We start from the raw sequence: 64,044 nt of genomic DNA, 5'->3' as shown, positions 1-64,044 counted from the left end.
CCACATTACAAACGAAACCTCAAAGAGAGTTGGGCTTCATCCTCAAAAGGAAACAACACCAGAAAATCTAGCCTTCCATGGATTCAAACAGAAAACGCAAATGAAACATGAAGCAGAAACGTAAATGAACAAGAACGTAAATGAACAGAAACGTAAATGAAAGTAGAAGAAGAAGCAAGAATGAACTCGTAATTAGAAGCAGAAAACGGAAATTTGCATTAAGAACGAAAACTGTAACAAGGGCACAGAAAAACGTGAAAACCTAAAACCAAAGCTCTGAATAATGAAAATAGCATAGCAGAATAGAATGCCATGCACGAATCCCAAGGCAGCTATTTAAAAAGAGTCACTCAGAGTCACTGGGCCCTATTACAATACTCTGGCCCAAAACGAAATAAACACTGAACAACATAAAATAAAATTGCGAAATTTCCTAATTAGAAATTAACTAAGGTAAGCGCTGCTTTATTTGCCCTCTTCGAGTCCACAACCAAAATCCGGATTAAGCCCAATGTTTCATTAATTCCTGAAATTAGATTAAAAACATCAAATTAGCTAAATGAGCCCAAATAATAAAACTGCCAAATTAATTGACAATTAAGACCAATCAATAATTAAAATGGTGCAAAAAGGGTTTAGAAAATAGAAGAAAATGATGGCACATCAACCATTCACTCCCTCTTAAGTTCCTAAATGAATCAAATTGGATGCACGAAGGTAATAGAATAGGAAAGACAACTTAATTATGGAATAGTATATTGGATAACAAACTAACAGATTGGATAACAAACTAGGATAGCAAATTAACAGATTGGATAACAAACTTGGATAATAGATTTTTGCCAAAATATAACGCCTCTAACTGCCTCAAATTCGTGTTCAAAGATTCAAACACCCACTTTTTTTTTCAAACTTTCTATAGCTTTTTTTTTTGCTTTCTTTTTCAAAATTCGTCTAGGATAATAGACTGTTTTTCACTCAATCAATTCCACTGGTCCAAATTCAATAGGCAATTGGGCAATTCATTCAATAGTCAAACAAACAAATATGAGAAATTCAATGACCTATGTCACAACCTACCCTTCAGCAAGAGGCGAGGCGCGATAAAAGTGTGTCTTCTCAGGAAAGGAAAGCACGCGGGAGTCACCACCAATGTTTATTCGAGGAAAACGTTAGAAAAACCAAAAAACAAGGGTCTGAGAATTTTAAGAATAAGGGTTCGGGAGTTGTTTACGTGCGGGGAAGGTGTTAGCACCCCATGCGTCCGTCACAAGGGATGACAACCTTTAATCGAGTGTGCAAAATCATGACTTTAATATTTATTTATTTCCCTTTTTATGTTTTTTTATCTTTTGGGGTCGACAAGAGTGTTGCCTTTGCTCTTACATATCCTAAAGTGCGATGAGGAACTCAGACCTACGTAGTTCTTTAAAAAGCAAGAAAGTTATGCGTAGAGTTGATTTTAAACTTTTTAAAGGATCATTTTAACCAATAAAAATAAGAGAGACCGTTAAGGCATTGGACCTTGAACGGACTCAAGCGACTTTTATGGATAGAAAACTCGATTACATGTTGATTTTATCTTGGACTCATTTATTTACTTTCAAACTCATTAAAAGACGACTAGTGAGGTAAATGATCGGTTGAGAATTTATTTTACAAGGATAAAGTGAGATTATGGCACAAACGATTGGTGGAAATTCTCTTTTACATGAAGAAATGAGATTACTGAGGGTAGAAGAATGAGATGAAGATGTACAAGGCAAACAAGGAGGACCCCTAAGGGTGCATAAAGTGAATTCAAAACCTTAAAATAAATACTAATCAGTTTATGAATGAAGAACGAACGAAGAACGGTGAAGAACAATGTAAGAATCGATCACGGTTGCGATTCAGAAGCGCCTTGACCTCGTTTTTTCTTCTTCTTTCTCCTTTTTCTCCTTAATTTCACTAAATCCTTTCAATGTTGAAAGTCTGAACCCCTTCCTTCAGCCCCATCACGCATATTTATAGGAAATGAGGGGACTTGGTTGATTTGTAGCTCACCCAGGCGAGCTGGTTACTTCACCCCTAAGTCATTTGGGGGCCCAGGTGAGTCAAAGGCTAGCCTGGGCGAGCCAGGGGCCTGAAAAAGCCTCAAAATGACCCTTTTGCCCTCCCTTTTGGGTACTTTCAACATTCTTTACCGAAACATCAAAAAACCTTTCGTATTGCATGACACCTGGTGATGCAATCCTACCCCCCAAGGGCATTGGATAGAAGACTCCAAGAAGATTGGATCAAAGATGCAAGAGAAGGGGGTTCTCATGAGCCTTAGGGTAGATTTCGGGCCCATGGGCTAAGTATGAGTCCACTTATCTTTGTACATATTAGATTAAGGTTTCATTAATTTTGGGCCTTGTATTTAGGGCTCCATAATGTAGGTAGGGTACCCTAGAAATGTAGGATTTTCCAGGCTTTGTATTTTAGGGCACCTAGACTACTTTTTGTATTAGGGGTAGTTTTGTAATTTCACATGCATTAAGTGAATATTTGATGTGTGTGTTGAGAAACAAATTTAATTGAATTGGGAGAAGCCCAATCCAATTAAATTTTAGAGGGGGAGATGAGCATTTGCTTGCTACACCCCATTGCCACATCATATAGTCACACTTTGTGCATGTCCTTCATGCTTTACATGCCTCGTGACACCTAAGCACACTTAGTGGAGAATCTTGGACTTGATCTTGGATTAGTGGGCTGAACCGTATTTGAAATTCACTAATCATAATTAGTGCAATTTTGGCTCCAAAATTTGGCTCCACAAATTCAATTTCAAATTCAAGTGAAATTTGAATAGAAATTCAAATTTCCCTCCAATTTTGTGTGAAACTTAGGCTCTAAATAGAGGCCTTATGTGTGCATTTTTTCAACTTTGATCATTTGAAAATTAAACTTCAGATTTCGGAGATCTTTTAGAGCACAAAATTTCGTACTCTTCTCTTCCTCTCCCTTCATTCATCTCCTTCTTCCTCCAAGCTCTTATCCATGGCCTCCTATGGTGGTGAGCTTCTTCTAGACTCATCTTCTCCTTGAAGTGGCATCTCCTCTCTATCTTCCTTCTCCATTCTGCTGCCATTCATCTTCCAAGAAGCAAAGGAATCCATTGATGAAGAAGATCCTAGGCCTACAAGCTCCAATGGAGCTTACATCATGCAGTATCAAAGCATCTTCATCTAGGTGATGTTCTTTTGCTTCCTCTATCTTTTTATTCGATGAATTCTCTTTAATTCCTTGTCCTTCATCTCATTCTCCATGTATATCCTCCATTTTCTTGTGGTTTGGTGCTGTTTACAGTAGATTCAAAAATATTAACCAATTAAATCTTAGATCTACGCTTGTTCTTGCATTTCTATGGTTCAAATTTTGTAGATCTACTCTTGAATCATGTTTTTGTGTTGATTTTAGGTTCTATCATTTTTCATTCATGATATTCTTGTGCTGAACCTTAGATCTAAATTTTCTTCCAAAATATTTATTAGAAAAAAAACACAAAAATCTAAGTGTAAATCACTCAATCCATGTTGTCTTAGAGTCATGTTTAGTCATAGTAATTGTCACATTATGTTCTAAGTTTGTGTTGAATTTTTATTTTTGTTGATTGAATTCTAGATACATTTGTTCATGTATTCTTGTCATTCTTAGCCTATCTTTTGAATTTTGATTCTAATTCATGCATGTTATTTAGTTCATAACATGTTCTGAATCAATTCCTAGAAGTAGTCTTGTTGTTGAACTCTTTTTTTTTTTGTTTTCTAAGTTTCCTACATGATGCCTATGATGAAGTTGAGTTGTGGTGCTGAGTTGTGGCTGGATTTGTGAATCAAAATAAGTCTTACGCTCTCTTGAATGTGTTATTCAAGATAATTGAGCATAAGCAACACAAATTGTAACTATCCAAGCCTTAAGCAACATAAACACTACTCTTGATTTCAAGGTTGAAATCGCTGGTGCTAGCAGCTTGAACATACAAACTTGTATAAATTATTGGGAATTGTCACTACGTGTTTCGAGCTGAAATGTTTACTGAATTTTCTAGACATCTGGAACAAAATTATGAAAAAAGAACCAAGCGATTTGGATTAAAGGAAAAATAAGAAAAATCACATAAGTTGGCAAAAAAATCAGTGTCCCAGAAAAAAAAAGTGAAAGGGAAGTGTGGTTGTTGTTTTGGCTCAAAATTTGTTCTATAATTGGTTCCTATTTTATACCAACCCTAGTTCTAAAATTTAAATTGAAAATTACTGTGAATACAACTTCCAAAACTAGAGGTTTCTTGAGTCTTTTTTTTTTGTTTTTATTACTCTACTCTAGAGCCATTCTAAGTTTCTCTTTGAGTCCTAGCTTGCTTTTGTGCTTTTCATTGCTTTAATTGTTGAGTAATCCTTGAAATTTTGTCTTGTTAAAAATCTATTGGTTTAGCTTTCATTTCATTTTTTTGGTCTTTGGTTATTGCTTGTCTCTTTGTTTCCTCGTTTGTGAGTTGCCATATAGGGAATTGGAAAGGAGGATTGGTGCCATCCCTTGAAGAATTTGAGTCAAGAAGCAAGGGGAAAACCACCTTAAGAGCTATTGGACTAAGAAGCACTCCAAATTGAGAGAATCACCAAAGAGAGAACAACCACCAAAATTGAGGACCTTTTTGTAATTTTGTAATTGACAATTTACTTACTTTCATTGCTTTCAAATTTTGTAACAAAAAGGCCTTTCATTGGAAGTAAGTTGGGAGCCTCCAATAGGTCACCCTACTTCCATTTGTGTGTAATAATTTTAGGCAATTTTCCCTTAGGATTGTGAGTGTTTTTTTGGGAACCTTAAGTGTGGTCATCCAAACACTCTTAGGATTCGCCTAGTTTACATTTCTTGCTTACTTTCATAGCTTATTTCCTTTACCTTCCATTGTCAAACCGCCTAGATAGCTTACCTTTTACCAATTAGTTTTTACCTTGTCTTTCACACCTCTTTTAATGTTTATTTTGGCTAGTTTCAACCATAGTTTCTTTGACCTTTTGTTTTCAAACCCCCAAGAAGAAAGAACCACAACTTAGGAACCAACATGAGTCTTCATTCTTCATCTAGTGTTAATGGTGAGGGTTCTACTCCTAAGGACCCCTTGTATAAGATGTTAGATGAGTTGAGATCCCTTAAGTTGTGGAAAGAAAAACAAGAGAGAAAAGAAAAAGGAAAAAAAAAGAGTGGAAGAAATAAGTCAAGATAAAAGAGAGAAAATAAGAGAGGAAGAAAGAAGAAAAATAATGAAAGAAATCAAAAGAGAAAAACATGCCTCCTATAGTAGTCATGACTCTTGCAAGAGTTTAAGTGAAGAACTTAGCGACTATTATAGAGGGCGTCATAGTTCATATACTAAACATCATTCCCAAAGAAGAGAAAAGGATAGAAGGCCTCAAGAGGTTAACATTAGCCTCCCATATTTCCATGGTAAAGATAATGTTGAGGCCTACTTAGATTGGGAAATGAAGGTTGAACAACTCTTTGCTTGCCATCATATTAGTGAAGAGAGAAAAGTTCCCTTGGCTACCCTTAGCTTTCAAGGGTATGCCCTCTATTGGTGGACTTCCCTTGTTAGGGAACGAAGGATTCATGGGGATCCTCCAGTAGAGTATTGGAATGATCTTAAGAGTGCCCTTAGGAAGAGGCACATTCCCTCCTACTATGAAAGGGAGCTTATGGACAATCTCCAAAGGCTTAGACAAGGGAGTATGAGTGTTGAAGAATATAGACAACAAATGCAACTACTCCTTTTAAGAGCTGGCCTTAGAGAGGAGGAAAGAACAAGCATAGCTAGGTTCTGATGGAAGCTTGCTTGTGGGGCTTCTATAGAGGCTGGATCTTTGAGCTTCAATGAGGTCCTTTAATGGTGATTTTCCACCATGGAGATGTAGCGGAAGACAAAGGAGAAGAGGTGAGAGGAGGCGCCATCCACTAGGGAATAAGCCATGGAAGAAGGAGCTTCACCACCAAGATGAGCCTTGGATAAGAAGCTTGGAAGGATGCTTCAATGGAGGAAAAGAAAGAGGGAGAGAAAGAGAGAGGGGGGGAGCATGAAATTGAAGGAAGAAAAAGGGAGAAAAGTTGAACTTTGAGTTGTGTCTCACAAGACTCTCATTCATCAAAGTTACAACAAGTGTTACACATGCTTCTATTTATAGACTAGGTAGCTTCCTTGAGAAGATTTCTTGAGAAAACTTCCTTGAGAAGCTTCTTTGAGAAAACTTCCTTGAGAAGCTAGAGCTTACCTACACACACCCCTCTCATAACTAAGCTCACCTCCTTGAGAAGCTTCCTTAAGAAGATTCCTAAAGAAGCTAGAGCTTACCTACACATACCTCTCTAATAGCTAAGCTCACCTCCTTGAGATGAGAAGCTAGAACTTAGCTACACACCCCCTATAATAGCTAAGCTCACCCCCTTGACAAAAAAACATGAAAATACAAAAAAAAGTCCTTACTACAAAGACTACTCAAATGCCCCGAAATACAAGGCTAAAACCCTATACTACTAGAATGGCCAAAATACAAGGCCCAAACGAAGGAAAAACCTATTCTAATATTTACAAAGATAAGCGGGCTCATACTTAGCCCATGGGCTCGAAATCTACCCTAAGGCTCATGAGAACCCTAGGGCCTTCCCTTGGATCTCTAGCCCAATCTACTTGGAGTCTTCTACCCAATGCCCTTGCGGGATAGGATTGCATCATTCCCTCCACCTTGGAAAGGATTTGACCTCAAATCCCGAGGTTCTTCATACTCTGGGCTCCTTCCCTCAACACCTGTAAAAAGAACAAAAACATATGTATTAGTGGTGTTTGGTATGTTGAAGTAAGGTAAGGTCTGAAAACCCATTTCCTAGGCATCTTCCCATGAAGGAACATGGTTTCTCACCAACTCAATGAGTGGTGGTACAAGTATAGAAAAATATGGGACAAACCTTTTGTAAAAGTTTGTTAAGTCATGGAAGCCCTATATTTTTCTTATACTTGGTGGAGTGGGCCACTGAGGAATGACCTTTATTCTCTTAGGGTTCATGGGAACCCCTTGATCACTATTTGAAAAATTAAGAAAAGTAACGCAATAAAACATACATTTTTCTGTATTTTCATATTGATTATTCCTACCAAAAAGTATGACAAACCTAAGGTGTCCCATACGAGTACCTAAGTTTGTATTGAAACTAAAAATAAGAACAAACCTACCTAATGGGTCCCTATGTACACACAACATGAAGATGTTAGGTGTACGAGTGATTTTACAAAAGAGGGTTGCACCACTCAAAACATTCATCATACCACCTATTTTAGGGACTTGGTACCTAATAATACCTATTTTGGGCACCAACAAAGCACAAGGATTTAAGCTCTTGCGAACCAAACCCTCATCCTACAACTTCTTTACTTGAGGAATAAACTCAAGCCCAAGAGGTGTGGCAATGCTAGCAAGTGCCTTTTTACAAAAGAGAAAATGTGGAGGTTGTCTAATAGGGAAAGTTTCTTTAATGTTTGTCTTTATTGTAAAATGAGTTTCCTTCTTAGCTAAACTCTTGGAGGAGACACTTACCTCCTTACACTTCTCTTTAACCACTAATGGTTGTCCTTCTTCTTGGGGGTAGATTTCTTCACTGGATTCTTCCCCTTTTGCTTTTTCACTTTCACTAGAGGAAGGTGAAGTAGTAGCCTCATCTTGGCTACTATAAATGTCTTGGTCCCTCATAATCATGGTTTTTGTGGTGGGGCATTGAGAAGTAATGTGTCCTCTTCCAAGACATTTAAAGCACTTTATAGAGCTAGTTTTCTCTTGCATACTAGCCTTAGGGGCTTGCTTTTCTATTATCTTCCCCTTATCATTTTTGGGCTTAGAAGGTGTCACCCCTAAGATGCCTTGACCTTGGTCTTTCTTTGGATAAGAGTGAGAGCCATAAGATTTTGAAGTAGACTTCTTTTTAAGTTGTTGCTCTACCCTTATTTCCCAATCTAAGTTAGCCTCTACATTGTCCTTCCCATGGAAGTATGAGAGTTTAATGTTAGCCTCTTGAGGCTTTCTTTCCTTTTCTCTTCTATGGGAGTGAGGTCTAAGATGTGACCTATGCCTTCCTTCATAATAGTCACGAAGTTCTTCACTTAGGCTTTTGCAAGAGTTATGACTACTATAGGAGGCATGTTTTTCTCTTTTCATTTCTTTCATTATTTTTCTTCTTTCTTCCTCTCTTATTTTCTTTCTTTCATCTTGACTTATTTGTTCCACTCTTTTTTTCCCTTTTTCTTTTCTCTCTTGTTTTTCTTTCCATAACTTGAGGGAACTCAACTCATCTAAGATTCTAGATAAAGGGTCTTTATGACTAGTACCCTTGCCATTAACACTAGATGAATGATGACTCATGTTGGTTCCTAAGTTGTGGTTCTTTCTTCTTGGGGGTTTGAAAACAAAAGGTAAAAGAAACTATGGTTGAAACTAGCCAAATAAACACTAAAAGAGGTGTGAAAGATAAGGTAAAAAAACTAATTGGTAAAAGGAAAGCTATCTAGGCGGTTTGACAATGGAAGGTAAAGGAAATAAGCTATGAAAGTAAGCAAGAAATGTAAACTAGGAAAATCCTAAGAGTGTTTGGATGACCACATTCAAGGTTCCCAACAAAACACTCACTATCCTAAGGAAAAAATGCCTAAAATTATTACACACAAATGGAAGTTTGGTAACCTATTGGAGGCTCCCAACACACTTCCAATGAAAGGCCTTTTTGTTACAAAACTTGAAAGCAATGAAGGTAAGTAAATTGCAAATTACAAAATTACAAAACGGTCCTCAATTTTGGTGGTTGTTCTCTCTTTGGTGATTCACTCTATTTGGAGTGCTTCTTAGTCCAATAGCTCTTAAGGTGGTTGGCCCCTTGCTTCTGGACTCAAATTCTTCAAGGGATGGCACCAATCCTCCTTCCAATTCCCTATATGGCAACCCACAAACAAGGAAACAAAGAGACAAGAAATAACCAAAGACCAAAAAAAATGAAATGAAAGCTAAACCAATGGAGTTTTAACAAGACAATTTTTCAAGGATTATTCAACAATTAAAGCAATGAAAAGGACATAGAAGCAAGCTAGGACTCAAAGAGAAACTTAGAATGGCTCTAAAGTAGAGTAAAAAAACTGAAAAAAAGACTCAACAAACCTCTAGCTTTGGCACTTGTCTTCACACTAATTTTCAATTGAAATTTCCAATTATAGAATAAATTTTGAGCCAAAACAACAAGCACACTTCCCTTTCACCTTTTTTTTTCTGGATACTGATTTTCCTGCCAAATTGTGTGATTTTTCATATTTTTTTGTTTTATCCAAATCACTTGTTTCTTTTTTTATAACTTTTTTCCAGGTGTCTAGAAAATTCAGTAAAAATTTCAGCTCAAAATTTGAAGTAACTAATTCTCAGTAACTTTTACAAGTTTGTATGTCCAAGCTGCCAGCACCAGCGATTTGTTTCTTTAAGCATGGTATATGATTGCCTTGGGCTTACTTTCAACCTTCCTATGTATGTTGAACTCACTAGGATTGTTTACCACAGTTTTAGGAGTTCAATATTCACTTAGGATCAACATTTCAGCCAGCAATTCAATCACCAAAACTCAAATTCACAATAGACACAATCATAAGGAAACCTAAAAGTTCAAGAAAAGGTTCACAATCAAAGACTCTCTAAGAATTTTGCATGAACATTTTAAGGACTAATTAACATGAAAGATTTGACTCAAATCAAATAATAGGCTAAAAGAATTTCATACACTCATGAACAAATGAGTTAGACAAAGAAACAAGAAAATAAAATTCAGCACAACATAAGAAATCATATGTGACAAGTTTCATGACTAGACATGACTTCTATGACAAAACTACAATAGGTGAACAAGTCACTCTAGATTTTTGAGGTTTTCTTCTACTTTAATATTTTTGTAAGAATTTTATGGTTTAGGTTTCAGCCACAAAAAATAACAAGACAAAACTCAAAGGAACCTAAACTCAACACAATTCATGGTTCAAGAACAAGAACAAGAAATTTGAACCATAGAAAATCAAATCTAGTTTCTATAGCAAGTTTAATTGGTGGAAACTCTAAAGAATCATGTTAACAACATTTAGAACAAGACATGTGAGGAGATACATGGAGCAAAATGAAGAAACAACAATGGAAGAGAAGGTAAAGAAAAAAATTAATGGAGGTTTAAGGAGCACCTACATGAAGCTCTTGTGCTCTGATTACCACTTGATGGAAGCTTGCTTGTGGGGCTTCTATGGAGGCTGGATCTTTGAGCTTCAATAAGGTCCTTTAATGGTGATTTTCCACCATGGAGATGCAGCGGAAGACAAAGGAGAAGAGGTGAGAGGAGGCGCCATCCACTAGGGAATAAGCCATGGAAGAAGGAGCTTCACCACTAAGATGAGCCTTGGATAAGAAGCTTGGAAGGATGCTTCAATGGAGGAAAAGAAAGAGGGAGAGAAAGAGAGAGGGGGGGAGCACGAAATTGAAGGAAGAAAAAGGGAGAAAAGTTGAACTTTGAGTTGTGTCTCACAAGACTCTCATTCATCAAAGTTACAACAAGTGTTACACATGTTTCTATTTATAGACTAGGTAGCTTTCTTGAGAAGCTTTCTTGAGAAAACTTCCTTGAGAAGCTTCTTTGAGAAAACTTCCTTGAGAAGCTAGAGCTTAGCTACACACACCCTTCTCATAACTAAGCTCACCTCCTTGAGAAGCTTCCTTAAGAAGATTCCTAAAGAAGCTAGAGCTTAGCTACACAAACCTCTCTAATAGCTAAGCTCACCTCCTTGAGATGAGAAGCTAGAACTTAGCTGCACACCCCCTATAATAGCTAAGCTCACCCCCTTGACAAAAAAACATGAAAATACAAAAAAAAAAAGTCCTTACTACAAAGACTACTCAAAATGCACCGAAATACAAGGCTAAAACCCTATACTACTAGAATGGCCAAAATACAAGGCCCAAACGAAGGAAAAACCTATTCTAATATTTACAAAGATAAGAGGGCTCATACTTAGCCCATGGGCTCAAAATCTACCCTAAGGCTCATGAGAACCCTAGGGACTTCCCTTGGATCTCTAGCCCAATCTACTTGGAGTCTTCTACCCAATGCCCTTGCGGGATAGGATTGCATCAGGTTCCTTAGTGGGCTTAATATGGAAGTGAGGGACAAGGTTGAACTCCTTCCATATGGGGACCTAGATGAGCTAGTCCAACTTTGTATAAGAGTGGAGCAACAACTTAAAAGAAAGCCTTCTTCAAAATCTTATGGCTTTCACTCTTATCCAAGGAAGGACCAAGCCCATGGAATTTTGGGAGCTGCACCTTCAAAACCCAAGGAAGATAAGGGTAAGACCATAGAGAAATACACCCTTAAGACTAGTTCCCAAGAAAAGGACTAGCAACATTAAATGCTTCAAATGTCTTGGGAGAGTTCACATTGCCTCTCAATGCCCCACAAAGGAAACCATGATCATGAGGGGTGAAGACATTTATACTAGTGAAGAGGACACTACTTCTTGCCCTTCCTCTAGTGGAAGTGAAGATGAAGTAAGTGTAGAAGCAAGCTTCATGATGAATCAAGATTGATTCAAGGAGTTTTGATGATAATAAAGATGATGAAAAAAAGCTCAAAAGTCAAGATCACTTCATGATAACAAAGATGATGACATTCAAGAATGAGTTCAATAACAATTCATGAATCAAGAGAAAGATTCAAGAGAAAGTTTCATCAAGAAGATTCAAGATTCAAGATTCAAAGATTCAAAGATTCAAGAATCAAGAGAAGACTTAATCAAGATAGGTATTAAAAAGTTTTTTAAAAACATTGAGTAGCACAAGAAGTTTTCACAAAATCATTACCAAAGAGTTTTACTCTCTGGTAATCGATTACCAGATTATAGTAATCGATTACCAGTGGTTTTAAAATGTTAAGATTTTCAAAATTCAAAATGAAGAGTCACATCTGTTGATGTGTAATCGATTACACCTTTATGGTAATCAATTACCAATGACTGTTTTCGAAAAATTCATTTCCAAAAGTCACATTTCTTCAATTGTCTTGTTTCTGAAGATTCTTTCAAAAGTCATAACTTTTTAAGTGATTAGTTTTAAAGGAATTGCCAAGTGTTACAAGTTTTGACTTGAGTCATCAAGAAACTATAAATATGTGACCTTGGCATGAAACATTAGAACAATCTCATTCATATCCATCATCTCTTTCAATCATTCTATCTTTCAATCTATCTTTCAAACATCTTCTTTCATTTCTTTCAGAACATTCTTATTTCATCTTCTCTTCATCTTTCTAATAGTTTTTGTTCAAAACTTTCTCTTCCAAGAAAAGTTCTTTGTTCAAAAACTTGTGCTATTCATCTTTTTCATTCCCTTCTCCCTTTGCAAAAAAGAATTCGCCAAGGACTAACCGCCTGAATTATTTTTGTGTCTCTCTTCTCCCTTGTCAAAGAATTCAAAATGACACAATCTGAGAATTCTTTTGATTCTTCCCTTTCCCATAAACAAAAGATTTCAAAGGACTAACCGCCTGAGAATTCTTTTGTTCCCCCTTCACAAAGTTTCAAAGGACTAACTGCCTGAGAACTTTGTCTTAACACATTGGAGGGTACATCCTTTGTGGTACAAGTAGAGGGTACATCTACTTGGGTTGTTGACTGAGAACAAGAGAGGGTACATCTCTTGTGGATTAGTTCTAGTGGAGGGTACATCCACTAGGTTGTTCAAAGAGAACAAGGGAGGGTACATCCCTTGTGGATCTTTGCTTGTAAAAGGATTTTTACAAGGTTGAAAAGAAATCTCAAGGACCGCAGGTCGCTTGGGGACTGGATGTAGGCACGGGTTGTTGTCGAACCAGTATAAAACTCATGTGTGTTTGTCTCCTTCTTCCCTACTCTTTTAATTTTCGCTGTGCACTTTAATTCCTGCTTTTACTTTTGGTTAAGTTTCTTTTCTATTCTTTATTTTCTTAACAACATAGTAAAAGCCTAAGAAGGGTAATTTTTAATTAGTAAAGGTCTAGTAATAATTAATTCAACCCCCCCTTCTTAATTATTCCGAGGCCACTTGATCCAACAGTAAGGGGTGAAGAGTCTAGTGAGGAAGTCTACCCCCATGAAGAAGGTGACCTCTTAATTGTTTGAAGGCTCTTTGGAGGTCAATCTTGTGATCTATCTCAATCCCAAAGAGAGAACATCTTTCATGCAAGATGCAAAATTTTAGATAAAACTTGTTCTCTCATTGTGGATAGTGGATCTTGTTGCAATTGTTGTAGCACAAGATTAGTTTCCAAGTTGAACCTCATTATCATTCCCCACCCAAAACCATATAAACTTCAATGGCTCAATGAGCAAGGGGAAATGACAGTTAACCAACAAGTGAAGGTACCTTTCTCCATTGGGACCTATAAGGATGAAGCTAATAGTTATATAGTTCCCATGGAGGCAGGATATATTCTTTTAGGAAGGCCATGGCAATTTGATAGGAAGATCATTTACAATGGCCTAACTAATGAAATTACCCTCACCCATCTTGGCACTAAATTTGTGTTGCATCCTCAAACACCTTCACAAGTGGCCAAAGATCAACTTACTATGAAAGATAAGAGGGATGAGGAAGAAAAACTAGAAAAACAAAAGAAAAAAAAAGGATAGTAAGGCCTTGTCTTCAAAGGCCAAAGGGAAGGAAAAGGAGGAAAAGGATTCCTCCAAGAAGATTGTTAACAAGGAAAATAATTTTGCAACAAAAGGTGATATTAAAAGGGCACTCCTTCTTAAACAATCTTTCTACCTTCTCCTATCAAGGGAAACATCCCTTAGCACCGCCATACCTCTTGAGCTTGAGGTTATTCCTCAAGTAAAGGAGTTGTTGGATGAGGGTTTGGTTCGCAATAACTTAAATCCTTGTGCTTTGTTGGTGCCTAAAATAGGTATTATTTGGCACCAAATCCCTATGATAGGTGGTATGATGAATATTTGTTGAGTGGTGCAACACTCTTTTGTAAAATCACTCATGCACCCAACATCTTCATGATTTGTGTACATAGAGACTCATTAGGTAGGTTTGTTCTTATTTTTTGTTTCAATGCAAACCTAGGTGCTCATGTGGGACACCTTAGGTTTGTCATAATTTTTTGTAGGAATAATCAACATGAAAATAAAGAAAAAGGTATGTTTTATTCCATTACTTTCCTTAACTTTTTAAATAGTGATCAAGGGCTTCCCGTGGACCCTAAGAGAATAAAGGTCATTCCTGAGTGGCCTACTCCACCAAGTATAAGGGAAATTTGGGGCTTCAATATCTTAACAAACTTTTACAAAAGGTTTGTCCCATATTTTTCTATACTTGTAGCACTTCTCATTGAGTTGGTGAGGAACTATATTCTCTCATGGGAAGATGGTCAGGAAAGGGGTTTTCAGTCCTTACCGTACTCTAACATACCCAACATCACTAATACATATGTTTTTATTCTTTTTACAGGTGTGGAGGAAAGAATTCACGAGTTTCAAGAACCTCTGGATTTAAGGTCAAATCCTTTTCAAGGGGGAGGGAATGATGCAATCCTACCCCCCAAGGGCATTGGATAGAAGACTCCAAGAAGATTGGGTCAAAGATGCAAGAGAAGGCCCTAGGGTTCTCATGAGCCTTAGGGTAGATTTCATGCCCATGGGCTAAGTATGAGCCCACTTATCTTTGTACATATTAGATTAAGGTTTCATTAATTTTGGGCCTTGTATTTAGGGCTCCATAATATAGGTAGGGTACCCTAGAAATGTAGGATTTTCCAACCCTTGTATTTTAGGGCACCTAGACTAATTTTTGTATTAGGGGTAGTTTTGTAATTTCACATGCATTATGTGAATATTTGATGTGTGTGTTGAGAAATAAATTTAATTGAATTGGGAGAAGCCCAATCCAATTAAATTTTAGAGGGGGAGGTGAGCATTTGCTTGCTACACCCCATTGCCACATCATATAGTCACACTTTGTGCATGTCCTTCATGCTTTACATGCCTCATGACACCTAACCACACTTAGTGGAGAATCTTGGACTTGATCTTGGATTAGTGGGCTGAACCATATCTGAAATTTACTAATCATAATTAGTGAAATATTGGCTCCAAAATTTGGCTCCACAAATTCAATTTCAAATTCAAGTGAATTTTGAATAGAAATTCAAATTTCCCTCCAATTTTGTGTGACACTTAGGCTATAAATAGAGGCTATGTGTGTGCATTTTTCCAACTTTGATCATTTGAAAATTAAACTTCATATTTCAGAGCTCTTTTAGAGCAAAAAAATTTGTGCTCTTCTCTTCCTCTCCCTTCATTCATCTCCTTCTTCCTCCAAGCTCTTATCCATGGCCTCCTATGGTGGTGAGCTTCTTCTAAACTCATCTTCTCCTTGAAGTGGCGTCTCCTCTCTCTCTTCCTTCTCCATTCTACTTCCATTCATCTTCCAAGAAGCAAAGGAATCCATTGATGAAGAAGATCCTAGGCCTACAAGCTCCAATGGAGCTTACATCAACTGGTGTTAAGCAGCTCAATTTGGCTAGCAAGAATCAAAACTTTAGTAAATGATCATCCCCGGACGAAATTAGGGTCTGACTTTTGGCCCTCTTTACTTATCTTTTATTGAAAATGAAAAGGTAAGTAAAGATAAGGACACTAATTTCATCCTAGAGATCTTGCCATCCGACCGGCTACTAGCGAAAACCCAAGCAGTGAAACCTGTCAAAAAAAAAGAATGTAAGAGGTATCAGGTACATCAAACGAAAGACCTTGAAGTCATGAAAGGTAAAGGAGACATCGACATCTCAACAAAAGAAAAACAAAGAAGATTGTGATAGTCTGGACAAAAGACTCTGATAGTCTTGGAAAAGTAAAGAAGACTGTGATAGTCTTGACAAAAGACATTGAAGTCTTTGAAATGTAAAGAAGACTGTGATAGTCTTGACAAAAGACATTGAAGTCTTTGAAATGTAAAGGAGACTGTGATACTCTTGACAAAAGACTCTGATAGTCTTGGAAAAGTAAAGAAGATTGTGATAGTCTTGACAAAAGACTCTGATGGTCTTGGAAATGTAAAGGGCATAAGACATTGATAGTCTCTGCAAGACAATAGGCTTTGATAGTCATGGAAAAATAAAGAAGACTTTGATAGTCTGGAAAGTCTTTCACTAAAACATGAACACGCTTAGCAAAGAAACAAACCCCCAAACCGATCAGAACAAAATATATTTTTGAAGAAAAACAATGTGACTACTGGGGAATGAAAGCATGCAGATAGAATTTCTCATAACCAAAAATGAGATTTAAGACATTAGCATTTTGTTTCTAAAAAACCATCAGAAGAACACACTAGGTTCAACCGAATAGAGCGCTTATCCCTGACCCCTTCCTCTGTGGGCCATGCATTGGCATAGAACTCCATGACTATTTTTGGATCATACTTAGCCATAGGCCCCGTAAATTGAGTTCACTACCTCCCAGAACTCAGCATATTCTCCTTCCCTTAACTAGACCCGTCTCTCCTTGAGGAAAGACCAACCCTTGATTGCTTCAAAATGGCGTTGGTGTTCCTCGCTTCAGAACCGATGTCCGTCAAATTCCATATCCACTTGTGGGGCCGCACAGGATCCTTCTCCAGTGCCATCTTTCCTTGCTCTCTTAGATAGAAGCTTCTTTGGAGTCATTTACTGCAAGGACACATTCATAAAGTTAGTTTGCGTGAACCGCACAACCATCATTTCATTTATCTTAAGCATGTAAAGGGCAAGTAAATTTGAATGGTGAATATTTCTTTTAACCAAATGCAAGTGTCACCGTGCAATTAGAAAACAATCATACATTGGTGCATGCCATTTTATTATATATTTTTTTGAAAAGCATTTTAGCTACCTAGATGCAAGGTGCCCATCATAGTGTAGCAAGCTCAAATATTAGTCTAAATCCAAACAATCATTCTCCCACATTTATGTAACTCATACATTTTGCATCCAAGACACATGCTCTTGGCATTTTAATCTAACAACCTAAGTTGTTCACACCTCCCAACTAATGGTTGTACATGCACAAACTCATTTCACAATTCAAATTTCACAATAACACATGCAATGAACATTGAGGCATTTCACCGAATGGTTTGTGGGCTCATGTTTAAGCATGAAAAAATGAGGAATGGAGAATAATATGACATGCCAATCCATAGTAGGATCAAAGGTAGGCCAAGGGTCATCCCTTGCAGCCCCCAATCAAACAATCAAAGCATGGATTCATACACAAATTGTCTCACGAAATTTGCGAAGAATATGACAACTAGAGCACCAAAATACCACAATGGAAAGCCAAAATTTGAAGGGAGATGGTACTTACTTGTAGGAGATGAATGAAAACACAAAAAATGAAAGCAAAAGTGCGCAAATGGAGGCTTGGGGCTGCTGGAAAGAGAGCTCCCATAAGCTTTAGGTGGTTTTGAATGTTGGGGAAGAAATGGAGTGAAAAATGGCTTCACCCCCCTCTTTTTAAAAACTCTCGTCAGACACGCTCGCCTAGGCGAGCTAATTTTAATTTTTTTTTTTTTTGCAAAAGCATTTGCAAAATGGTGTTTGTTCCTTGTTATGTATATATTTTTTCTAAAATCTTATAGTTGCATATAAACTTAGGTGAATTCAAGATATAATTCAAGAAAACAAACAAGTAAAAAGCAGGAATTTTAAAAAGCAAAATTAGAGATACTGTAGAAGCAAAAGCAAAGACTTTGACTTTGATGTTTTGATGATGCCATGTGATCATGCGATCATGCGCTTCTCAAGTTTAATTTAAGACAAAAATCCAAGAAATACAAGATACATCATCTAGAAGATCTCTAGTGATTTAGGAAGGGAATTCCTAGTTGAAACAGCAAGAGGTTTGGCCAATGGATTTAAGCTAAAATGTTTTTTTCAAGAGATTTACTCTCTGGTAATCGATTACCAGAGGATGTAATCGATTACCAGTGGCCAAAATGATTTATAACAGCCATTAAAAATTTGAATTTAAATTTCACTGTGTAATCGATTACACATGGATGGAAATCGATTACCAGCAAGTATTGAACGTTCTAATTCAAATTTTAAAGTCTGTAATCGATTACACAAGTCTTGTAATCGATTACTAGAGGAGAATTTCAGAAAATAATTTCCAAGAGTCACATCTGTCTAAAATGTTTTTGAATGGCCATCAAAGGTCTATTTATATGTGACTTGGAACACGAATTTGCTTAGAGTTTTTTAGAACACAAAGGTCTTATCCTCTCAAAATCAAAATCATCTTATCCTCTTAAAAATTCCTTGGCCAATACACTTGCAATTCAATAAGGAATTATTTGAGTGCTCAATTGTTTAATCTATCTCTTTCAAGAGAGATTTCTTCTTCTTTTCATCCTATTTCTAAAAAGGGATTAAGAGACTGAGGGTCTCCTGTTGTAAAGCAATCTTAACACAAAGGAAGGGTTGTCCTTGTGTGGTTCAAAACTTGTAAAGGGTTTTTGCAAGATAGTAGAACTCTCAAGCGGGTTGCTTGGGGACTGGACGTAGGCACAAGGGTGTGGCCGAACCAGTATAAATCTGAGTTTGCAATCTTTTTTTTCCCTTAAACTATTTTATTGTTTATTGCTTATTGCTTCTTTTCAGTAAGATTAATTTGCATAATTATTTAGGAGTTCATTTTGAAAGGAATCTTGGGATTTGAGTTAAAATCAAAATAGAATTTTTAATTAGAAAAAGTTTGAGATATCTTAATTCAACCCCCCCCCCCCTTCTTAAGATATCTGAGGCCACTTGTCTAACAAGTGGTATCAGAGCTTCATTCTTGTATAAAGTTTAGAAGCTTTAAGAATAATGGCCTCAGCAAACTTCTTATTTCCAGAAGGAAATTCAATAAATAGGCCTCCTATTTTTAATGGAGAGGGTTACCACTACTGGAAAACTCGAATGCAAATTTTCATTGAGGCAATAGAGTTAAACATTTGGGAAGCCATAGAAGTTGGACCTTATGTACCCACCATGGTGACTGGAAATGCAACAATAGAGAAACCTAGAGAAGAATGGACTGAAGATGAAAGAAGATTAGTGCAGTACAATTTAAAGGCTAAAAACATCATTACTTCTGCCCTAGGAATGGATGAATATTTTAGAGTTTCAAATTGTAAGAGTGCTAAGGATATGTGGGACACTCTACAAGTTACACATGAGGGAACAACTGATGTCTAACGATCTAGGATAAATACTTTAACTCATGAGTATGAATTATTTAGGATGAAGACAAATGAAAGTATACAAGATATGCAGAAAAGATTCACTCATATAGTTAATCATCTTAACTTGCATCATTAGGAAGAATTTTTCCAAACGAGGATCTCATAAATAAAGTGTTAGTAGAGAGTGGCAACCAAAGGTAACAGCCATCACAGAATCTAGAGATTTGTCTATTATGTCTCTTGCTACACTATTTGGAAAATTATAGGAACATAAGATGGAGTTGCAAAGACTAAATCAACATGAAGAAAATGATAAGAAGAAGAAGGGAATTGCTCTTAAAGCCTCATCTTCAATCCAAGAGGAAAGTGACTTAAAAGATTCAATTGACTTAGATGAAGATGAAGATCTTAGCCTCTTTGTCAAAAGATTCAACAAATTTATTAGAATGAGAGGAAATCAAAGAAAACAAAATTTCAAACCTAAAAGAAGGACTGAAGAGTCATTTCAAATCCCAAAATGCTTTGAGTGCAATCAACCCGGACATCTGAGGGCTGATTGTCCAATCTTTAAGAAAAGAATAGAGAAGTCTGAAAAGAAGACTATTGGAGAAAAGAAGGCAAAAAAGGCCTACATCACATGGGATGATAACGACTTAGAATCATCTGATGATTCTGAAAAAGAAATGATTAATCTATGTCTAATGGGCAAAAACTATGAAAGCGACAAAGAGGTAACAAGATGCATTTGCTGAATTACATAGTGAATCAATTAAACTAGCAAAACTAGTTTCTTAATCTAAGAAAACAATTTCAGATTTAGAGAAAGAAATTTCAAAATTAAACAATGAAATAGATCTTCTTAAAACTGAAGTTTCAATCTCTAAATTTAGTGATAAAGTTCATGTTTCTACTATGACTAATGAAAAAGTAAATTCATGTAAATGTTGTAGCAAATATGTAGAAGAAATTAAAAATTTGAAAAACTCACTTGCAAAATTTTCTATTGGCAAGAATAACCTAGATGTTATATTAGGAAATCAAAGATGTATTCTTGATAAAGCAGGAATTGGATACAAACCAGAAAAACAACAAAAGTTTTACAAAAGTTTCTTTTCTTCCTCACAAAAATATAATTCTCCTTTCATTACATGTTTTTATTGTGGAAGAAAAGGGCATGGCACATCTATAAGTTATTTTAAGAAAAATTACAACAATATCAAAATGATATGGGTCCCAAAAGAATCTTTAGTTAACACTAGCACATAAGGACCCAATAAAGTTTGGGTACCTAAGTCACAAACTTGATCATGTAGGTATCCTTGAAGAAGAAATGGTACATAGATAGCAGTTATTCAAAACATATGACGGGAGATTCATCAAAGTTCACATATATCTCTCCCAGGAAAAGTGGGCATGTAACTTATGGTGACAACATCAAAGGTAGAATTCTTGGAGTTGGAAAAATAGGTACGAATTCTTCAAACTCCATTGAAAATGTTCTACTTGTTGAAGGCCTTAAGCACAGCTTGCTTAGTGTTAGTCAATTATGCGATAAAGACTATCTAGTATCATTTGATTCTAAAAAATGTCTCATTGAACATAAACATGATACTAATATAAAGCATATAGGGTATAGAGTCAACAATGTTTATATGATAGACTTAAGCCAAAAACTAGATAATAATAAATGTTTTCTTAGCAAAGATAATGATCCATGGCTATGCCATAAACGTATTGCTCACATAAACATGGAACACTTAAATAAATTAATTTCAAAAGATTTAGTTTTTGGTTTGCCTAAATTGAAATATGAAAAAGATAAACTGTGTGATGCATGTCAAAAGGGAAAACAAACTACAGTTTCTTTCAAATCCAAAAACATTGTTTCTACTACTCAACCATTACAATTGTTACATATGGATTTGTTTGGTCCCTCTAGAATTATGAGTTTTGGTGGAAGCTATTATGCACTTGTCATTGTTGATGATTATTCTAGATATACTTGGACACTATTTATCACTCATAAGAATGATGCATTTCAAGCATTTAAGAAACTTGCAAAAGTTATTCAAAATAAGAAAAATCTCAAAATTATATCTATTAGAAGTGATCATGGGGGTGAGTTTGAAAATAAAGAATTTGATTTATTTTGTGAAAAGCATGACATTGAACATAACTTTTCTGCACCTTGAACCCCTCAACAAAATGGAGTTGTTGAAAAGAAAAAGGTCTTTGGAAGAAATTGCTAGAACCTTATTAAATGATACTCCTCTTCCAAAATATTTTTGGGCTGAAGCCGTTAATACTGCATGTTATATCATGAATAGGGCTTTAATAAGACCCATTTTAAAGAAAACTCCATATGAACTATTCAATTGTAGAAAACCAAACATATCACATCTTCATGTTTTTGGTTGTAAATGTTTTGTATTAAACAATGGAAAACAAAACTTAGGAAAGTTTGATGCTAAGTTAGATGAAGGAATTTTCCTTGGATATTCTTTGAATAGTAAGGCCTATAGAATATATAATAAGAGAACAATGACAATTGAAGAATCAATTCATGTTTCCTTTGATGAGTCTAATGCTATTTCCCCAAGAAAGGATATTTTAGATGATATTGTAGAATCTTTAGAACAAATGCACATTCATGGACAAAATTCTAAAGGAAAAGGAGAAGGAAGCAATGAAGATCCTCCAGTAGAAGTCAAAGCAAATAATGATCTTCCAAGAGAGTGGAAAGCTTCAAGAGATCATCCTCTTGACAACATTCTTGGTGACATCTCAAAAGGGGTAACAACTAGACATTTTCTCAAAGATTTATGCAATAACATGGCTTTTGTATCTATGATTGAACCTAAAAATTTAAATGAAGCCATAATAGATGAAAATTGGATAATAGCTATGCAGGAAGAACTAAACCAATTTGAAAGAAATAATGTTTGGGAGTTAGTTGAGAAACCTGAAAGCTACCCAATCATTGGGACAAAAAGGGTGTTTAGAAATAAATTAGATGAAAATGGAATAGTTATAAGGAATAAGGCTAGATTAGTCGCCAAAGGATATAATCAAGAAGAGGGAATAGATTATGAGGAGACATATGCTCCAGTTGCTAGATTAGAAGCCATTAGAATGCTATTAGCTTATGCATCCATAATGAATTTTAAGCTTTATCAAATGGATGTAAAAAGTGCATTCTTAAATGGCTTTATTCAAGAGGAAGTATATGTTGGTCAACCCCCTAGATTTGAAAACTCAGACAAGCCTAATCATGTTTTTAAATTAAAAAAGGCTTTATATGGCTTAAAGCAAGCCCCTAGGGCTTGGTGTGAGCGTCTGAGTAAGTTCCTTTTAGAAAAGGACTTCTCTAGAGGAAAAGTAGATACTACTCTTTTCATAAAGAGAAAATCACATGATATTTTATTGGTTCAAATTTATGTTGATGATATTATTTTTGGATCTACTAATGAATTATTGTGCAAGGAATTCTCTCATGACATGCAAAGTGAGTTTGAAATGTCAATGATGGGAGAACTTAATTTCTTTCTTGGATTACAAATTAAAAAAACCAAGCATGGAATTTTTGTCAATCAATCCAAGTACTGCAAAGAGTTAATTCACAGATTTGACATGGAAAATGCTAAGCACATGGCTACAACAATGAGCACTGCTTATTATTTAGATAAAGATGAAACCGGTTAGTCAATAGATGTTAAGCAATATCGAGGTATGATCAGATCCCTTCTTTATTTATCTGCTAGCAGACCTGATATAATGTTTAGTGTGTGTATGTGTGCTAGATTTCAATCAAATCCCAAACAATCACATCTTAGTGTCGTTAAAAGAATCATAAGATATTTATTAGGTACTATGTATATAGGTTTATGGTATCCTAGGAATTCCACATGCACCTTAATAGGATACTCTGATTTAGACTTTGCTGGTTCTAAAACAGATAGAAAGAGCACAAGTGAAACTTGTCAATTCCTTGGATCTGCTCTAGTCTCTTGGCATAGTAAGAAACAAAACAGTGTTGCTTTATCCACTGCAGAAGCGGAATATATTTCTGCCGGCAGTTGTTATGCACAGATTTTATGGATAAAGCAACAACTCTCTGATTATGGAATCTTTCTTGACCATATACCTATTAGGTGTGATAATACAAGTGCAATCAATCTTTCCAAAAATCTAGTTCAACACTCTAGAACCAAACATATTGACTTTGATGTTTTGATGATGCCATGTTATCATGCGCTTCTCAAGTTTAATTCAAGACAAAAATCCAAGAAATACAAGATACATCATCTAGAAGATCTCTAGTGATTTAGGAAGGGAATTCCTAGTTGAAACAGCAAGAGGTTTGGCCAAAGGATTTAAGCTAAAATGTTTTTTTCATGAGATTTACTCTCTGGTAATCGATTACCAGAGGATGTAATCGATTACTAGTAGCCAAAATGATTTATATCAGCCATTAAAAATTTGAATTTAAATTTTACATTGTGTAATCGATTACACATGGATGGTAATCGATTACCAGCAGTTATTGAACGTTCTAATTCAAATTTTAAAGCCTGTAATCGATTACACAAGTCTTGTAATTGATTACCAGAGGAGAATTTCAGAAAATAATTTCCAAGAGTCACATATGTCCAAAAGGTTTTTGAATGGCCATCAAAGGTCTATTTATATGTGACTTGGAACACGAATTTGGTTAGAGTTTTTCAAAACAAAAAGGTCTTATCCTCTCGAAAGAAAAATCATCTTATCCTCGTAAAAATTCCTTGGCCAATACACTTGCAATTCAATAAGGAATTATTTGAGTGCTCAATTGTTCAATCTATCTCTTTCAAGAGAGATTTCTTCTTCTTTTCATCTTATTTCTAAAAAGTGATTAAGAGACCGAGGGTCTCTTGTTGTATAGCAATCTGAACACAAAGGAAGGGTTGTCCTTGTATGGTTCAGAACTTGTAAAGGGTTTTTGTAAGATAGTGGAACTCTCAAGCGGGTTGCTTGGGGACTGGACGTAGGCACAAGGGTGTGGCTGAACCAGTATAAATCTGAGTTTGCAATCTTTCTTCCCTTAAACTTTTTTATTGTTTATTGCTTATTGCTTCTTTTCAGTAAGATTAATTTGCATAATTATTTAGGAGTTCATTTTGAAAGGAATCTTTGGATTTGAGTTAAAATCGAAATAGAATTTTTATTTGAGATGTCTTAATTCAACCCTCTCCCCTTCTTAAGATATCTGAGGCCACTTGTCTAGCAGATCCCAGGCTGCCTCCTAGGAGATCTTCTTTAACATCTTTAGCCAGACGTGTGATGATGATCGATCGATCATGGCCCTAGCACCTGTCCGTACCTGCCCCTTAGCTTAGACAAAGGAAGTGGCATCATGCAATAAATGTGAAACAATACCACAAAATTCCTGCATTACCTTTCACTTACCCTTGTCTCAAATTGGTGGTATTAACCATCACTCAAAATGACTCTTCATTCATCCTCCGATTCGTAGGATCCCGAACGACAAGATGCGAATGCATGCATGCTTATGGTTGAACATTAAATGCATCAATTAAACAGGTGTTATCGTGTTCAATTTTTACTTAAACTCTTACGGTGCCCCGTTGATCGAGCCAAATGGCTTTGGATTCAATGGGTGAGATCAAGAGTGTATGTTCTTAAGGACAATAAGAAGTAAAAGACACAACATAGGTGGTTGAGATGCAAATCAATAACCCACATTTATTAATGCTATGATTATGGTTTACAGAAGATTTTAAGACTTGAAGATCCCAATGAGTCCTCGAGCAACAGTCATGTGTTGAGCCTTGTAGCTGCCCTAGGTGTTATGCATAATATCATTTGACGATATCAGAGTTCACAGAGGAAGGCAATTCTTCATCATCCATGCTCGCAAGCAACAACGCTCCTCCCAAAAAAACCTTCTTCACAATGAAAGGTCCTTCATAATTCAGAGCCCACTTCCCTCTGTGGTCCTTTTGAGCTTGTGATACTTTCTTTAAGACAAGATCTCCCTCACTGAATTTGCATGGGCACACCTTCTTGTCAAAAGCATTCTTCACTCGGCTTTGATACAGTCATCCATGGCTCATGGCGGCTAACCTCCTACCTTCTATAAGATTCAAATGATCAAAGTGAGTTTAGGCCCATTTGGTGAAGTAGTCAATGGCGACTAAGACGAAGTGATGTCCATTTGAAGCCTTGGGCTCAATAGCTCCAATCACGTCTATTCTGTTGGATTAAGTGGCCTCAGAATAATTAAGAAAAGGGGGTTGAATTAATTATTCCTAAACCTTTACTAATTAAAAATTTACTCTTCTAAGGCTTTTACTATGTTGTTAGGTAAATGAAGAATAGAAAAGAAACTTAACCAAAAGTAAAAGCAGGAATTTAAAATGCACAACGGAAATTAAAAGAGTATGGAAGAAGGAGACAAACACACAAGAGTTTTTATACTGGTTCGACAAAACCCGTGCCTACATCCAGTCCCCAAGCGACCTACGGTCCTTGAGATTTCTTTTCAACCTTGTAAAAACCTTTACAAGCAAACATCCACAAGGGATGTACCCTCCCTTGTTCTCTTTGAACAACCTAGTGGATGTACCCTCCACTAGAACTGATCCACAAGAGATGTACCCTCTCTTGTTCTCAGTCAACAACCCAAGTAGATGTACCCTCTACTTGTACCACAAAGGATGTATCCTCCAATGTGTTAAGACAAAGTTCTCAGGCAGTTAAACCTTTGAAACTTTGCGAATGGGGATACAAAAGAATTCTCAGGCGGTTAGTCCTTTGAAATCTTTTGTATATGGGAAAGGGAAGAATCAAAAGAATTCTCAGACTGTGTCGTTTTGAATTCTTTGACAAGGGAGAAGGGAGACAAAAGAATTCAGGCGGTTAGTCCTTCGTTCTTTTGGAAAAGGGAGAAGAGAGACACAAAAAGAATTCAAGCGGTTAGTCCTTGGCGAATTCTTTTTGGCAAAGGGAGAAGGGAATGAAAAGGATGAATAGCACAAGTTTTGTTTTCAAGGTTTGGAAAACCAGAAAACTTTAGAAAGCTTTTGACAAAGGAAGAAGAAGAATAAGTTCAAAGAGACTCAGAAATCAATTGGCAAAAGTTTGTTGTCTAAAGAATGAATTGGAAAGATTATTGAAATGGAAATCAAAGTGTTGCTTTTATAGACTCTTCAAGTCTAGTCAAGAGACCATTAGAAGAGTTATAACCTTTAGAAAAACTTAAAAACCATTTGGAAAAGTTACAACTTTTAGAAAAACTTGAAAACTATTGGAAGAGTTACATCTTTTGTTCAGAAACTATCACTGGTAATCAATTACCAAATCAGTGTAATCGATTACACAAAGCTTTTTTGTGAAAGGATGTGACTCTTCACAATTAAATTTGAATTTCAACGTTCAAACACACTGGTAATCGATTACCAAATCATTGTAATCGATTACAACATTTTCAAATCAATTGGAACGTTGTAAATTCAGTTGAAGACTTTTTGAAAAACATTTTGCTATTGGTAATCAATTACTAGAGAGTAAAAACTCTTTGGTAAAAGGTTTTTGAGAAAAATTCATGTGCTACTCAGTTTTTGAAAAAACTTTTTAATACTTATCTTGATTGAGTCTTCTCTTGATTCTTGACTCTTTAGTCTTGAATCTTGATCTTGATTCTTGGAGCTTGAATCTTGAAACTTGATTCTTGATTCTTGAAATCAAATTTCCTCTTGAACCTTGAAGTGTTCTTGTTTCAATCTTGAACTCATTCTTTGATTCTTGAGATCATCATTGTTATCATGAAGTGTTCTTGACTTTTGAGCTTTTTGTCATCATCTTTGTTATCATCAAAATTCTTTGAATCAATCTTGATTCATCATGAAGCTTGCTTCTACATATTCCCCACATAGAGAACGACCAAGGTGCTGCCAAGATGTTCAAAGGTACGGGCAGAGTGTTGACATTATCAACGAAGGCCTGACACTTGTGGCATTTCCTCACATGGATGCAACAATCGTTCTCCATAGTGAGCCAATAATACCCTGCTCTTCGAATCTTCAGGGCCATGGCATGTCCATTGGCATGGTTCCAAAGGATCCCTCATGCACCTCTACCAGCATTTGCTCAACCTCTCTGGCATCCACACATCGAAGCAAAACCATATCATGGTTCCTCTTGTACAAGATATTCCCACTTAGGAAAAAGTCGGCTGCCAATCTTCGCAACGTTCTCTTGTCGTTGTGAGAGGCTTCTTGTGGGTATTCCTTGTCTACGATGTATCGCTTGATATCAAAGTACCAAGGTTTAACATCCTGCTCCTCTTTTATCACACAACAATGTGTAGGCTTGGCACGACATCTGAATTCGATGTATGGCAAATCCCCGTGCAGGGTTAGTTGGAACATGGACGCTAGAGTGGCAAGGGCATCGGCCATCTGATTCTCCTCTCTAGGAATGTGATGAAAGGATATTACATCAAAGAATTCTATCAATTTCCTGATGTAGGCCTGGTAGGGTACCAACTTATGATCCCTGGTCTCCCATTCCCCTCTCAACTGGTGGATTACCAAGGCCGAGTCCCCATATACCTTGAGCAACTTGACCTTGAAGTCAATTGCCGCTTGGATCCCAAGGGCGAACGCCTCATACTCAGCTATGTTGTTTGTGCAATTGAAACTCAACCTAGCCATGAAAGGTATATATTGTTCGTCGGGGGAAACCAAAACCGCCCCAAGTGGCGGTCAGCTTTGATATGAACCTCACTATGTAGTTCAATCATCCTAGGAAACCTCGTACCTACTTCTCAGTGTGTGGCTCAGGCATTTCGAGGATGGCCATCACTTTTTTTGGGTCTATCTCTATCCCTTTCTGGCTCATGATAAAACCAAGCAACTTTCCAGATTTGACCCCGAAAGTGCACTTTGCAGGATTCAACCTTAATCGGTATTTACATAGCCTCTTGAACAACTTTCGTAAGTTGACAAGGTGTTCCTCCTCAGTCTTTGACTTAGCAATCACGTCATCCATGTAGACCTTAATCTCTTTGTACTTCATGTCATGGAATAATGCTACCATAGCCCGCTGAAGCCAACCCTAAAGCCTAGGCCCAGTAATAGGGTTGGAACTAAAAAAATACATTGAATTGGCCATGGAAATCCCCTGTTGTTTGATGACTTGCCAATTCCCCAATTCAGACTTTGGAGGACACGGTTGCACCCAATTTGGTTGGTCTTGAGGGGTTTCTTCGTGTATCATGGCAACCCATCCCTCGCAGATCCATCCCACACTGACGAATCTTTGATCAATGTGACAAAAGGGGACTCCTTTCACTTGCAGCCCTTGAGGTTGACCCGAGCTTCTCTTCCTCCTTTCTAGGGCGATCCTTCTCATTTCGGCACACATAGGCTCGTATCCCAACCCGAACCTCCCACGGTTCTCCATGAACTCTACTAAACTTGCTACGCCATTCCCATTTCGGCCCAAACCCATTTCAGGCTCATATCTGTGCCCCAACATCACCCGAGGTACCATCAATGCAGCACCAGATGAGCGTGACTGTACCGGGGGAGACTCCACATAAGCATTGCTCATAACTTCCAATGCCTGAAAGGACGTTTCCAAGGACTCCTCCGCAGCCTCCACATAAGGCGTAGAAGAAGGACAACTCACAAGTATGTCTTCTTCTCCCGAAACTATAATCAATTGTCCCTCCACCACGAACTTTAACTTCTGATGTAGGGTTGATGGGACTACCTCAACTAAATGAATCCAAGGCCAGCCTAATAAGCAGTTGTGGGCAGGATTTATGTCCATCACTTGGAAGGTAATTTGGCACACGTGGGGTCCAATTTGAATCGGGAGATCGATCTCCCCCCTTACATCCCGGTGACTGCCGTCGAAAGCCCGCACTACCATGGAGCTTGGTCTTAGGTGTGATGCATTAAAAGGCAACTTGTCCAAAATAGCCTTGGGCATGACATTGAGGGAAGAGCCATTGTCAATAAGCACTTTGGCCACTATGTGGTCCAAACATTTGACTGATACGTGCAAGGCTCTGTTGTGTTCCCTGCCCTCGACGGGTATTTCTTCATCGGCGAATGTGAGGTAGTTGTTGGTCATGATGTTGTTGATTATGCCCCCGAAACCCTTCACAAATATGTCTTGTGCTATGTGGGCTTCATTCAAAATCTTGACCAAAAGAGCCCGATGAGGCTCAGAGTTCATAGGCAGTCCCAATAGAGAGATCCTAGCTGGGGTTTATTTAGTTGCTCAATCACCTTTAACTCGCTCTGTTGGATGATTCTCAGGAACTCGGTTGTTTCTTTAGCAGATATTCCCTTTTTGCTGAAGTCATCCTCTTCCTTGGAAAACCTTCCAACCGGGACCTCGTCATTCGGAATCAGGCCCGCCTTACTGCTCTCTTCCACGTCCGCCTTTGCTTTCCCCTTTAGGTCTTTGGATCGCACCGGTAGCTTGGGTGCTGTGAGGATCTGCCTGCTACGAGTCATGCCGCTCGTGTCGGAGATGTTTGTGACCTTAGCAGAGTATAGATCATCCTTAACATGTATGGCAGACGCGTCTTTCCTTCCATCGAGCCCTTGGGCGGCGTACTTCCACGACACTGTCTTATCACTTTTGTAAGGGAAAGGCGTAGGCTTCTTAACTAGGACAGGCTGCAAACCTCGGGGCTTCTGTGTGGCAAGATCCCTAGTGAAGTGGATCACCAATGGCTTGGGCTTGCTCGGGCTCTTATCAACCGACTGCATGCACGCATGCCCTTCCCCTTTTCTTGCGCTACAAACTTCAATTAGGTCTCTATCCATCATCCCTTGTAGTAATTCTCCCGCCATTGGGCATGTCTCTACGTTGTGTGATGGCCCCAGATGTATTAAAAAAGAGTCCCCCTTGTCCCCATCAAGGAGAATCATCCCAGCTTCGCGTAGTGCTTCCAAAATGAACCTCCTAGAGGTGAACACGTCCCCCATTCGCTTTGACCCCCGAGGTTCCCATTCTTCCACCGTATTAACCGCCAAGCTTCCATGACTGGTGAGAGGATTGGTCCTTACATTTGGGTTGTCCTCTTGAAATGTCAGCCACCCCACATCGATCAAACTTTGTACCTTGTGCTTGAAGGCCATGCATTGCTCTATTGAATGCCCCGAAACACCCCCGTGATAAGCGCAGGTCCCATTGGGGTTGTACCATCGAGGGAAGGGAGACTGGTAGATCTTCCCAGGGTTCACTACAACCATCTGGTTGCTGATCAAGGATGGTAGCAGGTCAACATATGGCATTGGTATCGGGGTGAATTCTACAGGCTTCTTTGCTGGAAAATTCATTCCCGGATTAGTGCTCGTGATGGGATTGGTGTTAACGGTGAGACGAGATTGTGCGGAAATGAGTTTTGTGGGGAAGGCCTTTGTGGTTGAGCGGACAATCTTTGTTGGATGGGCACCGGATTGGGGGGGTTCCCGAATAATTTGGTTGGTGAGGGGAATATTGGCAAGTGGGGTTGTGAGGGGTTTGTTGGGATTTAGGCCATGTGGGGGCTGAAGTTACAGCATGGGTGTCTCCCTCCTTCTTGGCTCCACCCACTCTAAACCTCCTATTGCTTGTACTTGCGGAAGCACTGTAATCAAACTTTCCCCTTCTCAAGCCTACCTCAATCCTCTCGCCTGCAAATACCAAATATGTGAAACTAAAGGGAATATAACCCACCATCTTCTCATAGTAGAACACTGGCAACGTGTCTACTATCATGGTTATCATTTCTTTCTCCATCATGGGGGGTTCTACTTGTGCTACCAGATCCCTCCACCCCTAGGCATACTCTGTAAAGGATTCATGCTCCTTCTTGCATATGTTTTGCAATTGGGTTCTATCAGGAGCCATGTCGGTGTTGTATTGATACTACCTGATGAAAGCAGCCATCAAGTCCTTCCAACAACAGATCCGGGAAGCTTCCTAGTTAGTATACCAAGTGATTGTCGCCCCTGCCAAGCTCTTTTGGAAGTAGTGCATCAAAAGTTTCTCGTCTCTTGAGTATGCCCCCATCTTTTGACAATACATTTTTAAGTGGTTCTTGGGTAAGGTGGTCCCCTTGTACTTGTTGAAGTCAAGTACTTTGAATTTGGGATGGATGACGATGTCGGGCACTAAGCATAGCTCCGCCATGTTGACAAACGAATAATCACCGATCCCCTCAATGGCCCTCAGCCTTTCTTCTATGAGATCCAACTTCTCTCTTTCTTCTATGGTCGGAGGTAGTCTCCCCACCGAGAAGTGCAGAGGTTGCAACGGGTGGTGTTGAGGAGCTCCCGCGGCATTGGGCTGAGGCATGCCACTAAACGCTGGTCCCTCAGCAACATATGTAGGGTATGGTTTGAAATCACCCAGAGCATGATCTTAGGGCTCTTCACGGGCTTCCCCCACAGGCTTAGCAAAGGGTGCATGCCCCAACTGGGGTTGTTGGCCTTCAAGGGGAATGGGAATAGAGTGGTTGGTGTTCTCGTTGGGCACGTGCACTGGATTGGGTGGTGTATAGTTGGGAGGTAGGCCGTACGGTGGGAAAGAATTCTTATTTTGCACCATATGCAGACCGCCCGTGCTGCCTAACACCTGTCCTCCCTGACCTACCATGTACAGGACTGGACGGCTTGTTTGGTTTATGTCGGATGGGTGAGTCAGGTCCACCTCAGCGGCGGCGCTGGTGGCGACAACTGTGGCCGCATTGCTCTCCATCATTCGTCTCATGCTTAGCATGGCCTCTATATCGGCCTTCATCTGTTCTTGCACTTCCTCTATCTCACTCATGATTTTGGTTTTGGAACGTGTTTGATAGGGCTGCCATATAGCGCGTTCGTTCTTTTTGGTTATTGTGTTTACTTTGACTATGACGGTTAAAAGAAAAAATGCAATGAGTAATGCGACAACAAACTAAACATGAATACATGACAATGATAAGTTGTTGAAGTATTAAACCCACGCAGAAATTTTAGCAAAGACATAGGGTTGAATCAAATCTCATTTTCATTAAGAGACAAAATTGTTTATCTTGTCAAAGTCAAAGCATGAATACAAACGCCATAGCGGTTCCTAATTATGTGGGAAATCAACTCGATCATATGCTGATAATAATCAAAAAGCTCATGAACTTCCTCGGGAACTGAGTATACATCTGCCATTGCCTTGGCTCTGGCTAACAGTCTTGGAAGCTCTTGACTCCCATTGAAAGTGAGAGTGAACCTATCTGTCCACTACATAGCTTCTCCGTGCAATGATTCTATCACTCTCTCTCTTGCTTTTCTTTCTATTTGTAGAGTCGATACCTTCGCATGCTCGTTCTCCAGCCTTTCTTCATGGCTAGCAGCTAGGTTTAGCTTCTCTTTATACTGGTCAATAATTGTCAACATATTCTCTTCCATCCTACTCAGCTGTTTGGTCAAGCTCCTCTTCAAACATTGACAAGCCTTCAACTTGTCCTCTAATATCATACTTTCCACCCTTGACTCGTCCCTTTCGGCCCTTCGCAGCTTAAGTTCGTTGTTGCTACCCCATAGAGCCCCTCGAAACTTGTTTCTTCCCCATTCTTCTTTTCGGGCCCTCTTCGTTTCTCGCTATAACACTTCAGTTGTGGCCATGTTGACATCCCTCAACTCGTCACACTCTTTCCGGACACTAGTGGCTATCATCTTGAACTTTTCCTTGACCACTCGCGTTCTTTCAAGTTCCGCTTTCAAGGCTTGCACTTATGCACTCTCCTCAGGGACTTCAGCTTCTTCCCCACTTGAAATATTTAGCTTCGGGAGCCAAGTTATCCCTTGCGTCCGAGTCTTCAACCATTTATGATAGTCGTCGATAATACCGTTGTTGCTTCCTCTAAGCTCGTTGTCTTTTCTTTCCACCGCATTCCACGCTTTTCAGACTCTCTGAAGCATTTTTGCATTGCCTTCACTAAAACCTCGTGCGATGAAAGGCGCGATAATCTCTTCCGATGGTGCCCTTCTCATAGGGTAGCCTAGTTGTCTTATTGCTAGCATGGGATTATAATTAATACAATCCCTTGTTCCCATCAAGGGGACATTTGGGAACCCTTCACATGAGCACAAAACTCCGACCCCTCCTTCCTTCCATCAGGGGAACCAATTAACGGACGCCCCTACCATGCGTGCCAAGAGTTCCTCCCACTTTGCTTTCCCTTTCTCGACACACATGCGATGACCTTGTAGGGGACAGACGGGTCTACTTTTATGATGAAAAATGTGGGAGACCAGCCATACATAAAGAGCGGGTGTACAACAGACGATTCTAGCACTGCTCTTTTCGCATCTTAGGTTGAAAATGTCATAGGCATTAGCCAAAACAGCAACGATTGGGCTTTCCTTGTTGTGGTGATAAGCAAGAAAAGCGTTGATCAACGCTAAATCCACTAGCCCATCCACATTCGGAAAGAGGATGATCCCAAATACTATCAGTGCTAAAACATCAACGAATGAAGTCCATTCTCCTTGATCCGCCAAAGCTTTTGCCTTCTCCTCCAAGCGCTTCCTTGGTATCCCAACCACCCCATTTCTGTTTTGCTTCACTCGGTCCAATTCTTGCAATGAGATTTTGACTACTTTCGATACTCTTGCCATGGAAGGGTAGAATCTAGAAAAAAAAGTATGGCTTCCTTCCTCCTAGTGGGCATCCCAAGATCCCTTCGAACTCTTCTATAGTTGCTACTAATTTGAAGTCCCCAAATGTGAAGCATTTGAGCGACTGATCATAGTATTGAGTGAAGGATACGATCGCTTCCACAGAAACTTCTATCATAGCCAAGTCCCAGATTTTCCCATATGTCTTGCAGAAGGCTTGACGTTGAACTTGATTCATCCACTGCCCTAGCTCTCACAAGCTGGCTACTTCTAGGCTCTTGATTTTGACATGATTGAACCTTTTCTTAAAAGAGAGTGCTTGGTTCGATCCCATGTTTGCTAGAATGAAAAACTCTACTGATCAATACTTTGACACCCTATCATAGAGGAAATATGATGAATGCATGAGGTAATGTTTATGCTATGTATGACAAAATGCATCTACCTACAGACACAAGAGCCTGGAAGACCATTTCTTCTTACCCACAATGCATTGAGCATCATGGTTCATTCACAGTCATTACCATGGTGCCCCATGCATGCAATTAAGAAGGTGATAGGGACTTCCCATGACAAAGATGACGAGACAAATGCAGTGCATGAGTGACGACACAGTATGAGTACGCATGCATGAGAGCATGTGGTTGATAGCACAAAGAGAAACATATTGGACGAACGAGCATGGTAATGCAATCAATTAATGCCAAAATGACATAAAAACATAGCAAGCATAGGACTGACGCAGATAATTACGACGTCATAAAAAATATGCATGGACATATCAAAGAAACAACACAGTTGTGTTTGCTCCGTGTCCCTAAAATAGGAACCTAATGGAAGGAGCTAAAGATTTGCTACTTAGTGACAGCTCCCAAAGGTGGTTGCACATATCTTTCAGAGGTTTCTAGAGATATCATCCTCTTTGATATCAAACATTGTGGCGGTAGGGACTACCAGCGACAACGTATCATTAAAGAGAAAAACTCTAGATGAGGTTTCACTATAATCAAGCGAGTCGGAGACCCAGCATACCACAGATCAACCTCCACTTCTTATGTTTCCACGGACCTAGATATAGGGCCCAATAACTCACCGTGTATGCAAAGGGGTAGGTTCCATGTGTGCATAAAATAAACAAATATTTATAAATATGCATGTATTAAGTAAACAAACACACCAAATACAAAAGCACAAAAGAGTTATATGAACACAAGAACATAAAAGAAAGAAAAGGAAATAAAACAAAGAGAAAGTCACAATGGCGTTGGACCTTGAACGGACTCAAGCGACTTTTGTGGATAGAAAGCTCGATTACATGTTGATTTTATCTTGGATTCATTTATTTACTTACAAACTCATTAAAAGACGACTGGTGAGGTAAAGGATCGGTTAAAACTTTATTTTACAAGGATAAAAGGAGATTATGCCACAACCGATCAGTGGAAATTCGCTTTTACATGAAGAAATGAGATTACTGAGGGTAGAAGAATGAGATGAAGATGTGCAAGGCAAACAAGGAGGACCCCTAAGGGTGCATAGAGTGAATTCAAAACCTTAAAATAAATACTAATCAGTTGACGAATGAAGAATGAACGAAGAACGATGTAAGAATTGATCACAGTTGCGATTCGGAAGCACCTCAACCTCGTTTTTACTTCTTCTTTCTCCTTTTTCTCCTTAATTTCACTAAATCCTTTCAATGTTGAAATTCTGAACCCCTTCCTTCAGCCCCCTCACGCCTATTTATAGGAAATGAGGGGACTTGGTTGATATGTAGCTCGCCCAGGCGAGCTGTTGCTTCAACCTGAAGTAACCTTGCTCGCCCAGGCGAGCTGTTTACTTCACCCCTAAGTCATTTGGGGGCCCAGGCGAGCCAGGGGTTTGAAAAAGCCTCAAAATGACCCTTTTGCCCTCCTTTTTGGGTACTTTCTGCATTCTTTACCAAAACATCGAAAAACCTTTCGTATTGTGCAGCAACTGGTGTCAAGTAGCTCAATTTAGCTAGCAAGAATTAAAACTTTAGCAAATGATCGTCCCTGGACGAAATTAAGGTCTAACAACCTACTAAACCCTAAACCCCCAAAATTCTTCCAGTAAGCCAAATTGTCCCCAAACAGAATTTGAAACAAAATTCAAACAGATTTTTTTTGACACAGAATCTGAAAGAAACAAGAACAAGAATAAGAATGAAAACAAGAACAAAAACAAGAACACAAACAAGAAAGCAAACAAGAACGCAACAAGACGCAAACAAGAATGCAACAAGGATGCAAACAAGATGTAAACAAGAACAAAACAAGAACGACACAAGACACAAACACGAAACTGAGACACAAATTACAAAAGAAAAAAATAAAAATTGGATAGGATAGAACCTGTAACCAGAGCCGAAGCAATGATACCAGATGATGTGATCCTTACTAGGAGAAAATCGCTTTATACAAGTTACAAAGTTTTAGATGACGCCACTTCCAAAGAGGGAAGATAAGTCAGGGTAGACACCACAAGGGTTACTGTTAGTCGGTGAATACGACTAACTTTTGTGTATAAAACTTGTGTAAATTGTATCAAACTCTTCTAATTTATGGTTATTTTATAGTGTTATAAGTTCTTTTAGTTAAAGATGGGTAATAGAAACTTAATACTTATATTTTGTGTATTTAATAATCATTTTCTCCCAATTTTTGATGAATTAGGCAATTTGGCAAAGTGTTGTTTTTCACCTTCTCGCTAAGCCAATCTGCTGGCTTAGCGAGCGTCTGCTAAGCGCAACACTTAGTGGCTAAGCGCGAGGAAGGATCTGGAAGAAGATGAGTTGTAATGGTTTGCTGAGTGCACCGCTTCATCTCATCAAGCGCATCGCTTCAGCCCATCTGCTGAGCGAGAAAAGAGCGCTAAGCGAAAATTCACTAATGTGCGCTAAGCGGATCATAATCTCGCCACCTATTTAAGCCTGAAATCATATTTTGTGAAGGGAGTTTGGACTGGGCTTCAAAGCTTTGCATGTCTATAGATTCTAGAGAGAGAAAGGTCCAAGTTCCAGAGAGTTTTGAGAGATTTTGTTGTGTGAAGATCTGCAGAGACTAGAGCTTCAAGCAGGAGCCGTTCTAAGAGCTTGAGATGAGTTTGTGAGTGATTGTGAGATCCTAGAGGTGAAGGAGACATCCTCACCACTTGTATTTTTGCAATCTTTCATCTTGTTCTTCTCTTTGTTGTAAAGAAGGCTTCTTGGTTATGGAAAGCTAAATCCTCTGTTGGATCTTCCCTGTAGGTACCAGATGTAAATATATTTCTATCTATTTAATGATGTTTTGTGTGTTCTCTATGCTATTTTCTTTTCACTCCAGTATGCCTTTGCCTTGATCACATAGATGCATGCTTTATTAGGGTCATTCAACAGTGGAAACTGGTCTGATTCTAAAGTCCTTAATAGTACAGGGCTAAGTTGTCGTACAATCACGAGGAATCGGGGTGTGATAATTTAGTTGTGTATGTGTGTCTTAATGCAGTCCTGGTTGAGTTTAGTCTAACAAGAGGAATCTGCGAACGATGCTTGATCAGGATTAGGCTAAACTATCATTAGGAATCGGGGTTTAGTATCTCAGGAGACACCATAGGAACACATGAGCATTGTTAGATAGAGAATATCTTTTTAGCATCAGGCACCTATTAGGAAGGCCAACGTGTTTTCTACTTGTTTTTACACATCATTTCTCTCGTGTGATTTTCCTTTTTTGCATAGATAGTTTACACACCTATTCATATTCACACTTATCTTTACACACTAGACACCTATTTGCTAAAATAGCTTACCAAATAACACAAGTTCCCCGAGAGTTCGATACTCGATTCTTACCGTTTTATACTTCTTGTGCGATCTGGTGCACTTGCCGGAAGCGAACAGTTACCTTGATAATTCTAAGATTGGTTCAACAAGGAACCCAGAGAGAAGCTCTCACAAAATTTTATCAAATGCCAAAAGTTCCTCTATTGAAAACGAAATCCATACATATAGTGTATCTGAATGAAAAGATAGAAATAGACATAGGCCTTTAAAATAGTTTGGGCCAAAATTACAACGAAAACAAATTATAAATAAAAATAGAACATATTTGGCATGAGTCTTCAAATTAGTCTGGGCCTTCAGCAACAATTAATAGTCTTGGTAGTGCCTCTACCTCTAGGCCTTCATCCTTCTCCACTTGGGCCTTGTTAAGTGTGCTTACTAGTAATTTGTTGGAGGGTATCCACTGACTGTTTGGTCCTACTCCTGGTCATAGATCCCTGTATTTGGGCAGTTTTTGGATTTTCATCAAAACTACCTTAATAAAACCACCACTCAAGTGAAGACCATAATTGAAGATTTGGTGGCTAGTGAGAGAACCATAGAAACAAACCGGTCAAATCCCCCTAAAGGTATGTATGAACTTAATGCTCAAGATAACCTTTTAGCTCATCAACAAAAGATACAGGTGCAAATAGAAGCAATGACTAAGGCAATCCAACAAATCCCATAACAACTCCAAGGGGTCATCTCAAAGAAACCCCGGCAAGCGTTCATGTGTGAAGAATACGGAGGAGGCCATCAAACATAAAAATGCACTGAGGACAACAACGACCATACAATAACTTCAAAAAAAGAGGTTTCCAAAACATACATGGAAACTACAACCAAGCGGGAGACAACAAACCACAACAAAGACCAAATTTATGGGACTGCACCGCAAAGTTGAAAAATCCTTGACCAAACTCACCGAAGTGGTCATCACCAACCACAAAAACACTAAAGTCGCGATCAAAAGCATGGAGACTAAAATAGGGAAATTGGCTAAACAATTGCAAACCTCTTCAATTGGCTTATCCACAGCCATCGAGGAGAACCCAAAGGGTCATTACTAGGCTATTATCTCCACCATAGAGTGTGACGTGGGGGTGAAGAAGAAGAAAATGAGGTAGAAGAAAGCACCACGCTAGAGGAAGACATCAAAGAACAAGCCAACCCTTCAACCCAAGGTATGCAATCCTCACTTAATCCTCTGTTGTTTGATTTTAGCAAGCTAAGCATCCATAAGCAAGGAGAAGATGAAAGGATGGCCAAATTCGAGAAACACATGGAGATGCTACAAGGGAAGAAGGTGGAACCACCTGTTGAAAAACTCATATGGGACGTGATACGTCAAGTATGACCCATAAGACATTTGGAGGAAAAGGTATGTTTACTGCATATGCGAGGGATCGTTATTTAGTAAATGTAGTTAGGTTCCAATTGCGAGGAATCGACTTGGGATAACTATGTGTGCATCAATAATGTTAGAAAATGATTTATACATGTTAATCTTATTAGGATACTAAGGGTATGAATGATGAAATCCAATCCTATGTTTTCTTGAATTAATTTAAATCATTTCCACAATTTCTGTATTTCTAACGCATTGAATTCCGTTATTTTTGTATTTCCGTAAATCCATTGTTTTTACTATTCTTTTGCTTTCAGTTATCTTTAGTTAGTTAAACCAAAACCAAATGATATTCGATTGAATTTGTACATAACTATTAAGCTAATAACCTTTATCCGAATGAATTAAGTAACTCAAGTCCCTGTGGAGATGAACTCTTTTATAAATGTGAAACCTACAACGACAATTGGTACGCTTGCCAAAAGTCTTAACAGAAACACATGTGATTAAGAAGCGTCACCATTTTCTTGCAAACCCACCATAAAATAAAACAATTTTTTGTTCTTAAATCATTGTTTGTGTGGTTGAACTCAAATGCTAAAAGTGAAAACCATTGATTTTGCTTTATTGAGATGTGTAATGAGTTTAGCATGAAAAATTGAAAGCAAATAAAGCAATTTGTAGTCCTAGCCTAGTGAGTGAGTGATCCTTTTAATGATACAAATATATATTGAGAGACACTCTTATTTCACTCATAGTAGACTTTGACTAAATTTCTTGTAGATTGATTGCGGTTGTATGCATTGCAATGATCAAGGCCATGTTTGCATGTTTAGCCAAGAGCCAAAAAGCCTACCCTACATTATTTATCCCTTGTACCTTACTTTGAGCTTAATTGATGTACTTTTTTCTAATTCTCTAACCTTGAAATTTATATGTTGATATATCAGCTACTACCCTTAACTTAAAGGATAGGAGAGCATAGGTCTATGAATTGGGAAAAGTTTTAAGTTTGGAGTGGCAATGCACCACTCAAAGGGAACAAATAAAGGGTACCAACAAACTATCATGTGAACAAAGGTTGAAAGTCTTATCCTCATTCTCTCTTATAAAGTATTTAAAAAAGGAAAAATTTGAAAAACAAAACAATAAAGAAAAACAAGAGAGAAGCAAAGTAAAGAAAAAAATCAAAAATTGAGAACAAAGCAAAGTATGTATGAAATTGAAAACCTAGGGTACCAAGGATTGGTAGGAAGTGAATGAAAGTCCAATTAATAGACTGAATGCTTTCCTTCCTTTGAGTTAGTTTTGAATATCTAGAAAAGGAAATTTTCCTTGCTAGTCAAGCCCCATTACAAGCCAAGAAAATCCTTAGTGATATTTGCATGCATTTGATGTGTTGATTAACTTAAGGTGAAATTCAAAGTTGAACTGTGGTGTCTTAAGTTGTGAATTGAGTGAAACACTTACCCAAAGCTAAGTCAAAAGCTTCGAAGTGAAACACTTATTGTGAGGACAAGTTGTTATGCCATTAAATTTGATTGTCATTCTTGTTGCATATTTATAACCTTGCATTTGATTTGGTTGAGCTAGAATGTTGAATGTGGACACCATACTTAGTTAATTGAAGCACAAGAACAAAAAAAAATTTTAATAAAGGGGAATGCAAGAAGAGTGTGTGATGTGCCATTATTTCCTCCTATTTCTTAACCCGTTTTGCACCATTTTAAGTACTGATTATTCTTAATTGTCAAATTAATTAGGTAGTTTTATTATTTGGGCCCATTCAGCTAATTTGATGTTTTTAATCTAATTTCAGGAATTAATGAAGCATTGGGCTTGAATCCAAAATTGGGCTTGGGCTTCAATCCAGAATTGGACTTGGACTTGAAAAGGGCAGACTATTTTATTCTACAAAATTAGATCTTATCTTATCTTATCTTATCTTATCTAGATATTATTTAGATTTGATCTCATCTAGAAATTATTTCATCTAGATCTTATCTTATCTTATATTATCTAGATTAGATTTTATTTTATTTATGGGCTTGGATTTAAAACAGATTTGTAAGCTTTGGGGCTGGAAAACTATATAACAGCACCAAGGTTCTAGTTTAGGCTCTCTCTCTCTCTCTCTTTCTCTCTCTCTTCTCTGTCTCTTCTCTCTCTCCAGTTTTCGTTTTTAGTTTTAGGCTTTTCTTAGACACCTTTTTGTTTTGCAATTCCAGTTTTGACTTTTCGTTTTAGCAATAAAATTTCGTTCTTCAATCTATAATTTCGTTCTCTATTGATTAATGGAAGGCTAAATCTCCAGCGTTACTTTCTCTTGAGGATCAAGCACAGTTCTCTTTGAGGTTCTATCATTACTATTAAATTCTGTTCAGTTTTTCCTCTTCACTAATTACTCTGAATTTGTTACTATTAATTCATGCATGCTTAGTGCTTGATTAATTGTCTCTGCGCTTAATTACATTCATGCTTAATGATCTTTTATGATTAATTGGTGTATGTGTTGCTTAATCACATAATGAATGCCTTATGTTAAATTTCGCTTAGTAATTTAATTTAGGGTTGGATTAAGTGGTTGAACTGATAAAGGATAAACTCTCATAACCTAGGATAAGAGACTTGCTTGTGAATCAAGGGGAAGCAACGTGTTTTAATTATGATATTTTCTAAGTCAATTTTACTCGTTATTTAATTTACAAAAACAAACAACCCCCCCCCCCAATTCATTACTATTTTCCTACTATCTGTTATGAACGTTTGGTTGATCATTACTCGTTGGGAGACGACCTAGGATCACTTCCTAATTACTGCATTTTAATGTTTATTTGATTCGGGTACGGCCTCGATCAAATTTGGCGCCATTGCCGGGGAGCAGTGTCCAAAGGTTCATAATAGCTAGTGATCCGTGTTTTATGTTTAGTTGTTTTATGCTTTCGTGTGTTGTGTTAGTGTTGTGTACGTGTTGCGTTAAGTGTTGTTTAGTGTCTTGTTATTTTGTTTAGTGTGGTGTTTTGTTTTAGTTTCTCTGTTCAGCACTTCCCCTATTTCAGTTTTTGTGTTTTGCTGTGAATAGTGCTTTGCGACGAATTCAGCGACCACTTTTGTTGAACTAGAAAACAGGGTAGTAGTGGAAATCCCTTAGCGACGGATTTTAGAGACCATCATTGCTGAATTAATTAGGATTTTTTGTTTTGGTAGCTAGAGTTGTTATTTTTGGCTGAATTTTTTTTGTGGTCAATTCTTTTGATTCATATTTTGTGGCAAAAATAGTTGGAGCCCTTAGTTTGGTCATATTTGAAACTTCCAAAGAAGTAGCAAATTTGATTTTTGTCAAAACTTCAAACGGCCATAACTTTTACTCCGGGTATCAGAATGACTATTATTATATATGTATTTGGGGTAGAAAAAAAATTCTCATGCCATGGAAGCCAGCCACAGGCCGGATGAGGTCTCCTTCTTCCAAAAATTGCGATTCTGTCAAAAGTTTTTTATTTTCCAAGTATTATTCTCTTATTTTTCTTAACTTATCATTTTTAGCTTATATAGTTAGACTTTGAAATTTTTTGTGTTATCTTCTCATCAATTTATAAGGTTGCTCACAAAATTTCAAGTCATTTGGATATCATTTAATGGTAGTTGTAGTTCAAACCTACATTGTTACTTGCATAAGAAGGCAACTAGTTTTGCATGCTGAATGTAGTGTATGACTAGAGGCAATCCATTTGACTTACAACCCTTTGATCCTGAGATAGATAGGACATTTCATAGATTAGTTAGACATCATTTAGTACCTTTTGAGCATCCTGAGCATTATAGTTTTGAACATTCTGATTTTGAACATTCTGAGAACATGGCACAACCTCCACCCCGTGAGAGGACTCTAAGGGAAATGGTTGCACCTGATTTCAAACTGGTCCATTTGCTTCCAAAGTTTCATGGCCTTGCAGGTGAAGACCCGCACAAGCATCTTAAAGAATTCTATATTGTCTGCTCCACCATGAAGCCATCAGATGTCCAGGAGGATCACATATTTCTGAAGGCTTTTCCTCATTCTTTAGAGGGAGTGGAAAAGGACTAGCTATATTACCTTGCTCCAAGGTCCATCACGAGCTGGGATGACCTCAAGAGAGTATTCTTAGAAAAAAAATTCCCTGCTTCCAAGACCACGGCCATCAGAAAAGATATTTCAGGCATTAGACAACTCAGTGGAGAGAGCTTATATGAATACTGGGAGAGATTTAAGAAACTATGTGCCAGTTGCCCTCACCACCAGATTTCTGAGCAGCTTCTCCTCCAATATTTTTATGAAGGACTCAGCAACATGGAGAGAAGTATGATAGATGCTGCCAGTGGTGGAGCCCTTGGAGACATGACCCCTGCTGAAGCCAGAAATTTAGTTGAGAAGATGGCTTCAAACTCCCAGAAATTTAGTGCCAGAAGTGATGCTATTGTCATTAGAGGAGTGCATGAAGTAGCCACGAATTCATCTTCATCAGCCGAGACTAAGAAACTTGAAGGTAAACTAGATGTCTAGGTTAACCTGGTAACCCAACAGGCCATGAATCAAAAATCTGCACCTATCGCCAGACTCTGTGGTTTATGCTCCTCTACCGACCACCACACAAACCTTTGCCCTTCTGTGCAACAATCTGAAGCAATTGAACAACCTGAAGCTTATGCTACAAACATCTACAATAGACCTCCTCAACCTCAGCAGCAAAATTAGCCACAACAGAATAATTATGACCTCTCCAGCAACAGGTACAATCCCGGGTGGAGGAATCATCCCAACCTTGGATGGTCGAATCCTTCACAATAGCAGCAACAACAACAACAGCCTTATTTTCAAAATGCTACTGGCCCAAGCAGACCATACGTTCCTCCACCAATCCAGCAGCAACAACAGCAACAGCCCCAGAAACAACAAACAGTTGAGGCCCCTCCGCAACCTTTCCTTGAAGAACTTGTGAGGCAAATGACTATGCAAAACATGCAGTTTCAACAAGAGACCAGAGCCTCCATTCAGAGCTTAACTAATTAGATGGGACAGTTGGCTACACAGTTAAATCAACAACAGTCCCAGAATTTTGATAGATTACCTTCTCAATCTGTCCAGAATCCTAAAAATGTGAGTATTATTACATTGAGGTCAGGAAAGCAGTGTCAAGGACCTCAACCAGTAGCATCTTCCTCATCCGCAAATGAACCTGCCCAACCTCACTCTACTCGAGAAAAAGATGATGACAACAATTCAAAGAGTAAGTTACCTAACAATTTCTATGTAGGTGAATCTAAAGAGAAGCAGCATATCCCTCTTCCATTCCCTCCAAGAGCAATTTCCAACAAAAAAATGGAAGAGGTAGAGAAGGAGATCTTGGAAACATTTAGAAAAGTAGAGGTAAACATACCTCTGCTGGATGCAATAAAGAAAATTCTAAGATATGCTAAATTCTTGAAGGAGTTGTGCACTAATAAGCGGAAGCTTAAAGGAAGTGAAAGAATTAGTATAGGCAGAAATGTCTCCACATTGATTAGTAAATCTGTTCCCCAAATCCCTGAAAAATGTAAAGATCCAGGTACATTCAACATACCTTGTATTATAGGGAACAGTAAGTTTGACAATGCCATGCTAGATTTAGGAGCTTCTATTAGTGTTATGCCTCTGTCTATTTTTAATTCTCTATCTCTAGGTCCTTTGCAGTCAACTGATGTGGTAATTCATTTAGCTGATAGAAGTGTTGCCTATCCTGTTGGTTTCATAGAGGATGTCTTAGTTAGAGTTGGTGAGCTGATTTTCCCTGTTGATTTTTATATTTTAAATATGGAGGAGGGATTTTCTAAAGGATCAGTTCCCATCATTCTAGGCATACCTTTTATGAAAACTGCTAGAACTAAGATAGATATATATATATGCAGGCACACTATCTATGGAGTTTGGTGATATAACTGTTCATTTTAATATTCTTGATGCTATGAAACACCCATCTGAAGATCTTTCTGTATTTTGTGTTGAAATAATTGACCATATTGTTAATGAATACATGACCGATCTTCATTCTAATCTGCATGCCTATCACTCTTCATGCATTGAATCTGAATTTGCACTTGATCATATGTCTGAGTTTGATGCTAAGAGTGAATCTGAATTTGCACTTGATCATATGTCTGAATTTGATGCTGAGAGTGAATCTGAATTTGATATTGATTACATGTCTGGTGATGCTTTACCTCTTGAGATTGATTTTATAGAGTCAGATAGAACTAACCATGTTTCAAGAAGTACACATACCTCTAACTTTCTTTATGAGGTACAGGCTGAGAAACCATCTCTTTCTACCACTATCCAGCCGCCCACACCAGAATTGAAGCCTTTGCCATCAAATTTAAAATATGCTTACTTGGATGATAGAAAATTTTTTCCAGTAATTATATCTACCTCCCTTGTTGATAAGCAAGAGAAGAAGTTGTTATCTGTTCTCAAGAAGCATAAGAAGGCTATAGGCTGGACCCTGGCAGACATTCCTGGTATTAGCCCATCCACATGTATGCATCGAATAAATTTAGAAGATGAGGCTAAACCAGTAAGACAGCCACAGAGAAGACTCAACCCGGTGATTCTTGATGTAGTGAAGAAGGAGGTAACCAAGCTTTTGCAAGCTGGAATCATTTATCCTATCTCCGACAGCCAATGGGTGAGTCCCGTCCAGGTAGTTCCGAAGAAAATCGCCTTCACCGTGATCAAAAATGAGAAGGATGAGTTGATTCCTACTTGGGTGCAGAACAGTTGGAGAGTCTGCATCGACTATAGGAGGCTGAACCAGGTTACCAAAAAGGACCATTTTCCACTGCCATTCATTGACCAGATGCTTGAGCGCCTGGAAGGTAAATCTCATTATTGTTTCCTTGATGGTTTTTCTGGTTATATGCAAATCACTATTGCTCCTGAGGATCAGGAAAAAACCACATTCACCTGCTCCTTCGGCACTTTTGCCTATGGGAGGATGCCTTTCGGCCTGTGCAATGCCCCTGGTACCTTCCAACGATGCATGATTAGAATTTTTAGTGATTTTTTAGAAAATTGCATAGAGGTGTTTATGGATGATTTCACTGTATATGGATCCTCTTTTGATGATTGTTTGGATAGTCTGGAAAAGGTTTTGAATAAATGCACTGAAACTAACCTTGTTCTAAATTTTGAAAAATGTCATTTTATGGTTGAGCAAGGTATAGTTTTAGGCCACATTATTTCCAATAAGGGCATTGAAGTAGATCCTGCAAAAATTTCTGTTATTTCACAATTGCCTTACCCCTCTTGTGTGCGAGAGGTGCGATCTTTTCTTGGTCATGTAGGATTCTACAGGCGCTTTATAAGAGATTTTAGCAAAGTAGCCCTTCCACTATCCAACTTGTTGCAAAAGGAGGTGGAGTTTGACTTTAATTATAAATGCAAAGAGGCTTTTGATTGCCTCAAAAGAGCACTGACTACCACCCCCATCATCCAGGCACCTGACTAGACAGCCCCTTTTGAGCTTATGTGTGATGCATCCAATTATGCATTAGGGGCTGTCCTTGCTCAGAAAATTGATAAATTGCCTAGGGTGATATATTATGCTTCTAGGACTTTAGATGCTGCCTAAGTGAATTATACTACTACTGAGAAAGAGCTACTAGCCATAGTTTTTGCTCTTGAAAAATTTCGTTCTTATTTGCTTGGTACTCGCATTATTGTTTATACTGACCATGCAGCTTTAAAGTACTTGTTGAAGAAGGCTGATTCAAAGACTAGGTTGATCTGATGGATGCTCTGGCTCCAAGAGTTTGACTTGAAGATCTGTGATAGGAGCGGAGCACAAAATTTAGTTGCTGATCATTTGAGTCGGATCAAACATGTGTCTGATGAGGACTCACCCATTCGGGATGATTTCCCGGATGATAATTTATATATATTGTATAGTATTTCTGATTCTCTTTCTACTCCCTGGTTTGCTAACATTGTCAATTATTTAGTTGCTTCTGTTTTTCCTCCCTTAGCATCTAAGGCTCAAAATGATAAAATTAAAAGTGATGCTAAGCATTTTATTTGGGATGACCCCTACTTGTGGAAATTGTGCAGTGATCAGGTCATTAGACGATGCATTCTAGATCATGACACTGACTCAGTCCTACAGTTCTGTCATTCTTCCGCACCGGGAGGTCATCTGGGTGTTCAAAGGATAGCTTGCAAAGTGCTTGATTGTGGTTTTTATTGGCCCACCATCTTTAAAGATGCGTGGAAGATTTGTAGCACTTGTGAGCAGTGTTAAAGAGCAGGAAGTGCACTTACATGTCGACAACAAATGCCTCAGCAACCTATGCTATTCTGTGAGGTGTTTGATGTCTGGGGTATAGATTTCATGGGCCCTTTTCCTGTAACTTTTGGTTATGTTTACATTCTCCTTGCAGTTGATTATGTTTCAAAATGGCTGGAAGCCAAGCCCACTAGAACTAATGATGCTAAGGTTGTTGTAGATTTTGTCAGATCTAATATGTTTTGCAGGTTTGGAGTACCTAAAGCAATCGTTAGTGATCAAGGAACCCATTTTTGCAACAAATCAATGCATGCCTTGCTTAAAAAGTACGGGGTTGTACACAGGGTATCCACACCATACCACCCCCAAACCAATAGACAGGCAGAAATTTCTAACAGGGAGATCAAGAGAATTTTAGAGAAGATTGTGCAGCCAAACAAGAAAGATTGGAGTACCAGGCTAGATGATGCTCTTTGGGCACATAGGACTGCCTACAAAGCACCCATAGGAATGTCTCCTTATCGGGTTGTCTTTGGAAAGGCATGTCATCTTCCAGTGGAGATTGAGAACAAAGCATACTGGGCAGTGAAGACCTGCAACTTCTCTATGGATCAAGCTGGTGAGGAAAGAAAGTTGCAATTGAGTGAGTTAGATGAGATCCGCCTAGAAGCGTATGAGAATGCCAAGTTCTATAAATAAAAGACCAAGAAGTTCCATGATAGCATGATAATTAAGAAAGACTTCATGGTTGGGAAAAAAGTGTTATTGTATAATTCTAAGCTTGGACTCATGAGTGGTAAGTTGAGGTCTAAGTGGATTGGTCCTTTTCTTGTTACTAATGTTTTTCCTTATGGTACAGTTGAGATCAAAAGCAACTCCACAAACAAGAGCTTCAAGGTCAATGGACACCGACTTAAGCCATTCCTCACAAACCCTTCTTTAGTGGACGTTGTGGTGGAAGAGACTTCCTTACTCCACCCTACTCTTCCTCCACCATGACTTAGGGAGTTTTTCTTTTCCTATCTCCTTCTTTACTTTTATTACATTTGTCAGATTCTATTTGATGGTTTAATTGCTTTTAATCTTTTAATTGTGCTACATTGAGGACAATGTGTTGTTTAAGTATAGGGGAGGGGAGTGTTCTTTGGTTTTGGTTTTGCTAGTTTTGGTAGTTTTGTTAATTTTGTTAGTTGTGTTAAATTTGTTAGTTTTGTTGGGTTTCTAGTTTAATATTTTAGGTCAATTCTGTTTGCATATACAACTTTGCATATTTTTCTTTGAATTATAGGATATGTTCAAGAAATGGGTAATTGTTCTGAAAATAAAAGTCTCCTGACATTTTGTGATTTGAAATCCTTGTTTTTCCTCTACATGTCATGATAGTTTTGAAAGCTCAATTTGAAAGTGATAAGTTTACCTTTGTGAGAATTTGAGCCATCCATCATCATAATCTTTTGGTGTGTTTTGCCCCATTGATTGCTTGCACAATAGCCTTGGCTTGATTCTTGTTGATGCTTCCTAATTCACATGCATATTTGGAAATGATTTAGGCAATTTTGTTCTTATAAGCCTCTAGCCAAATGGACCTACCCTGAATTAATTCCTTTGATAGCCCCTTTGAACCTATGTTCCCCTTTCTTTGTTTTGAGCTCATTACAAGCCTTAAGCGAAAAACCATGATATCACCTTACCCTTAAGGAATTTTGGAGCTTTGGAATTGTTTTGGGAATAAGTGTGTGTGTGTGGGGGGGGGGGGGGGGTATGTTTCATTGGAAGATATGATTTTTGACCATGCTTAATGTTTTATTTTGGCCATGCTTGATGTATATATATATATATATATATTGCCTAGTTCTCGCTTTAATCTTCAAATTCGTACTGTTTTAAAAAAAAATGAATGAAAAAAAAAGGGAAAAATTCAGTTGCTGCAAATTCGTACTATTCAAAAGAAAAAAAAAAGAAGAAGAAGAAGAAGAAAAGAAGTGAAGTTGAATAAATGAGGTCTTGTTATGAGGACTTGATTTTGTTGATATTAGAGGGTTTGGGTTTACTACTTGTGCTTAATTTCCACTTATTCCCCATTGCTCCCCTATTCCTTTGGGATTTAGCTACTTATTCCATATTTTTTTCCCTACCTTGTCCTTGGCCCCATTACAACCTTTAAAGACCTTTTGATCCTCATGTGCATGTGTTTGTCAAGTTGTTTGTCAATTTTGGAATTTTGCCAAGTCTATGTGGTGTTTGTTTTTGTGGGTGCTTCGAGAGTAAACAGTAGCCTAGACACTTGAGAGATAAAGTGTATATCTTGTGAGGCTTTATCACTTTTCATTATTGAGCTGATTAACTATTTTTCCATGATTGGGTTTCTTAGATGATTTTCACGAATGTCTTGACTCTTTGGATCTCTTCATGTTAGATGTTACCCATTCCTTTCATTCCTTGATGTTCATTGAGAAATATGTAAATGTTTTTGTTTGTCTCTCTTTGATATCCTTGGATTTTGTTCTTTATTTCATTTTGCCCAGGAGTGAAAAAGGCTAAATATGGGGGGTTTTGATATACCATTATTTCCTCCTATTTCTTAACCTGTTTTGCACCATTTTAAGTACTGATTATTCTTAATTGTCAAATTAATTAGGCAGTTTTATTATTTCGTTCTTCAATCTATAATTTCATTCTCTATTGATTAATGGAAGGCTAAATCTCCAGCGTTGCTTTCTTTTGAGGATCAAACACAGTTCTCTTTGAGGTTCTATTATTATTGTTAAATTTTGTTCAGTTTTTCCTCTTCACTAATTACTCTGAATTTGTTGCTATTAATTCATGCATGCTTAGTGCTTGATTAATTGTCTCTGCGCTTAATTACGTTCATGCTTAATGATCGTTTATGATTAATTGGTGTATGTATTGCTTAATCACATAATGAATGCCTTATGTTAAATTTCGCTTAGTAGTTTAATTTAGGGTTGGATTAAGTGGTTGAACTGATAAAGGATAAACTCTCGTAACCTAGGATAAGAGACTTGCTTGTGAATCAAGGGGAAGCAACGTGTTTTAATTCTGATATTTTCTAAGTCAATTTTACTCGCTGTTTAATTTACAAAAACAAACAACCCCCCCCCCCCAATTCGTTACTATTTTCCTACTATCTGTTATGAACGTTTGGTTGATCATTGCTCATTGGGAGACGACCTAGGATCAGTTCCTAGTTACTACATTTTAATGTTTATTTGATTCGGGTACGGCCTCGATCAGTGTGAATGTAACTTGTCATTTTATTTGGCATTTTAGTTAACTTTAGGCCTTGTTTTGAATCAAATTAGATTTAAATTCAGTTTTTACTTTGTCTTAGGTAGAATTTTAGGTTTTAGTTATTTTTAATGAATTGTTGATAGTTTTTCAACAAAAACATGTCATTCTGGCCAAAGCTCCAAAGGCCCAAAATTAGCAGAAAGTTCTAGAAGGAGAAATTACAAAAATTGAAGATAAAATCTAGGAAAATCAAGAACAAGATATTTTTCATGGATAAATCAGTTGAAGGAGAAGATAATTACTTGAATTAATTGGAGATATTATTTGTTTGTAATTTATTGTGACTATTTCCTTAACTAAACCTAGCTATAATTATATAAATAGAATGCTAGACATTCATTGTAATGGTGTGTAGAAGTCCTGAGCAGTTCTTAGAATTATATTTTAGGCTTCTCCCTACAAGGCACCTCCGTTATTCCATTAGACACTCTAGATTTCATTGTATTATTTTCATGAGTGCAACTCCTTCCACCTAGGAGATGAAAGGATGAACCTTGTTTTGCTTTAATTCTATCAATTCAATAATTCATCTTGAGTTCTTTATTTGCTTTCGTACTTAATGTTTTTATTGGATTGGCCGTCTGATATATGAATTCAAGAATGGACTTGTGCTTTGGTGAGCTTTGTTGAAACCCGAACATGAATCAAGTACTTAATTGGGATTATCTATAGGGATAGAATAATCTTAGTTAAGCTTCGTTATTTCTCGACCATTAATGTCTATTGCTTATATTGGCATGTCCGAGGGATTGGATACCGAGCAAGTAGTTTAGAATCTACGACCATGTGGGAGCTGGAGTAGAATACATAAGTGAATTAGGGATGAGCAAGAGAGATGAGTAGAGAACTGTGAAGTTATAGTGGATCAAATGAATTTCAATTCCAAACCTAGACATTCATTCATCAAGATCGATGTCATCATCCAAGTCTAGTATTTCTATCTTTACTTAATTATTTTATTTTTATTTATTATGTGACAATCACAAAAAAAAAATACAAAAACCTAGTTCTTAGTTAAATAATTACATGAAATCCCTCCTTTATTCCTTTGGGAGATGACTTGGATGATAGTTCAGTTACTACATCATGATTGGGTTACATTGGGCCTATAAGTTGAATCTAAACAATAACCTTGAGCTACTAGCCTAGCTTTGTTTCTTACCACCTTTCCTTGTTCATCCAATTTATTTCTGCAAACCTATTTTGTTCCAATGATGCTTTTGTTTTTAGGTTTGGGAACAAGAGTCAAGATGTTGTTCCTCATGAACTAGTGAAGCTCTTCTTCCATGGCAATAATCAAGTCATCATCTGTCAAAGCTTCTTCTAAGGTCTTGGGTTCTATTTCAACCACAAGAGCACATGAAGCAAGATCTTTGAATGGTAATCTAGTCTTGACTCCTTCAATCTGATCTCCAATGATCTGATCTTGTGGATGATCGTGGACAAACTTCTAGTCCTTCATCTATGGTTCATGATTTGAGAAGGTATTTATTCAGACTGTTTAATCTCTCTTTCTTTAGGAGATACAAACGATCTGATCTACATGTCTGCAAAATCATCCTCAAGATCTAATAACTTCTTATCAGATGTTAGTCAGTCATTGAATTTAATAGGGATGGATTCTTCTACAACTAAAGTTCTAGTATTAAAAACTCTATATGCTTTAGATGTATTAGAAAAGCCAAGAAAAATCCCTTTATCCACTTTAGAATCAAACTTAGGAAGTTGATCTTTAATATTTAGGATAAAGCATTCACATCCAAATGGATGAAAGTATGAAATATTGGGTCTTCTTCCTCCCCATAATTCATAGGGAGTCTTTTTGATCAATGGTCTAATCAATATTTTGTTCTAAGCATAGCATGTTGTATTAAATGCTTCTGCCCATAAGTGCTTAAGAAGTGAGTTCTCACAGAGCATGGTTCTAGCCATCTCTAGCAGAGTTCTATTTTTCCTTTCAACTATCCCATTTTGTTGAGGTGTTCTTGATGAAGAGAAGTTGGGGAAAATACCATTCTTTTCTTAGAATGATCAAAACTTAGCATTTCCAAAGTCAGTTCCATGGTCACTTCTGATAGAAGAGATACATAAGACCTTTTCATTTTGAACTCTTTAACAAAATATTTCAAAGTTCTTGAAAGACTTATGCTCATGAGTAAGAAAGTATACCCAAGTGTATCTTGAATAGTTAATAGTTATCAACTATGACAAAGCCATACTTTTTTCTTCTCAGTCTCAACGTTTTGGTTGGTCCAAATAGATCCATGTGCAATAGTTGTAACGATCTGGAAGTGGAAACAACATCGTTAGATTTAAAAGAAGTTTTGATTTGTTTCCCTAGCTGACATGCTTCACAGAGAAGATGAGTTTTCCAACAGATCTTGGGCAACCATTTAACTTAATCCTTTTTGGGTAGTTTTGAAATATGTTTCAATTTGACATGCCCAGGTCTTTCATGCCAAAGCCATCTTTCATCTTTTCTGAATAGTAGACATCTTACATTCTATTGAATAAGATCTATTAGATCAATTTCATACAGATTGTTGAGTCATCTAATAGTAAAGAAAAACTTGTCATCTTTTGTCTTGAATATACACTTGTCTTTGTTGAAGGAAATAATATAATATAACCACTATCACAAAATTGACTTATGTTAAGCAAGTTATACTTCAGACCTTCAACATATAAGATGTTGCCTATGAAGGCTAGAAAGGGAATACCAATTTTGCCTATACCAGAGATCTTTCCCTTACCTATGCCTCCAAATGTAACTTCTCCTCCTTCATGTGTCTTTAGGTCTAGGAACATAGACCTTTCCCCATCATGTTCGTGAGCACCCACTGTCCAAGTATCAGCTTAAACCTTGGCCTTTTCCTACCAAGGATATCTGCAACAGACGCTATTTGAGATTTTGGTATACCCATATCTTTAGGGGTCTAGCATAGTTAGTGCCCTTAGACATTTGTTTCTTCTTATGGATGCATCTGAACTTGGAGTGTCCAGACTTACCATAGAAATCACATTTGTCTACAACAGACTGTAACTTGGAGGATGTTGTTCCCTTTTCAAAGCCTAAGCCAGACTTGTCATAGGGATGTTGATGGAATTTTAAAAGAGTGGTGAGAGTCTTTGAACTTTCTAAGAACTTCCCAAAGTCATTAGTTAGACATGCTACTTCTTCCCTTAGTTTTTCAAAGGTTGAAGTTTCATCAGTCTTACTAGCTAAACTCAAACTCTATTCTAGAGTTTGGATCTTCTTTTTCATATCTTCATTTAATTTCTTTAATTAAGTGCTTTTAGAAGCATAAGCTTTGAAATTTTCTCTAAACTTTTTACATTGAAGAGAAATCATATGACGGTTCTCAAAAAGAATATCATATAGGGCATATCCTCTTCATCATCTAATGAAGTACAAGAAGAACTATCAGATTCAAAAAAGGTTTTTACCTCGACCTTATCGTATGTATCTTCCATGAGACAAATGTTGGCTTGTTCATCGCCTGAACTACTACTCTTCTCATTGTCTGAGTCATCTCAAGTGACCATCAGACTTTTCTTCTTCCTATCCTCAGAATTTCTTTTCTTTTTCATCAGGGGAAATTCACCCTTCATGTGTCCAGGCTTTCTACATTCAAAGCAGATGATCTCATTGTTTTCCTCCTTATTCTTCATTTTGAATCTTTAATCCTTTCATTTGGAGTAGTGTTAGAACTTTCCTTTCCTCTTCATCATTTGCTTGAAATTTCTAGACATGTCACCCTTAATGTGTCCTGGCTTTCTACATTCAAAGTAGATGATCTCATTGCTTTCCTCCTTGTTCTTCTTTTTGAATCTTTAATCCTTTCATTTGGAGGAGTGTTGGAACTTTCCTTTCCTCTTCATCATCTGCTTGAAATTTTTTGACATGAGAGCCACTTTATCATCTGTGGATTCATCAAAATTCTCTTTTTAGTATCTTTACAAGAATTTTTTTAAAAAAAAAGATTTACAAGAAATAATGAAAGAATAATTCACATAGATGATTCGTGTCTTGTTTCTTCAAAGCTTCTTCTATATATAGCATTCATCTCTAAGTATTTGTTGTCTCATAACAATTGGATTCTTCACTTTATTCTTTGTTTGAAGTCTTAAGTCCGCTGGAGCATTTAATGTTTGCATTAAATGCACATCCCTTCTTCATGCAAAGTCCATTTTGATAGGTTAACGTGCTTTGTACTTCAGTAGAGAAGTCATTTCTTTCATCATAGCAGGTTTGCAACAACATAGTGCGCCTTTTGATGAGGATCAACGTCTTCTAGACTATGGACTTCATTTATTCTTCATAAGACTTTGACAGATCCTAGGAGAATGTTTTCTACAAGAAAGAATCTCAGACATAGAGTATTAAATGAAGGTCTAAAATGCACTACTTAAATGTTATATTTGATCGTCTTATGGATGCATCTTCTAAACTTCAGACACACATATATAGACTATGATCTGATAGCATATCATATAAAACTTTTATCATTCGTATTTATTTGCATCTAATCAAAATAATTAGGAGTCTTGATTCATATTTAAGATATAAATATCTTTTGACTTAACAGAGATAATTGAGCAACCCAGGTTTAGGTCATTGGAAAACCGTTAAGAAGGTCATTTGTTATTTACAGGGAACCAAGGATCATTTGTTGACCTATATGAAGTTTGATCAACTTCAGGTCATTGGCTATTCTAATTTTGACTTTATTGGTTGCCTGGATGACCAAAGGTCAACTTCCAACTATCTTTATGATGGAAGGAGGAGCTATCTCTTGGAAAATTGTTAAGCGGATTCTTACAAGTACCTCTGCCATAGAGGCAGAGTATGTTGCTTGTTTTGAGGCCACTCATCAGGCCATGTGGCTTAAAAATTTGATTTCTAGCTTTCACATTATTGAAAGCATTTTCAGGCCACTTGTGATATATTGCGACAATACTGTTGTCGTGGATTTCTATCGAAATAACAAGACCTCTTCTCATACAAAGCACTTTGATATTAAGTATTAGTTTGTTAGAGAGAACATGTTGGCAGATTCACTAACTAAAGCCTTAATAGTTGGAGCTTTTTTGAAACATGCAACTCATATGTGCTTAGTTTAAGACTTTTGATGTATTGAGTTAGTGGGAGTCTGATTTATTTTCTTAGGAAACATTTCTAGATGATGTCACTTTATATCATGTCCCTTTTAGCATTTTGGTATTTTAGATGCTTGGACCTTTTTTATATTGCATATTTCGATTATTAAACTATGCAATTTCGTATATTCTTTTCTTGTGAGAAATATGGCTATTTGTTGCACAAGATATGTATCCCTATCAAATATTATTTTGTAGCTTTAGAAATTTTAGATTTCTTACATTGTTGTTGACATATGATTAAAACCATCATTCTAGCCTTAATGATATCTATTTTAATTATTGGTTAATATTATGCAAGTGGGAGAATGTTATGATAATTTTGTGGATTAGTATCAATCAATAATTATGTTATATTTTAATATCACCAATCAATAATTTAAAGATATAATATTATCATATGTAGATTACGAATTATTTATTATTGGATTATGGATAAGATTGACCCAGTAATGGGTAAGGTCAATAATTAGTAACTAGCCCATTTGAGAGGTCATAAATTTGCTATCCCATTGAGCAAATTTACATACTCACAATCTCTCAAAGTGGGCAATAATACTCTCAATTATAGTTTAGGGATTTCTCTTGCTAAGTGGCGACACTATGGAGATGAATGTAAATTCAGGTTAGTGTTCATAGCCATTTGAGTATTATCACTTTTATATATGCATGCTATGATTTGTATCTATGTGTTATTATTATTGAATTATTTTTTCCATCAATGTAATCATAAAAGAATTCGCACATAATCTAAATATCACACAATTCACCCAATATAAAAATAATTAGTTGCAATTTCTTGTGTTCATAATTATCCTTTCATTCAAACAAGGCTTATTTTAGGAAACATTTAATTTCTTAAAATAAATTAATAATGTAAATTCCTATAGGTGAAAATTAGGATGTTACACTTGAAGTTGCCCTTGTGCTCCAGATTTTCTTCATTTGAGGTACGGAAAGCTCGACCATCTTCAATTGATTTCCTTTTCAAGTTAGGTGGTTTTCCATGAAGTGTCCAGCTAGTTTACTTAATGTGCCTTGGCCTTCTACAATGATCATACCAAGGTCGCTTCTTCTCTCCAAGTTCATATCCCCTTGTAGCCAAGGTTGAACTTCTAGTCTCCAGCATCCTTGTACCATTAAAGTTTCATAGAATTATCTTTCTCTTGGATTCCTCCCTCCTAACTTCAAAAAACACTTCCTACATTGATGACAATGATTTTTTGCCACAAACTTCATCCAATTCTAGGTTGAGACCTACTAGATATAGAAGCAAGCTTCATGATGAATCAAGATTGATTCAAGGAGTTTTGATGATAACAAGGATGATGACAAAAAGCTCAAAAGTCAAGAACACTTCATGTTAACAAATATGATGACTTCAAGAATCAAAGAATGAGTTCAAGATTAAATGAAGAATACTTCAAGGTTCAAAAGGAAATTTGATTTCAAGAATCAAGGAAATTTGATTTCAAGAATCAAGAATCAAGATTCAAGATTCAAGTTCCAAGAATCAAGATCAAGATTCAAGACTTCTCAATCAAGATAAGTATTAAATTTTTTTTCAAAAACTGAGTAGCACATTAATTTTTCTCAAAAAACCTTTTACCAAAGAGTTTTTACTCTCTGGTAATCGATTACCAAATTATTGTAATCGATTACCAGTAGCAAAATGGTTTTCAAAAAGCTTTCAACTGAATTTACAACGTTCCAATTGATTTCAAAATGTTGTAATCGATTACAATTGAACGTTGAAATTCAAATTCAAATGAGAAGAGTCACATCCTTTCACAAAAAAGCTTTGTGTAATCGATTACACTGATTTGGTAATCGATTACCAGTGATAGTTTCTGAACAAAATCAAAAGATGTAACTCTTCCAATAGTTTTCAAGTTTTTCTAAAAGTTGTAACTTTTCCAAATGGTTTTTAAGTTTTTCTAAAGGTTATAACTCTTCTAATGGTTCTCTTCACCAGACATGAAGAGTCTATAAAAGCAAGGCTTTGATTTGCATTTTGATTATTCATTGAATTCAATTCTTTTGACAACAAACTTTTGCCAATTGATTTCTGAATCTCTTTGAACTTCTTCTTCTTCTTCCTTTTGCCAAAAGCCTTCAAAAGTTTTCTAGTTTTCCAAACCTTGAAAATTGTGTTATTCATCTTTTTCATTCCCTTTTCCCTTTGCCAAAAGGAATTCGCCAAGGACTAACCGCCTGAATTCTTTTTGTGTCTCTCTTCTCCCTTTTCCAAAAGAACAAAGGGCTAACCGCCTGAATTCTTTTGTGTCTCCCTTCTCCCTTGTCAAAGAATTCAAAACGACACAGTCTGAGAATTCTTTTGATTCTTCCCTTCCCCATATACAAAAGATTTCAAAGGACTAACCACATGAGAATTCTTTTGTATCCCCATTCACAAAGTTTCAAAGGTTTAACCGCCTGAGAACTTTGTCTTAACACACTGGAGGGTACATCCTTTGTGGTACAAGTAGAGGGTACATCTACTTGGGTTGTTGACTGAGAACAAGAGAGGGTACATCTCTTGTGGATCAGTTCTAGTGGAGGGTACATCCACTAGGTTGTTCAAAGAGAACAAGGGAGGGTACATCCCTTGTGGATCTTTGCTTGTAAAAGGATTTTTACAAGGTTGAAAAGAAATCTCAAGGACCGCAAGTCGCTTGGGGACTGGATGTAGGCACGGATTGTTGCCGAACCAATATAAAAACTCTTGTGTGTTTGTCTCCTTCTTCCCTACTCTTTTAATTTCCGCTGTGCACTTTAATTCTCGCTTTTACTTTTGGTTAAGTTTCTTTTCTATTCTTCATTTACTTAACAACATAGTAAAAGCCTTAGAAGAGTAAATTTTTAATTAGTAAAGGTTTAGGAATAATTAATTCAACCCCCCCCCTTCTTAATTATTCTGAGGCCACTTGATCCAACACTAGAAACATGTATACTCTATCATTTTCTTCTCTCTTCTTGAATCTTGTTGCATCATTGGGATTTTCCCAATCATCCTTATAGCATTGGTTCAACTCTTGCCAAAGAGTAACCATGAGATTATAAAAGGTTGTGACATCCTTGTCTTTTTGTTTGGACTGCCACACCAATGTATTAAGTTCATAAATATAAGAGTTCTCCAAATCAGAATATCAATTGCGAACAACCTCCCACAAATCTTTCATGTTGAGAAGGAATAAGTATATCTTCCCAATGAAAGAGACCATTAAGTTGATCAGCCATGTGATGATTAGTGAATTTTCTAACTTCAGTTTTGGGAAATAATGGTCTATCTTTCTTGGTGGAAGGATGTCTTATGCCAGATAACCCAATTTTCCCTTATCGTTAGGGGCTAGTTTCATATATTGATTCCATTCAATGTATTTTTTTACCATTCAGTTTTTGGATCAAAAGTTTTAAGTTGGTACCTCATGAATAGAGAATCAGATACAATAATGGTTTATGCATTTTTAGTATCACCAAATTTTGTGGAAGACGTGGTGGAGGAATTTTCTCCTGTTGCAATGACTTTTTCCATGGCAAGCTACCACATGATCAGAGCCAAAGCTCTAATACCATGTGACTTTAGGGACTACCAGAGAAAAAATATAATAAAGGAAGAATACTTTCATTATATTAATTTAGAAATAGTAGGCATGACTACCTCTGATTACATAGTAATTGTAGAATGGTAAGTAAATATGAAATGGAGATCAAATCAAATCACAGGGATGATTCTGACCCAAAATAATAACTAAATATGATCAAATTAGGATAATCTGATTATGAATTAAATCAAAATAATATGATCCAAATCCTAATTATTCAATCTTCTAGATTAATAATTCCAAAAATAAACATACAATTATCTATAAGTTGTATTTTTTAACTGGTTTTATATATGTGAATGAAGTGATGTATATTTGTTTTTCTAAAACGTGTTTATGAAAAAACTAAAACGGTTTTTTGTATAGTTTAACTCCTTTAACATTAGTTAATATAAGGCTTAAATATAATTTTAGTCCCCCTATTTTTCACGATCTACAATTATGGTCCCTCCATTTTAAAATAGAAATATTTGGTCCATCTGTTTTAAAAAATTTCACGATATTAATCCCTTATTTCAAAATAGAAACATTTGGTCCTCCTATTTTAGAAAATTTTAAATTTTAGTCAAATTTTCAATTTTGCATATTCATTTAAGGTATTATAAAAAATGATTTAATTATTTATAATGTAAGAAATAAAGGAAATAAAATGTAGATAAAATTAAAGATTTGACCAAAATTACATTTTTTTAATATATGGGATCAAAATTGTGAATTGTCTAAAATAGAAATATCAAATATCTCTATTTTGAAATATGGGAACTAGAATCAAGGATTTTTTTTTTTAAATGGAATGACCGATTTGTGTATTGAGTAAAATAGGGGGACCAAAATTACATTTAAGCCTTAATATAAAATTCATAAGGAAAAGAAGAATAAGTGCAAAGGTTTATACTGGTTTACCCATACTTGATCCTTGACAATAACCATGATTTCTAATGGAATTTAGGTTGGGGGCTAACTTAACCCCGCAAAATCGACTTGTGAGGTGAAATTTGTTTTCCACAAATATACATAGATGCACTTGTTCTTATTATTATTATTATATATATATATATATATATATATATATATATATATATATATATATATATATATATATATATAGACACACACACACCTATGTGTGTTCCATCACTAATAAGCCCAATTAAAACCTAAGTAGACAATATTCCCAAGCTTTGGAGAGCATTATATATCATTTGTGCTCTTTGAATCCGTGAAGCAAGAAGCAAAGAGCTTAGTCTTTGAGCCTTGCATATGGAGTTATATTAGGCATTTTGATGCACATGTATGTAGCAAGCCATTTGGTGACCTTTCCATTATTTGATGAGGGATCTCCAACACATCTCCCTCATGTTAAGGATTGGACATGTCCAACACACCAATAAGCCCAACAACAATCACTAGCTAACACCATATTAGGATTTTGAGTTTGAGCCTAACTCAATCCCACAAACTCAACTTGTGAGGTAAAGGTTCCCCCTGCCCACTTATAAAAACTATTTGGTCATATAACTAGCGGTTTGGAATCTTCAACATCTAATAACACAATTTTATAGGAACCACATTCCAAACTATAAGTACTATACACCTTGTCTCCTTAGCCAATCAACCTAAGTATTTTTTTTACTTGCCTCTCCAAGCACAATTTCAAAGTATCATTTTTACAAGCCTCTTGAGGCTCAATAAACTTCACAAAGTTTGAATGAAAATGTTTTTTTAATCAACTATAGGATCAAATCTCTCGTGGGAAATGGAAAAAGCTTTTGAAAGTAACTTCCTTGTTTCAACATAATCAACAATTTGAATGAAAATGTAACCCTTGATTATTGTCTAATACAACTTCGGTATAATAAATTATTGTGTAACAATGCTTAGAGTATTTTCAAGATTTACATATACTATTAGAATGGGCCTAGGAAGGCCCAAATATGCTCTTAAAGTTAAATGGCTCAAAGACTATATTAGATGGAGTTGAATATTTGTATTATAGTTTTTATGATAAATAATGAGATTTTGACACATGGATAAATAGTATCTATTGATTAACATCAATTAGGACTATATATAAATGCATTCATTTATGAGAAAATCAATCAATCAATGAAAAATATCTCAATCTTTATTTTATGATTTTATTTTCCATTTTACTCAAGTTTAGGTCATTTTTGTAGCCCTAATTTTAGCTTTGCAACATTGGTGCTTTCATTCATCTTACTCTGCCTCCTAGGGATGCACACCATCACGGGTATTTCTAGCCACCATAGTAACCACCACCCTCTCCATACACAACAACCTCTAACCACCAGCCCCACTCGTATCTATGCTACCCTAAGCATCACCATTCCCTATCATTTCACTAGCCATAATCGCAGACATCGACACTGTCACAATTGTCATTGTCACCTCCATGGCCATCCACACATGTCTCTCCCTTCCGCCATCATACAACACATCCAACCAGCCATCGCTACCATCATCAGGTTTTCCGATGTATCTCCATGGATTCACTCCTCCCTCATCAGACCCTCAACATTGGGCTTCAACGCAACCACCTCCATCGTCATCTCAATTGTTGTCGTTACCGTCACACATGATGGTAAACGAGAAACAAACCTATCCTTTTCCAAATCCCTGCACCTTATCTCCACCATCGAATTTCTATTTCCCAACCCCCATTTTTTTGCATTAACCTACACCATCGCAGTTCACCAACATTTCACACCCTAATAGCTTATATCAATCACCATCACCATTGTCCTCGACCCAACACCCAATCATAGGCTGTTAAGTCAAAAGTTAGTGTATAACTTAAGACAAATCAGGACTCCTGATTATTTTGATTACATGCAAATAAATACAAATGGTAAAAGCAACATCTAATGCATTATCTGATCATGATCTGCTATTATGTGTCTGATATTCCAGACAACAACAAGCATAAGCCATAATCTAATAAGGAATTTAAGAGAAGCATTTAAGAAGATCATTTATTTCTCTATGTTTGAGATTCTCATTATAGAGACATTCTCCTAGGATCTAAAAAAGTCATATGAAGAATAAATGAAGTCCAAGATTTGAAAGTGTTTATCATCATCAAAAGACACGCTCTACTGTGTAGACCTACTCTGACAAGTGTGAACTGACTTTCTGTGCATGAAGAAGGGACATGCATTAAATGCTCACAACTACCATTATCATTAGATGAAGATCAAGTGAAGAATCCAACCATTGTTAAACAACAAACACTTGAAGATGAAGACTATAAGTACTAGAAGTTTTGAAGAAGATATGGATCATATGCGCATTCATTCTTTCATTCTTTAAAAAGCTCTTTGTTTATTTTTGTAAACTTCAAAAGCTCTCAAAACACCTTGAACATAGAGAGAAAAGACTAATAGTTGATTGTATATCCGTTTGTAAGATGTTCATAGCTTGGTCAGTGAGCAACCTCAAACAACAAACCCTTCAATTTGTTTAGAGCTAACAATGGCTTAGTAGGACAAAAAATATTGGGTTTTTGTCAAGCTTGGTGTAGAACTTGATTGTATTAAACTTTGTGTTTTGCATAGAATTGGACGTAATCTCAATGGAAAAGACAAACTAGTATAAAATTTCTTGCGTCTAATCTTTCTTGCTTTCCTTTAAAAGTTTTAATAGACCAAAGGGTGTGAATTTGTTTTTAGAATTAAATAGGTATCATGTGTTTTCTAAAAATGTTTTTACATTGTCTAATAGGTTTTCTGAAAAATTCATTATCTGCTCTTTACAAAGTTTTATTAGACAAAAACTTTGTTTTAAGTGAAAAAGGTTTTAAAAATGTTTATAGTTACAATTCAATTCCCCTTCTAATGATATTTGTCTGTCTAACATCCTTCTTTACAATAACAACTCATAATATAAATATATTTTAAAATGTCCGTAAAGTTTTAAAAGAATTTGCAAATAATATAGTTCTTAACCGGCACGATAATCGAAAAATTCAACTATGGTATCCGCAAAATTAAATTAAATACACACACATATATGTATGTATGTATATATACTTATAAAACAACCACAAATTTATTTACACAACAAAAAAACATTCCTAGAAACAAACATCAGCACTTCATTGCATTCAATTCTTGAACAAACAATTATCAGAAACATAACTTACTGATTCCCATAATCACTAGACTCAACTCTTTGATTATCATAACCAGTGTAGATCTCAAATTCTACAAAGTGTCTATGAGCTCCTATTCATATAATGACATCCCACCGTCTTTTACCCATCATAGATAAAGGTATCCAAAATTTGTTCCCCATCCTTGATGGAAATATCTATAATGAATCTCATCCCCATCCAAAAATGAAAGTATTTCATAATTCTCATATATATATATATATATATATATATATATATATATATATATATATATTCACTGCAACCAATAACAATTCACAAGATCATATTATTACAACATCATAAAAACACAATACACCCATATATAATT

General features: G+C 36.9%; 1 protein-coding gene and 1 non-coding gene across 2 annotated transcripts; both read right to left on the bottom strand.

The window, feature by feature from the left end:
* Window positions 1-27,412: 27,412 nt before the first annotated feature.
* LOC102668728 (uncharacterized) lies at window positions 27,413-28,045 on the bottom strand. The gene has a single exon (XM_006601499.1). The coding sequence runs from the start codon at window positions 28,043-28,045 to the stop codon at window positions 27,413-27,415; it is 633 nt and encodes a 210-aa protein (XP_006601562.1).
* A 15,300-nt stretch (window positions 28,046-43,345) lies between these two features.
* LOC113000045 (small nucleolar RNA R71) lies at window positions 43,346-43,452 on the bottom strand. Its single transcript, XR_003265316.1, has one exon. It is a non-coding gene; the product is annotated as a small nucleolar RNA R71 (small nucleolar RNA).
* Window positions 43,453-64,044: the final 20,592 nt, after the last annotated feature.

Source organism: Glycine max, chromosome 17, assembly GCF_000004515.6.
Source record: "Glycine max cultivar Williams 82 chromosome 17, Glycine_max_v4.0, whole genome shotgun sequence".
Taxonomy (NCBI): Eukaryota; Viridiplantae; Streptophyta; class Magnoliopsida; order Fabales; family Fabaceae; genus Glycine; species Glycine max.
This window is presented reverse-complemented; position numbering and strand designations above follow the sequence as displayed.

Bases quoted from the DNA above. Each gene is read 5' to 3' on its own strand.
- LOC102668728 (XM_006601499.1), bottom strand. From the start codon at position 28,045: ATGGCTAGGTTGAGTTTCAATTGCACAAACAACATAGCTGAGTATGAG.